Source organism: Hemicordylus capensis, chromosome 4 (assembly GCF_027244095.1).
Source record: "Hemicordylus capensis ecotype Gifberg chromosome 4, rHemCap1.1.pri, whole genome shotgun sequence".
Lineage (NCBI taxonomy): Eukaryota > Metazoa > Chordata > Lepidosauria > Squamata > Cordylidae > Hemicordylus > Hemicordylus capensis.
The window spans coordinates 3523741-3594242 of NC_069660.1; the positions used below are offsets into that span (position 1 = coordinate 3523741).

The 70502-nt window shown below is 48.9% G+C and overlaps 2 protein-coding genes across 2 annotated transcripts in view; both read right to left on the reverse strand.

Annotated features, from left to right (window-relative positions):
* Nucleotides 1–24670: 24670 nt before the first annotated feature.
* Nucleotides 24671–50314, reverse strand: LOC128322260 (BPI fold-containing family B member 4-like). Its single transcript, XM_053243197.1, has 17 exons — nucleotides 50200–50314; nucleotides 46644–46775; nucleotides 44404–44580; nucleotides 43809–43941; nucleotides 42749–42853; nucleotides 41544–41687; nucleotides 40985–41045; nucleotides 38223–38283; nucleotides 37256–37347; nucleotides 35681–35893; nucleotides 34596–34649; nucleotides 34191–34361; nucleotides 33350–33417; nucleotides 29171–29213; nucleotides 26853–26916; nucleotides 26405–26481; nucleotides 24671–25013 (listed from the first exon to the last, which is right to left on the reverse strand). The coding sequence occupies exons 1-17, from the start codon at nucleotides 50312–50314 to the stop codon at nucleotides 24990–24992; spliced, it is 1734 nt and encodes a 577-aa protein (XP_053099172.1). The 3' UTR covers nucleotides 24671–24989.
* Nucleotides 50315–55366: 5052 nt separating this feature from the next.
* The window catches only part of BPIFB3 (BPI fold containing family B member 3), an 18364-nt gene continuing 3228 nt past the window's right edge, over nucleotides 55367–70502 (reverse strand). Inside the window, exons 4-15 of the mRNA XM_053243198.1 lie at nucleotides 70474–70502; nucleotides 68527–68590; nucleotides 68185–68245; nucleotides 65162–65253; nucleotides 63207–63380; nucleotides 61049–61105; nucleotides 60782–60949; nucleotides 60545–60612; nucleotides 59159–59201; nucleotides 57268–57331; nucleotides 57094–57170; nucleotides 55367–55444 (exon numbers count right to left, since the gene is read on the reverse strand). The exon at nucleotides 70474–70502 is cut by the window's right edge and continues 112 nt beyond it. Coding sequence (XP_053099173.1) covers nucleotides 55406–55444; nucleotides 57094–57170; nucleotides 57268–57331; nucleotides 59159–59201; nucleotides 60545–60612; nucleotides 60782–60949; nucleotides 61049–61105; nucleotides 63207–63380; nucleotides 65162–65253; nucleotides 68185–68245; nucleotides 68527–68590; nucleotides 70474–70502 — 936 coding nt within the window. The 3' untranslated portion in view covers nucleotides 55367–55405. The remainder of the gene's footprint in view (nucleotides 55445–57093; nucleotides 57171–57267; nucleotides 57332–59158; nucleotides 59202–60544; nucleotides 60613–60781; nucleotides 60950–61048; nucleotides 61106–63206; nucleotides 63381–65161; nucleotides 65254–68184; nucleotides 68246–68526; nucleotides 68591–70473) is intronic.

Consider the following 70502-nt stretch of genomic DNA (forward strand, 5'->3'; position numbering starts at 1 on the left):
TTGACAATAGGCAGGAATCTCAGAGAACTGCTTTAGGAAGCCTTCACGCCACATCCATTTCTGATGCCATCTTGGAAGTGGGATCTTCTGAATTCCTTTCTGATCATGCTGGCTTGGGGAACTACTTCAGCCAAGCTACTCTGCAAGCTTCCATTTTGGGCCCAGTTGCCAATCTTTTACACCAGTGGAGATGGCTGGCTACTCACCATTGATGGCAGGATGGTACGGAGGCCAGTGTTAATGAAGCCATTCATTAGGTTTGCGATCAGGCTAAGGAGAAAAAACACAAACAATCCCTGTTAAATTTCAGATTTTGAATTAAAAATGTTCCTTCTGTTCTTATTACCAAGCAAACTGGCCTTGAATAATGTGCATTCTTCTGCATTCTGAGTATGATAATTGCTTAAGAGTATAATTATTGTTTACGGTGAGAGGACAGCTGGTCTTGTGGTAGCAAGCATGACTTGTCCCCTTACTAAGCAGGGTCTGCCCTGGTTGCATATGAATGAGAGACTAAAAGTGTGAGCACTGCAAGATATTCCCCTTAGGGGATGGAGCCACTCTGGGAAGAGCAGAAGGTTCCAAGTTCCCTCCCTGGCAGCATCTCCAAGATAGGGCTGAGAGAGATTCCTGCCTGCAACCTTGGAGAAGCCTCTGCCAGTCTGGGTAGACAATACTGAGCTAGATGGACTAATGGTCTGACTCTGTATATAGCAGCTTCCTATGTCCCTAAGACTACTATGGACCTTATTTACCCTGGGTGTTGAATGAGCATGGAACATTAGGAAAACACATCTGTCTGTTACACATCTCCCTGCTTCTCTAGAGACCTTTCTGGTCCCTTTGCTAGTGCTGTAATATTCATAGCAAATTCAAGATCCTGAACAAAACACAGAAGTGGCTGTGAGGCGGGAGATAGAGAGGAAATATTAGAACTAGGTTCATGCACCCTGGAGTGAGGAAGATGGGAGCCGGTTGGTTGCTTGGTTGCTTGGTTGGTTGACTTCTACTACTTGGAAAACTACAGAGTTTCTCAAAGTCGCACAGGGTGCAATGCAGCAGACAGGAAGAGGCGGTGCCTCTGGATAATCCAACCATTCCACAGAGAGCAAGAAGGCAGGAGGTACCATTTTTATGCGTATGTGCACCAAACATCTGCACAGTGGTGAAAGTGGAAAGCCCTACTGCTGAATAGAACATGTGAAGTGAAGGGAAACTGAGGCAGAGATATACGAGCTGGCTAGCATCAAGCCCGGCTGAACATTGAGCCAGCCCAGTTCGGGCAGTCCGAGTTTGGGCCACAGCAGCCCTGGTTCAAAGAACTGGCTTGCAGGCTGGCTCAGGGGCTATACTTGTAAGGGAGACTCCAGCTACGATTCCCCTTTACCCGTTCAGGGGATTCCCTAGCCTAAGAAGGGGGTCAGAGAAAGGGGAATCCTTTTCTTAGAAAATGACGTTGTTGGGGATGGCAGAGGCAGCCACAGCGGTGGCAGAGACACCCACATAGGCACCATCAGAGGCAGTGGAGGGGGGTCCTCCAGCCCACCTCCCTGGCCTCCCAAATAACAGTCCAGGCTGACTGCAGTCCAGTTTGGGTGCGCAGAGGCCGGTTGCCTGTCATTTGGGAGGTTGGCGGAGGTGTGGGGGGCTGGAGGAGGAGCCCCTGCACCACTAGCTCCGATGTTCATATGTTCTTAAAATGACCTGGTAGACAGCCTGTTCTGTTATGCAACTGTTCTCATGGGGAATCATGCAGTTCCTTTAAGCTAAGCTTTGATGAGTCACGGTCAAGGATAATGAGGGGCAAGGTCTTTCCCCCACCCACCCCCGCTCACCGCCCCCCTGACATTCAGCTGAAAAATAAGCTAAGCCAGGGGCTCTCAAATCTGGTTCCCCAGATGTGGTTGGACTACAACTCCCATCACCCCCAGCCACAGTGGCTGACCATAGAGGCTGGGAATAATGGGAGTGGGAACTGTAGTCCAACTACATATTGAGATTCAAGGCTGAGAATTCTGGGCTATTTTCCAAAATCCTAGAACACACTGAGGCTATTCCCACGATCAGGCGAAATTGGACATGCGCAGGGCATGCTGGAGTTTCCGGGGGTCGCACGGCCCCCAATCCCCCCAGCCCCTGCTGGCTCCATAACGGAGCCGGCAGTCATGTGGGTAGCTGGTTCGGCCGCCCGGAGCAGACTGACTGCTTGTCTGCGGGGAGAGCGGGCTTAGCCCTTAGCTCTCCTCGCAATCCCCATCCAGGCTCTTCTCACTGATCGTGAGAAGAGCCTCATTTTATCTTATTTCCAAGCCCAATCTGAATATGTCTCATCACACTCACCCTCAAATCCACCCAGACCCCAGTCCCGAAAACATTCACCAGCTTACTGAGCTGTTGCTGCTCTAGCACTGAGGGACGGGAAAAGAGAGAGGTCCTCCCTCTCCTTTCCAGTGCCCGGAGAGCTCTAGAGCAGTGCACCAGGAGACAAGGCCCCGGTCTTTGGGAACTGCCATTATTCTACTGGGGAGGCAGCCAGGAATCCTCCTCCAGCCCAGAGGGCAATCCGAGCAAGGGAAGGCTGCAGAGCCCAGTAATGCTCGCCCTTTCCTTGGGCTGAGCATTCCAAGCTCCCCGAGTTCTTTTCTGGGCCCATGGCTGGCCAGCACTGGTGGCATCTCCCGTCAGCTACGGTCTGTCCAAGAGACCCTTCCCTCAAGTATGGAGAGACAGCCCTTGAGGGCTGGTCCAGCTTCTCATCTCTCCACCACCAGAGAGGTCCAGGGTTCCTCCACTCACCTCCCAGGAAGTTTGAGGGAAATGCCACCAACAAGGTCCTGGCAATTTTTAAGCACCAGCTTGAGATCCCCAGGCTTGTCCTGAGTGACTGCCAGGTGGGAGGTGGTGTTCATCTCCACAGAAGATCCACTCAGGAAGGAGAGAACACTGGGAGGCAAAAGCAGACATGTGCAGTTTGATTTGGTACTTTCATAAACAAAGACATAGAGCTGACCTAATCTTTGTCACCAGTACTCCACACACAAGAAAAATACACGATGACATCATGAAAATGTAAGAGGATTGTCTCTGCTGAAGTTGACAGGAGACTTTTTCTCTCTTTATCTCAGCAGCACTGGGGATACCATACTCGAGGGCCTCGGTGGAGTCTGAGTGGGAGCGGCAAAGCAATGTCCTGATTGCAGAACTAGGTTTGACGGTGGGAAACCCACCTCAAAACCCTGACCTCAGACAGCTCCTCTCGCAATGCTTCCAATATGACACCTCCTTTATTACCAAGATAAGTCTGTTGCCCGGTAAAACCTAGATTCCTGAACTAAGTAGGGAGTTGGAAGAGTCCAACTCTGATGTTCTGTGATTCCAGGGAAGACCTGGGGCAAAAAACAGGATGGTTGTGCACACGACCAAACAGGGCAGGGAGCATGAAGGAAGCCAGGATCCTACCTGTCTTCCCCCACACAATCTGAGCCTTTTCTGGACTCCGTCACCGAAGTGCCCACAAGAGAGGCATGGTGAGCAGGAGGCAGAGAGAAGGAAGCTGGGCTCCCAGATATCCCACAATGCACCAGTGTATTGGGAAGCCTCTCCGCTCCTTCCCCCAGCCTCTATGGCTAAGATGGCTGCTGACTGAGCACTCAGACAACCATAGAGTGTGGTAGGAGGTGTGCACTTGTTCACTTTCTGCCTGGGCAGAAAAGCAGGGCTACCTGGGCTGGTGTGGTGTGGGGCAGTGGGTTTAGGAGTGAACCCAGTGCTTTTCATGACTAGTCTTACCTGGGCTAGCCCTGTCCTATCTGGGTAGGGCTGGTCAAGAGAACAATATGTTGCAAGTGGTTTTTGAAATTTCCATATTGACAAACTCTTTCCAAATCAACTTGTCTGCATAGGAAGCCCAGCCCACTGGGGAATGTAGGGATAGGGAAATATTCTAGGGTGCATACTCCGTTCACATAGCCAGGTCTTTAGAGACTCATTTTGGCCCCATTATGTGATCCAAGAGTGCAGCCAAGCATACACCTCCCTGTAGCTGCTGCACATTGTGGGAGAAGACCAGCAGCAATGAGCAAGCAGCCTTCCCAGGAGGGTCGGCCAGGGTTTTCTTGCTGAAGGGCGTCCCCTGCTCCCCTCCAATTAGCTGGGCAAGAACACCTGAGTTCTCCAGAGGAGAGCTTGAGACTAACATTCTGAGAGGCTGATCCTTAATAAAGGTGATAAGAATTGAAAAATATTTTGGAGATGTGTGCATTTGCTGGGTTTAAAAGAATCATTTCAGCACCCCACTCAATTTTGGGGTTTCCATTTGATTCATTTTGGGTCCATGTGAGTCCAGATCATCATCATCATCATCTCCTCCTCCTCCTCCTCCTCCTCTTCCTCACCACCATCCCCATCCCCATCCCCATCTAAATGTTCTGAGCTAATAATTATGACTACTGTGTTTGGATCAAAATATCTCACTATTATTGATTTCACACACACCCCTCCCACTCCCCAGCATTCCTTTACATCCAGATTCTTGGTATAAATATGCATTCTTTTACAGGAAGGAAGCAGCCGCCTTCGCTGGTATGACTCACCCTGGTAGGTTAAGGGTGACTCTTGCCTGCAAGTTCAGTACTAACTCGGATCCGCGCAAGACCTTCCAGGATCCTCGGACAATCTCAAGGTTCAAAGCATTATACCTGCAGGGTGAACAACACAAAGGAGGAGGAAGAAGTGGGACAAAGGGGCCGGTGCTGCTGGTTCCCTTGGGCTTTGCAGGGCTGCTCATGCATCCTTTCCCCACCCATCCGTGGAATTCATGCACTGAAGCCCCGCCGTTGATTAATTTTGCCTGGTAAATCCTGGATCCTGTGAACGCATCTTCTGCAACCAGAAGAAGACCATCCCTTTACATCGATTCAGCCAGGACTTGGAGAGTGCAGCTTTAATGTCTGCTGCAGCAGCCTAAGGTTGGCCTCTCCATAACTTGTGGTGATTTCACCAAGTCACCACCACCCTCCAGATCAGCTGTCAGTTAGGAGTGTGCAGAACTCCAAAGCTCCACTCTGAAAGGTTTGGGCAGAGAGCTGAAGGAATCCTTTCCCATTACTTCTGCTGCCAGTTCTCCAGGGTAGGCTGTGGCTTCCCAAATGGATGCCCCTCCTCCAGTGTAGAACCCTGCCCGCTGACGTCTAGTTACATAGGAAGCCACCTTATTCTGTCCACTGGCCCATCTAGCTCAGCTTTGCTTGCACTGATTGGCAGAAGCTCTTCTTCAGGGCTTCCAGCAAAGGTCTTCCCCAGCCCTACCTGGAGATGCTCCCAGGGATCGAACCTGGGACCTCCTGCATGCCAAGCAGATGCTCTGCCATGAGTCACAGTCCTTCCCCAAAGTTTTGTATGTGGGAGGAGGGGGGGTTCCTGTGTGAAGGAGCATCCGGACCTGTGACTCTCCCCCCTCCTCACTTGCTGACTGGAGTGGCCCAGCCCAGGCAGGGGCTGAGCTCCTCCTCGCTGACAATTCAGCCTCTGTCTAGTGCATGGACATTCCTTTGCTGATCCCTCTCCTGCTCTCTCGCTGCCGTTTCACCAAAGTCCTCATCTCCAACCCATGTTTTTAAACCTATCTTATAGATCTATTTTTCCTCCACTTCAATAGCAAATGTTTCCAGGGCAGGAGAGGAGAGCTGGTCTTGTGGTAGCAAGCATGACTTGTCCCCTTAGATAAGCAGGGTCCGCCCTGGCAGAGGCGTAACTATAGGGGGGGCAGGGGGGGCACGTGCCCCGGGCGCCATCTTTTCTGGTCACGTGGGGGGCGCCGCCATGACCAAATTCTTTTTTAAAAATTTTAAATTTTTTGTTAATACAAATGTTTCCTGCTCAGTGCAGCAGCGCTGCAGCAGTCAAGGGAGCGCGTCGGTGCCCCCTTCCCCACGAGCGGTCCCTTCCGCGCCGCCTGCGCCCCCCCCATTGCTTTGCTGGTGCCTGGCGGCCAGTCAGTGGCCTGGCTTGGCGGCGGCGGCGGACGCTTGTGAGGAAAAACCTAAGTATAATGTAGTATGTTGGGGGCGCCGGGGGGGACGCCATTTCAGTGCTTGCCCCGGGCGCCGTTTTCCCTCGTTACGCCTCTGCGCCCTGGTTGCATATGAAAGGGAGACTAGAAGTGTGAGCACTGCAAGAGATTCCCCTTAGGGGATGAAGCTGCTCTGGGAAGAGCAGAAGGTTTCAAGGTCCCTCCCTGGAAGCATCTCCAAGATAGAGCTGAGAGAGATTCCCACCTGCAACCCTGGAGAAGACTGGCCGCTGCCAGTCTGTGAAGACAATACTGAGCTAGATAGACCAATAGTCTGACTCAGTATATGGCAGCTTCCTATGTTCCTAACGATCACAGATAAAAACCAATACAACTTTTGTAAAAAACAAACAAAACCCAAACCCAACATGTATAATATCTTAAGAATAAAAGAGCAGATCTAGGATGAAACCAATATCAAGGCTAAAAGGCTAAAACCAGTATCAAGAGAGGTTAAAAGGCCCGAGAACACTCAAAAGGCATTGCCTGATGTGGACAAGATGTAAAAGTAGTGGCCAGGTGAGTCTGTCTGGGCATTCCAAGAGTGGGGCCACAACCAAGAAGGCCCTGCTCCAGTCCAGACCAAGTAAACATTGAGGCTATTCCCACAATCAGCCGAAATCGGGCTTGGGGAGCCTAGCCTGATTTCAGCTGATCGTGGGAGCCGCCGGGCTCACAGGCGAGCCCGGTGGCCTCCTGGCGGTTAACCCACCAAACAAGCCCTCTCCTTAAACCAGGTTTGCAGAGCGAATGCTCCACAAACCTGTTTTTTTTTATTGTGAGTAACCACGGCACAGCTCCGTGGCATGGCTACTCATGAGTAGACCCCTGGAAGGGAGGCGAAAAGCCGGCTCCCGGCTCCCGGGGTCTCTCCAGTATACCCTGCGCACTCGCGCAGGGCATACTGGAGTTTCCAGGGGCCACGCAGGCCCCGATCCTCCCAGACCCCGCTGGCTTCGTCACGTGGGCAGCTGCTGTGGCCGCACAGAGCAGGCTCGCTGGTCATCTGTGAGGAGAGCAGGCTTAGACCTATCTCCTCGCAAACCCCATAGAGGCTCTTCTCCATGATCGTGAGAAGAGCCTCATTGTCTACATCTGCAGAAAAGATATGACCAAATAAAAGTAGCAGTAAGATGATTGCTGAGGGAAGGAAGAATTGGACCATAGTGCAATGCAGTACAGAACTGAGGATACTGGTGGAACCCATGCCAACTTGGGTCTTTCACCATTCTGGCTGAGAATGATGGGAGCTGCAATCCAATGACTTCGGCGGTGGGCGTGGGGTGAACCCCTGGACTATTTAAGTCACTTAAGTCAGTTGGGGAGGTGACCTGCTCACCAGAATGTGCTACTGCCTTGTTCATGTCAACTCACCATTGGAATGGTTCCTTGGGTTTTCCACCAAGGAGTCCATCCAGACCCAGTAAGTTTCCACCGAGGACTCCTGATAGCCCCAGAAGGCCATTCTCACCACCGAGAAGGTTGCCACCAAGCAGCCCGTTATTACCAAGAACTCCACCCAGGAGGCCTCCACTTCCGGACTGAGCTCCACCGCCGAGGAGCCCTCCAGCTGTGTTGCCAAGAACAGCTCCAGTGCCAAGCAGGCCGTCTCCACCGCCGCCACCAACGAGCCCACCAAGCAGGCCGCCAGAATCACTGCCTGCACCAAGGAGACCTCCATTACCAAGCAGACTCCCATTGCCAGCAGCATCTTCTTTACCCAGCAAGCCTGTTCCCAGGACGCCTCCGTCCCCAAGGAGGCCCAGGCCAAGCAGGCCAGAGGAGCCGCTGGAGTCTTTTCCTGCACTTCCGTCACTGCGGACGTCGCCATCAGGGTGAGAACCAGCTGTGCCAAGAAGACCTGTGCCCAGGAGACCTTTTTCGCCAGCCAGACCAGTGCCAAGCACTCCTCCTCCGCCAAGCAGCCCTCCTGTGCCAAGCAGATTTGCATTACCGACTGTGTTTCCTTTTGCAAAAAAGGGCTGCTGCTGCTACTACCACTATGAACATTTATATATCGCTCTTCAACTAAAGTGCCCAAAGTGGTTTACATAGAAAAATAAATAAGACATAAACGGCCGTAGAGGCTGTCGCAGCCTCCCCTCTGCAGCCCTGGCCCAACCCTCAGCATTCCCAATTCCATTTTGAAGACGTCGGAAGTGTGATGACCCCCCACCCTCTGTTCCTGAGCTGAAAGGAGGCAGGGGCTGTTTCCCACGCCTTCTCCAAATGCGAGCAATCAGGGGCAGCTGGGAGGGGCCCCAACGGTGCAAAAGGATTTGTGGTGGGAGGAAGCATTTGTGGGGTGATCAGGCCAAGCTTGTCGCATGGCAATGATGGGCAATGAGACCACCAGCACAGCATGATGAAGAGAGGGAGGGTAACTCTGCTTGCCTCCGCAGCAGCAAGCCCGTCTGTTCCCTCTTCCCTTTTCCATGCAGGGGCAATGCAGGAGCTTATGATCACTGCTCTCTTGCTAGGGCTGTTCTCACAATCAGCGTTAGCCATGAATGCTTCCGCTCACGCCCGGCCATCGTGAGAATTCTACATGCAAGGTAGGAGGAGGGGGAAATGCTCATCTGCGACCTGGGTGTGGAGGTGGGTGGCAGGGTGAGCCCAGAACTGGCACCCAGCAGCAGAGTGAGAGTGGAGGGAAAGCACTCCCTCCTGCTCTCACCTTCTTACTCAGCTAGCAGACGAGCATTTCCCCCTCCTCCTGTCTTGCTTGTAGAATTCTTGCAATGGCCAATCAGGAGCATGCACGGCTCCAAAATAAGGGTGGGGGGCTTCTCCTACCCTAAAACCGACCCCTAGCATAATTGGCATATTATTTGAAGATGCTGCTTTAATTCTGTTTTTTTAAAAAAAAAATGTTTCATGTTGTTAATGTGCATTGCTTCTTTGTAGAAAAACAATTTGTTACCACAAATTAGGGGTGTGCACAAAGCATGGTTCAAGCACCAGTTTGGCACCGCAGGGCGGGGAGTGGGGAGCAAGAGCTTTAAGAGGAGAGCAGATCAATGCAGCTGTCTGCTGGGGCAGCGCTCATCCCAAGCACCCCCACATAGCGACAGCACGCACATCTCTGCGGTTGGCATGGTGTTGCTGATCACGCAAATGGCTGCCACACAAGTGCGGACACCACACACAGAGAGAGAATCGCCCCTTTTAAAAGGTGCCTCTTTGCTCTGTTGGCAGGGGACTGGAACACTAACTGAGGTTGACACCCTCTACTTGCTGCTTTCTTCCCATTGCCCAGTCATCCCAGCTGGAAGACTGTGCTGCAAAATTTGAACCAGAAGGCTAAAAATATCACAGGCGGCAGGTGGTTGGTTTCGAAATGCAGCAGCCAGACTGGTCTCTGGGGCAACCTGGAAAGACCAGATCATGCCTGTTCTTAAACAGTTGCACTGGCTGCCGATATGTTTCTGGGCAAAATACAAAGTGCTTTGTGGCCCTAAACAGCTTAGTTCCAGGTCGCCTTGTTTTGTATGATCCCCATCCATTGCACATTGAGGTCATGCGGAGAGGTCTGTCTCCAGTTACCTCCAGCACATCCGGTGGCGACTCAGAACCAGGCCTTCTCTGTAGCTGCTCCTGGCCTATGGAATGCACTCCCGGCAGGTATGCGGAATCTGGTCTCATTGTTGGCCTTCTAGAGAGCCCTAAAGACTGACTGGTTTGGCCTGGCCTTCCAAGGTTTTTTAATGGCTTTTAAAGTACTTTTAATTGGTTTTAAATGGCCTAAACTGTTTTAGATTTGTTTTAATATTGTTTTAACCTGTTTGTTTTAAATGCTGTTTGTTGTAGTATTTTACCTGTTGTGCACCACCCAGAACCTTTGAAAGGGGCAGTATAGAAATGAAATGAATGAATGAATGAAATGAAATGAATGAAATGAATTTCACAACATCTAGCTTAAACCATCTCTTTTCAAGGCTCTCATTATAAAATATTGAATGAGCTATGGCGAATGGAAACATTTGACATTTGGTGCCTGTTCACAGCCCCTGTAGTCCCCCTATGCTGCTGCTTTGGTGACATTTCCTCCCCTTGGTTGAGGCTTGTTTCTTCTGCACTATGTGATCCCAGCCAATCAGAATTCATGTAGTGAGCACAATGATGTCACAGCACTATGTGGCCAATTAGATCTGGCTGTGTAACAACATCACTGAAGGCAAGCAAAGGTGATTGGGAGGGAGCCAATGAGATCATCAGTTGTCCTCACTCTGAATGGGTGAACACTTTTACCCCCTTGAATTCTGTCCCTGGGGAAATAGCTGAAAGGGGGAGTGATTTTGCCGCTGCAGGAAGTGTTTTACAGTTGCTTCTGTCATATGCACAAGGAAATCTTATGTGGGTTTAACTAAACGTTTATTCAGCGACAACTCCATTTTCGCCTCCTTTCACCTTTCTGACTCCTCCCCCACACTCTCTACAGGACTCCCCTTGGGACAAATGTCCAAACAAGCTGCAAAAGATAACTGGATAGGATACAACAGAAAGCTTTCCTTAAAAATGTAGTCCGGCCTTAGATGAACAGGGCCAGTTTATTCTTCGGTTAATCTGGAGTGGGGCAACCTCCTCTTCTGTAGGGGAATGGACAGTCCAAAGTGAAGCCCAGTGTGGCAGCAGGGACCCTTCATGGAGCGTGGGAGTGAAGGGCATTCCATATTTTAATAAGGAAGACAAAAGCAACTACGGTTTTAATTGGGAGGAAGATTCCTCCCACGACTTCCTATGGGCCTACTGTCCTCTTGTGCTGCTCCATCAGTTCCCATGGGGTGGCCCAGGAGGAGAACATGATCCCAGTAGATCATGGCCATGAAGGTCAGGCCTGTCTCCCACTCAGGAGGCAGGCAGCACCCCAATAGCACACCTCACTCCATTCCCGGATGCGCCTGCCTCCTCCAGCCTTACAGAAAGGAAGCGTCCGTGGACAAGATCCTGCTCCGTCAGCTACCGTGTGGTTTTAATGGAGGAAACGCCTTGCTGATGTTGGCTCCCAGCCCTGTAGAGTTGCCAACCGGCTGTTTTTCCTTTCCCTGAGAGGCTGCTTACCAAAATGGAACAGATATTGAAGAGAGCGCCAGTTTCTGCCCAACACTTAAGTGCACTTCTCCAAGGCACATGAAGGCACTGGGGGTGTCGTGATGAAGCCCATGCTGGCTCCTTTCTGACGTTCCAGCCCTGGCCTGAGGTCTTGATCCAGCCTGTCGTCAAACCACCATGTAGCTCTCAGTCTTTCTAAGTGCCCCCCTCTCGCCATAGTGACCAGCTCCACTTCACAGCGGGAGGGGCTGTAATTTGGCAATAACAGCACAAACCTGGGGGATACCATTGGAAAATGGGAAGGCAGGTGTGCTTAGGAATCTACAGCTTGTTACCTGAAAGAGACCCAAAGTGACTTCCCCGGGAGATTGCCCCGGGGAAGATCATTGCCTTGGGGAGTCACCAGCAGCTGTTATGCCCTTCCCCACCCTCATGTCCAGCCTATTTCGAGCAACCCAAGGCCAGACAGTCAGCTTTAACTGGCAAGCAAGGGAGAATGGATGAGTGCAGGCCTAGTAGAGAGGTGAGTGACAGCTGACGCTCAACCACCCTTCCACTCAGTCCGCAGCACCACCACCCGTCTTTATAGGCACCCTTCCGGACATGCAGTAGCTGTAGCTCCTGCAGCCACCTCCCTTTTATTTTAAAGGAACCTGGCTGGGATTCTCCTGTCCAAGCAGCCTGGCACTGCATCTTGAGCCACCACAGCACATAATTGATCTATGGAATTATTTTGCCATGGGATATGATGATGGCCACCAGCTTGGGGGGCTTGGACAAATTCATGGAGGACAGGTCTATCCATGGCTACTAATCTGGTGGCTTTAGGTCACTTCCAGCCTCCAAGGCACGATGCCTCTCAATGCCAGTTGCAGGGGAGAAACCACAAGAGAGAGGGCATGCCCCTCTCAGCTCTTGCCTGTGGGCTTCTCAGAGGCATCTGGTGGGCCACTGTGGGAAACAGAATGCTGGACTAGATGGGCTTCCTTGGGCTTCCTGATCCAGCAGGGCTGTTCTTATGTTCTTATATTCATCCACATGTCAACTCACCACCTCCAGATGTGGAGCCTAAGCCAAGGAGGCCTCCCAACGGAAGAGCACGTTGTGGTGGAATCAACAAGCCCCAGAAGATGGCGATGCAGCAGGCCAGGGCCCCTCTCCAGCCCTTCATCCTCCTGCGACCTGCTGGAGGAGAGCAAGGCAGGCAGGCATGACACGAGCCAGCCAGGAGTTACTCAGGTATAAAGGGAAAGAAGCAACAGAAGGGATCTAAATTGCCAGGATGGTCTGGATGGAAGACCCACTTAATGGTGAGCTAGAACCTAGTCTCTTCCTCAGGGTGATTTTCCCTATGCAAGCTCTGCCCATCGTGAGGTTTGTCATGAACTGTGGGTTATTTACAGATTAGTGGAAGCAAATAGAAACATCGGATAACTATTGCAAACAAAATATAAAGTAGAATAAAAACATTAAATTTGCATAGTTTGTTATATATTGCCATTAAAAAACCAGCTGAACATGTCAGAAGTGCCTCCCTAGGCCTGGGAAGAGAGGGGGCCTGATACAATTTTGGCATCACCCCTAAAATGACCCTGTTTCTTGTACCCACCCACTGTGGTTCTAATGATGATGGGATGCAGAGAGAAGCCATGCTGGTGGTGGTGCTTTAAGAGTGCATGCAAAGGATGGGAACATGGGTGGGAAACATCTTAAATGAGCTGCCTATCTATGTGGGACCCTGCTTTGTCCTTATTCTGTGTATCTCTCTGATGAATCAGCTCTAGACAGATTAGGTTTAGGGGTCCAAGGTTCAAACACTGCAGACGATCAGAGTCATAAAATCTACGGACAACGTTTAGGGCAGGAAATGGGGAAATTTCTTTGAGTCGTTAACAAAGTTATATGTTCATTCTCTGAAACAGGAACCCAAGATCTGATGCTTCTTTCAGGAGCAAGATGAGGCCAGCAATATGCACACTGTATTATTTCAGCTCTGCAGAATCACCTGATTTGGGGTTGCACAGGCTAACCCCTTTATAATTTAAGAGAATCCCCCTTTATGACAGCTCTTGGCACAGCTAAATGAGACTTTAATTTGCTAGATGGTATTCCTCATTTCCCTTTGATCAGCACGTCGCCTGGCTCAATGCCAGACTTCAGGATTATTCAACAGGAGGGAAAGCCGGGGACTCGAACTGCCTTCAGCCAGAAAGCGTGTCAAATAAAATCAAAGGGATTTGCTGGCATCTCTTTCACAGACACGCACTGCACACAAATTATCTGCCTCTGCCAGCTTTGAAATCTTTTGAGCCTGCCTTTGCAGAAGAAACATGAAGTTATTCAGTGGGTAGAAATCAGTGCTGAGAATTTCTGCTCCTTTTAAACAGGCCAGTTAGAATACTGAGGTGTTTGGCTCCCACCCCCTGCCCACCCCACCCGGCCAAATCCTTCCTCCATCAGTGCTCTGAAGACTGGATGACTGAAAAGTGCTCTTCCAGAGCCAGGCTTCTGAGATGGTGCAGAAAAGCAACTGTGCTCATAAACTGACTGAGGATCAAGCCAGATTTCTGTCCAATCTCCATCAGTGGAATACATATGCCAGCAAACAGGTGTTGCTTCATTTAATTTAGTGCCAGAGACAAGAGCATTTTATGGAGGATGGGGCAGGAAAGCACAAATCAAATTTTCAGATATCAAGTTTTCAACTCCCCAAGAGTGAAGTTTGGAAGAAAGGGCATCCATTGTTGCGTTCCGAAAGGAACAAGGATCCTCTGCTGACTGCTTCAGGAGGCCACATTCTGGAACTCTGGGCAAAGGTTGCAAATGAGGTTCATAAGGCATATCAAGAACCCCAGCTTTATGGGGTGCTGCAATTTCTGTTTTGTGTGCAGGCACCGTTGGTGCGATGTAGCTGTTACATCGGAAGGCTCGTCACCTGCTCCACCATGAGCCTCTCAACCCAGTCAGATCAGCTTCCTCCAGGAGTGTCCACCATCTGAAGCCATGCAGTTGTCAGTGGGGAGGAGAGGGCCTTCTCAGGGGTGACACACCATCTCTGGAATCCTCTCCCCAGGGAGGCTCATTTGGAGCTGACACTCTATTCTTTTTGGCTCTATGCCAGGACCCCCTTCCCTCCCCCCCCCACCCCAAGCCTGTGAACTGGCAATGGGGATGTTCTTTAGCTGCTGCTGTTTGTTCATTGGTTGTTTCAGATTTCATCTTGTCAGTTGCCCTGAAAATGTTCTTACATTGAAGGGTAGGTTACAAATTGATAAGATAAAATAAATATTAATTAAAAAATATGTGTTTTTAACTTAGGGTGAGTTTAAAGACAGGGATTCATAAAGATACCGATTGCTCGTGGTAGGTTTGAAAATCTGGTGGTGTGTACAAATCATAAAAGGGTATGGCTGGCCGTTGACTTCTTTGAGAGGAAGGAAATAACGAACCCTTGACACTTCATCATGTGCATGCTGTACTTGTAAAATATCATTACATATAAAAGCACCTGTCTGTTGTGGGCAGAAGGGGGAGGGACCTTTTGACTGCCTGCAGCCTGCTCCATATGTCTAGATTGCAATCCCCGTGGAGACGGAACTAGGAACCTTTTGCAAAACTGCTGAAAGCCACTCTGAGCCCATAGGATATCAGTCCAATCTATATATACATAAACCGAAATAAAATGTAACATACACTTATAAATATATATATATATCATGAATGAAATGAAATTAAACAGAACACACTTCTTAAAAATCACATTTGATGAATGAGTTAAAAATCAAAAGAGCTGAAAATTCAGTTGCCCGCTTGAAACAAGCACCAAGTTAAAGTAGCCAGCTTGTCATCCCCCTCCCCCTCCCCAGTAGTGGCAAGTAGCCAGTAGCCAAAGGAGGCGCAGCTGGCTCTGTTTCACAGCTGCTTGGGGGGCTCCTCTCCCTCCCTTCCCGTTGTTAATGAGAGCGGTGTTGCCTGCAGGCTGGCCATTGTCATGCAGCTCTACCTGGTGAATGACTGGATGGGATAGAAAGAGGGGCCACCTAAACTGCTGCCAGGAAGTAGAGGCACCTGCGCTTCTTTTGGCAACCCCCCACCCCTCAGCTCATTAGGATGAGTTGATATTGCCCCTCACCACTCTGAATGGTTAAGAAAAGTTCCCCAACTCTTTGGTTTGGGGTCTTGCCCCACTGTCCTTTTTGACGTGGACGCCCTTCTGTGTGTCTCAGTCTCCATTTGACTAAAAGGGAAAATAAGCCCACAAAAACATTAAGGACATTTCCGTCAACGAGGCCTTTGAAGCTGCCTCTGGACATTAATTTCCCCAAAGGATCCACTTAGACATTTAGAAGGGAAAAGCTACTCAATTGCTCACCTGCTCTTTCAAAGTAAAGGGAGAAGAACAAGAGTGCCCAGCAAGCCCGGGAGTTTTACGGCTCTTCCCTGGGACTCTTCTTGGATGCTCACAAAGATACCTCTGCCAGGACTTTCTTATCTCTTGCGGCACAAGAGTCCTTATATAGCACAGCAAAGGTAAGGGCAGGTGGAAGGGAAATAAGAGGGATTGGTTTATTTATTTATTTATCATTCAATTTCTATACCTCCTTCCATAAAACGTATCCAAAAGCCGCTTACAGAAAATGAAACGCAGCAATAAAATCCATAAAGGCACACTAAAACAACATTGAAGCCAACTAACAACAACAATAATAAAACCATTAAAAATATCCACAGAGAGCAGCAGGTGAGCAGAGAGCAGCAACCCCTACAAGTAAAAGATCTGAACAAACAGCAAGGTATTTAGTGGGGCTGTGCACAAATGAACATACCAAAAATATCAGATCAGATCCAAATCTGATCTGATCTGATTTTGAAAATATTGGAATCAGATTCTTGGGCCCCTGGAAGTTTCAGATGACATAAAGCTGACTGAACATCAGATTGTTCTCCATAGATGTGAATAGGGAAATAGAAAAAACATCAGGAAAAATAAAGCGCTGGGCCTAGGACTTCGAAATTCAGCAGAGGTGAAGTAAAGGATGGAAAGACTCTGTGAAGTGAATGTGAAGTTAATTGGACAATGCTGCAATTTTTAATGATTTTGTTTTGTTTTGTTTTATGAGGTGTTCTTATACAAGGACACCTGTTTATTTTGGCAACGTGGTGCTCTTGCACAAGAATACCTCATAAAACAAAACAAGAAAGAATTCATTAGAAATTGCAGGATTGTCCTCCAGTTCACTTCAAATGCACTACACAGAGTCCTGCCAACTAGTACTTCACTTGTGCCAAATTTTGAAGTCCTAGACCCGGCCCTTTATATTTCCTGATTTTTCCCCATTTCTCCACTGACCTCTATGGGGAACAACCTGGATTTCAAAATGCTTCAGACAGTCCAACATGAATTCTGATATGAATTCTGGCAATTCCGAGCCGGTATCAGGGACCTGGTATCAGATTGGAATTTGGTCAATTTTTTAACCAATTGCAACAAGGTCGGATCAGTTCTGACATTGCCGATCCGACTTTGCACAGGACTAGAATTTAGTTGCTTTTGAAAGACAGCCAAGGAGGTCAGAGAATGGACACCCACTGAGACAGGATTCCAAAACCTGAGGGGCAATAACCGAGAAGGCCCCGTCCTGTGTGCATGACAGTCTAGCTTCCCTCAGCATCAGCAAGTGGAGCAGAACCCCAAGAAAGCAGGATTCCAGGATTGCCCTCTTGGGTTTGCAAATATTCAGAAGTTGCCAAATTCCCTGTTCTGTCATCACATTTTAAACAAGAAATGTTAAAAAGAATCAATTTACATTTTAGACATATGTTTCAATTTCTTATGCCATTTCATCTTGTTTATTAAAGTTCTACAAATATCTGACAGTCTCTAGCTTGTACAGCCCTCAGGGGCATATGTTTGAGTGGCACTGTGGGTTTCAAAGGGAACAGCAGATAGTTTTTTTAAAAACCCTGGATATCAGTCACTCCTGCAGAGGAGAGGGCTAGTCTGGATGTCAGCTTTGTCAAATGTTGACAGAAAATACCACTGGGTGACAATACAGCTCTCACATATTCTGTAAACAGCCAGCAATCCCTCAAGCAACCCAAAAATATCTGGAGGAGAATATTCATTGTTTCACATTTGCAGTGGAGAATGTTCCGGTGAATCTGGGGAGCAAATTCATTTCAGTTTTAGTCTGCCTAAAGAGATGCTAATTTCCCCACCACAGCGCTCTTCTGGAGTCCGCAAGGGACATTGCCCCTTTCTGCTTTTCACTTGTAGCATTTGGCCAGGCATCGGCCTGCACTTAGATTCCCTCAGGGATTGTATCCATCCCTGCTTCTCTGCTTTTAGCAACAGCTTGATCTGCAGACATCAGAAGCTTATAATGTTCGTCTCCATACAATGAAAAGCCTCCCCTGCTGAATTCTGCTGTTAAATGAAAAAGAACAAGCCAGACTGTCCCCACCGACACCCCTCCTGATGAGTTGGCAACCCTAGTGCTTTAGGAGAACAATCTAGCCTGCTGTTACGAAGTAGTTGACTGTTCAGGCAGATGTACTCACAACAACCATGTGCTCCAGCCTGCCATTTCCAGAAGAAGCAAATGGGACAATGTTCTTTTTGATGCTTCTCCCTCCATGACAAGGAAGGTTGCAGGAAAGAGGGGCCCACTGAGTTCAGACATAATGCTCAGTCATAATGCTAAACCATGCTTCAGTGTTACAAGAAGATGCCACAGCTCACAGGGACCCTTCCCTCCCCCAAAGCACACAAATAGAAGCTTCTGCTCACTTTTTGTAACAAACATTTTGATTCCTGAGTCACACAAATATGGGAAACAATGGTTTGTACTAATCAGAGCTGAACGAGGCTGCTAAAGAGATCTGATCCTCAGGGCAGGCACTTTCGTGAGGCAAAGTGAGACAGTTGCCTCACACAGTGGATTATTCGGGCGGCAGCAGGGTGGCGAGATCCCCCCGCATGCCCCACCATTGCCATTGGAGCAGTTCTTTGGGACTGATCCAACCCTTGCAAACCTTGTGAGGAGAACCTCACACCCCTTACAAAGCTTTCAAGAAGTACAAGAAGAGAAGAGGAGGCAACCTGGCCACCTACTGGCAACCTGCCCTTCTCCCAGGCCCTCATTCACTTATGGGGGTTTATTTTGAAAGGGGGTTGGCTCCCATCAGGGGCATGTGGCAAGGCAGCATTTAGCACCTGCCCTCAGCACCGGTACCGTGGGAGACCCCTGCTGATTCCGGTTTGTTAATCACAGGTCATATAAACCACAGTTTCCCAGATATGCATGAAAGAGGAAACTGCAGCTAGTTTCCAGACACAAAGAGAAAACTTAAAATTCCTTAACTTATGTGCAAGAGTGGATGGGAGAGGCTCAGGGCTCAGGCCGCATTCACATGTAGCGGGGGACTGGAGTTGCAGGGACCAGCGGTTTCTTTACCATTACCTCTGAATTGGTGCAACTCCAGTCTATGGCACAACCCAAGGTTGTGCTGAGGAGACTCCAATATGAACTGTCAGTTTATTACAAACCAAGAGTTAAAATTGGAGTCTCTTCAGTGCAACCTTGAGTCACATTACTAACAGCACCGGAGTTGCACCGGTTTGGACGTTTTGCTGCTCCAAACCGGTGGTCCACAGAGCCTCCCTGCCATCTGAATGTAGCAATGGAGGCTGCAGTCAGCTGGACTGGAGCTGAGGGAGGAAGCTCCTCCCTCCCTCCCTAATTAGCAGTCGGGCTGTCCTTCAAGCAAGAAGGAAGCCCACACAGTTGGCTTCCCTGCCTCTGTGCAGTCTTGACCTCTCCAGTATGCCTAAATGCCACTGGGAGAGCATGGGGGAACTGCAGGTCCATTGGACCCGCGATTCCTCGTCACATGTGAATGCGGCTGTGTTGTTACATTGGAACTGGGCCTGTGCCACCTAAATGAGGTTCTGCCTTTTTTCCCCTGCAAAAAGCTGAATCAGGGCTCCCCCTGAGATAAAGGAGGTGGAGACCATCTCCTTCAGCTACTTTTGGTAATGTGGCATGTCCACAGGCTGATGCGGGCATCCGTTTTGCAAGAGTTCAGCACTTGCATAGATGTTGTTTGTAATAAGATCCATCAAGTTAACAGGAGTTCCACTTTGGAAGTTTTCTATATACTTCCCCCTCCAGATACCAGCCCTTTCATCAGAGCTGGATTAATTTAATCTTACACAAACAATAAAGTTTAACACAGTCATAATGAAATTTTGTTTCAACAGAGACGTTATTTAATTAAATTAGACATGGTGCAAACGTCTCTCAAAGTTTACAGAGAACATGACTATCAACAAAGACTTACACACACACACACACACACACACTTACACTTAATTCACTGTTTAAGAAAAGCTATTCTGTACAGCTGAAGAACACTGTAGAGTATGAGGCCCTCTAATGGCTGGTTGTGGGAATGCCCATGTGATATTTATTTAATGAGGCTATTCCCACAATCAGTCGAACTAGGGCTAGGGGAGCCTAGCCCGATTTCAGATGATCGTGGGAGCCACCAGGCTTGCAGCCGAGCCCGGTTGCCTCCCTGAGGTTAACCCGCCTAAGTAACTCTCCCCTTAAACCGGGTTTGCGGAGCGAGCACTCAGCAAACTCGGTTTTTCTGATTGTGAGTAGACGTGCCGTGGCTCCGCACTGTGGCTGCTCACGAGTAGACCCCCAGAGGGGAGGCGAAAAGCCACCTCCCGGCTCTGGGGGTCTCTCCAGTATGCCCTGCATGCGGCCCCCGAACTCCCCACCCCCCACCAGCTCCATCACAATCTGGCCACCCAGGGCTCCCGCCCTGCTCATGTGTGGGGAGAGCGGGCTTAGTCCACCATCCCCGCTTCCCTTCCCAAACCGGGTCTCACTGATCATGAGACCCGGCTCTATATTTATTATTCAATTGGGTTGAGAAGTTTCTACTGGTTCTGGACGGGGTTGCACTCCCCTTGAAAGGGCAAGTACACTCTGCTTTTGGAAGCAGTGCACCAGCTGCATCCATTTCTCGAGAAGGCAGATCTGGCCACAGTTACCCACAACTTAGTCATGTCACTGCTGGATTACAACAACAGCAACAAGAACAACAACAGATATTTATATATTGCTTTTCAACAAAGCTTCCTAAGCGGTTTACATAGAGAAATAACAAATCAATAAATAAGATGGCTCCCTGTCCCCGAAGGGCTCACAATCTAAAAAGAAACATAAGACAGACGCCAGCAACAGTCACTGGAAGTACTGTGCTGGGGATGGATAGGGCCAGTTATTCTCCCCCTGCTCAATAAAGAGAATCACCACGTTTAAAAGGTGCCTCTTTGCCCAGTTAACAGGGGTTTGGAAAGCTTAAAGGACATGTTCCATCACTGTAACCCACACTATGGGGGGCTGCCCTTGAAGAATATCCAGAAACTGCAGCTAGTGCAAAATGCGGCAGCTAGGGTTTTATCTGGAGCTGCCCGGTGGGAGCACATCACACCCATTCTGAAAGAGCTGCGCTGGCTGCCAGTTTGTTTCCGGGTACAATTCAAGGTGCTGTTTTTGACCTTTATTTAAATGAACCGTTCACATAGGGTTGGCTTCTCTCCGCAATCTTTTTCCTGTGTGCGTTCCCACAGCTTGCTCTGGGTTTCCCCCACAACCAATCACATCCCAGAGGAGGAGGAGGAGGAGGGAGACCTTTTTCTGTTTCTTAGTTTGACATTTAGTTACAGAAGACCGGCAAGACAAGTCACCAAGCAGCCGGATCAAACAACAGAACGCTTAACCTGAACCTGCTGAATCTGACCAAAATCTTTGCTGATTTTTATAATGAACTGGCCTTTGTGACTGCCTTCATCACCTTATGTTCCCACCCCCACCCCAGACCATTTAAGAGGCCATGGAAGTTTAAAGTAGAAATCATTGCTTTCTCTCTGTGATGAAGGAAAATGCAGCCTCATAGAATCAGCTCAGATACAAAGGGCTCAGGTTACATCGGCTTCCAGGCATCCTCCAACCACATTTTCATATGTAAAACCTATGTTCCTATGGTGACCAGTGCAAGTTTTGAAAAAAGTGGCAGGGTATATCAGAAAGCTTGGTGGGGTTTGTTTTTGTGTGTGTGTGTGTGTGTGTGTGTGTGTGTTTTAAAAAAGCTGACTGAAATAGGTTTGTTTTTTTTTAACCCCAGACACAATTTGGGCCAAGCTAGAATGTACAGCAGTAATTCGGGGGAAAGCAGAATCAGGTGTGTACTGGTCCCTGACAGCTTGCAGTGACTTCAGGGTAAATCAGCTGATATGTGGACTCACACCCTCCATTCTAGAGCGGATGCCAGCTAAAAGCCATGTGTGTAAAAGTCCATGATGGAATATGAGCCTCCCCATCTCTGACAACTTTAAAAAGTCTTTAAAGACACATTTATTCATAAGAACAGCCCTGCTAGATCAGGCCCAAGGCCCATCTAATTCAGCATCCTGTTTCACACAGTGGCCCACCAGATGACGCTGGAAGCTCACAGGCAGGAGTTGCGGGCAGGCCCTCTCGCCTACTGTTACTCCCCCGCAACTGGTACTCAGAGGCATCCTGCCTTTGAGGCTGGAGGTGGCCCATTGCCCTCTGACTAGTAGCCGATGATAGACCTCTCCTCCATGAAGTGATTCAAAGCCCTCTTAAAGCTATCCAGGTTGTTGGCTGCCCCCACATCTTGTGGCAGAGAATTCCACAAGTGGATTATGCATTGTGTGAAAAACTACTTCTGTTCATTGGTACAAGATTTCCTGGCAATCCATTTCATGGGATGACCCCTGGTTCTAGTGTGATGTGAGAGGGAGAAGATTTTCTCTCTATCCACTTTCTCCACAGCATGCATGATTTTACAGACCTCTATTATGTCTCCCCATAGTTATCTTTTTTCTAAACTAAATAGCCCCAGGTGTTGTAGCCTTGTCTCATAAGGAAAGTGCTCTAGGCCCTTGATCATCTTGGTTGCCCTCTTCTGCACCTTTTCCAGTTCTACAATGTCCTTTTTTAGATGTGGTGACCAGAATTGTACGCAGTACTCCAGGTGTCGCTGCACCATAGTTTTGTATAAGGGCATTATAATATTAGCAGTTTTATTTCCAATCCCCTTCCTAATGATCCCTAGCATGGAATTGGCCTTTTCCCCAGCTGCCACATATTGAGTCAACATTTTCAACAAGCTGTCCACCACGACCCAAAGATCCCTCTCCTGGTCAATCACTGACAGCTCAGATCCCATCAGCGTATACATGAAGTTGGTGTTTTTCATCCCAATGTTCATCACTTTACATTTGCCAACACTGAACCACATTTGCCATTTTGTCGCCCACTTTGGAAAGATCCTTTTGGAGCTTCTTATTCCCTGACTGCTAAGTTTTCTCAAGAGTCTTTGATGAGGAACTTTGTCGAAAGCTTTTTGGAAGTCCAAGTATATTATGTCAACTGGATCTGTGGGGGACTTTGGTCCTCTAAGGTTTTCTAGCTTGTGAGATTCTATCCCTTCTTTAACATACAGTGCTACTCCACCTCCAAGGCGCCCCTCCCTGTCCTTTCTATAGAGTTTATACCCAGGGATAACAGTGTCCCACCAGTTCCCACTGTTCCACCATGTTTCTGTTATGCCCACTATATCTATTTCTGCATTAGCAGCCAAGCACTCAGCTCACCTATCTTGGCTCGGAGGCTTCTGGCATTGGCATATAAGCACCTATTCACTGAATCTCTTCCCTTTTGTATGTATGACCAGCTGGCACAGCCTTCTGTCTGCTCTTTATGTGGTCCCGCTCTGTCCCCTTCTGTTTTATCTGAATCCTTTGCACCCTCACACCAAATCGGATACTGCCCAGCTCCTGTCAGCTATTCCCCAGGGGTCATTTTAATTCACCCTTGCCTTTAACTAGACTTGTGGTTGTAATTTTTTTTAAGGTTTTAATTCCTGTTTTAATTTTTTTATATGTTGATAGAAACTGCCCAGGGACAGAGGTTCGGGTGGTATAAAAATATAATATATATTTTTTAATGTCTCTCCTATTGGCAAAGGAGACTGTCATTTCTTTCCTGGCTACCAGGTGAGCAATCAACAAGCAGCAGAGACAAGCTGAAGGGAAATGCAAGAGGGTTTCTTAAGGATAAGGTTGCCCATGTTTCAGTTCTTGCTGCCTTTCTGCTCTTTGAAATTAACACCTAAGCTGGATTCAATTAAGACACATTATTGTGTGTCTTGGGGAATTTTCTTTTTCTTTCTAAAACTGTTTTCTGACTTCTACCCTGTCCACAGACAGTAGCCTAACCCAGTAGTTCACATGATCATTAAATGGGTCCTTCCCGAGTTTTGGAGCTCTGCATGTTCCTGTTTTGTGAGTAAAAAGGCAGGTAGAAGCCAGGGGGAGTGATCATGTATGAGCCTCAAGCTGGGTAGGAGGACTTTCCCTCCTACCTCTTTAAAAAGCTGGGTACAGCTACTGGGTAGGATGGATCCCTCCTACCCAGCAGGAGCCTCACACACAATCACACGATCAGTGGCCACTGTGACTGGGGATTGTGAGAACTGAAGACCAACAACATCTAAGGCATCAACTTTGAGAACCCCTGGCTCAGGACAATGGGGAAAATGTTAGGCCATGGTCCAATTAAAATAATGGTAATGTTTGTTTGATTGATTGATTAAATCTGCACACATTTGCATGTCATTAAAATAATGACTGTGAAGAAGAAGAAAAATATTTTTGTTTTTCAGTGGTGCATATCTAGGCTTTCATTGTGGATGCTGCAACTTAGGAAGAGGAGCAGCCAGGCCCTGCAAGTGTGTACTGCTTTTAAAGAGTTAATTGAATGCTGGAGAGTTCAGCGGAGGCAGGGAGGTCCTTTCATGGGGCAAGACCACCGGCAGCAAGACAGCCCGGCTCCTGCCCCTGCGGTCAGCCCTTCAGGATGCTGGCCCTGGCCCACCCCCTTCACAAGAGTGAGTTCTGTGGGGAGGGGGAGCAGTCAGGAGAGCAAGCCTGCGCGCCTCAGGTTTGTTTTGTGAGCCAGAACTCCCAGGGAATAAACACAACATTTCTCCTGAGAGTTCTCCCGAAAAAGCTCAGAAACCTGGAGTCCATTACACATTGCACCATGGAGATCTTGCTGCCCACCATGACTTAGAGCAAGCCTGGTTTCACATGAATTCTGCAACACTGAAATCTTCAACACTGGAACTACGGGCAATTTTCCTGCATCGCCACCTGCAGTGCTGCTGTGCTCCCTTTCTTTTTCCCAGGCAAACACTGCAATTACGGATTCCCTTTTGCTCCATTATCAAGTCATTAGACGCTCCCAGTGACTGATAAAGGCAAAGCTCTGGCTAGCAGCTCAGATCTGAATCTCCACCCCAGGGCTCCATTAGGAGCACTGATCAGCCTCCTAATTGCCTTCTCAGCATAGATCATAATTAATGTATTCTCCCCTTATGTGTGGGTTTTCCCCTCCAGCAGTTAGGCAATCTTGAGCCAAACTACATCGTTACTCCAAATGCAGTAGAAGCAGAAACCTTTATTAAAAAGAATAACGCAATAAACACCATCTCTCTCTGTGTGTGAATGCTGTCTTGAAAATTAACACAGCTGGAGTGAAGCTTAGTGGACACAGAAAATGCCGTGGTCTGATTAATGAAAGGAAGCAACCTCCACTTCGAGTCCATCTGCAATTGAAATCAAGTTGGTGTCTGCTAGAGGGAGGGAGGCCCGACTGCACAGGACAGGCTCAGAGGGCAGTGCTGTGCAGGACCCTGCTCCGGACCACGGCGCGGCTGGTCCTGCTGCCCCGGCCGGTCACTCTGTCCCTTCGTTGGCTCATGCGGACAACACAAGCAGATTCTGACAAAAAGAAAAGGCCAAGAGCATTTCACGCCAGGGTTCCGCCCTCATTGCCTTTGACCGATAATTGGCAGGATTATTGGCAGGAACTCAAGTCCCAGTAAGTTGGTTGAGACCGCTGGACTTGGACTGGGAAGAGTCCCTGCTTAGCCGTGAAGACTGGAGGGCGGACAGCTTGGGCCAGTTGCTACTGCTCCGTCCAACTGGAAGCCCAGGGCTGTGTGAGAATGAGAGAGGGGCTGAGCCAGAGATGCCAGACTGGGCTCTTCTCAGGAAGAAAGAGAGAAACAACGGGGATGGCGGGGGGGGGACCCTCCCTCGAAGCCTGTCACAAACCGATGAGTGCACTCTGTGACACACAAAGGAAGATGGTGGGGGCGGGGCTGTGGGTGTGCTTAAGGGCACCTTGTGTGTCATGCTACTTTTCCAAAGGCCTGGTGTTGGGATGGGGTGGGGAGTTCAGATGTCTATCTTTGCTTAAACCTTGACAGCCTTCAATAGTCCCAAGAACAGCCACACAACTTCTGATGGAGATCATTGGCCATTGACCCAAAGGCCATGCACACAAATGAAATCCCTGGGCCATGGAGGGCTTGGGGGGAAGGGAGGAGTACACCTGCCTTCCTCCACATGGGGAGATGCTCTCCACTAGGGCACCATGTGCCCACAAGGTCAGTGCAGCAATCTCTGCACTTGGCCAGTTTGAGGGCTCACCCCCAGTTTGCGCTGAAGCCGAACCAGACCCGATTCGGCTCCAACTCAAGCCGAAGCACACACCCACACACCCGGGCCAGTCTGGGAGTTATAATGGAAATTTATTTTTTAAGAACTCACTGCCTCCGGGGGTGGCACTGCCGCAGTCACGGAGAGAGTCTCCAGCAGTCCGCTCTCCCCCACTGGCCTCCCTCCAGACTCAAATCAGTCCTGTTCAGGCAGTTTTCAGCCCCTTTCCGCACTGGCGGCATTTTGGAGGCTGCCATGCATGTGCACTAGCCATATGCCATTTGTTGTTGTTGTTAGAACCCCTGGACCGGCTCAAATTCGAGCTGAACCAGGGTGTGTGTGTGTGTGTGTGGTGGGGGTTGGTGGGACTGAACATGGACTCAAGTCGAATTTGGACTCTCACCAAACTGGGCATATGGGTTTCATGCGCACCCCTAGCGAGAGGCATGGCCGAAAACAAGCCTCGATTGTCTGGGGGGAAGGTAGGACAGAACCTGCCTCCCCCACCCCCACCATGCCCTCCCCAGCCCCACCAACAGCAGTTGTATAAACCACCTTATTGTCCGTGATGTACAGTCAGGACAGTTCTAATGGTCAATCAACTGGCTTAGGGCTGCAGTAGCATTGAAGTGAACACCAGCCTGCACATTCAGAGTCAGAGAACTTACTTCAATGACATCAACATCCGCGTTGTCAAAGTCGATATCCAGCAGCTGGGGAAGAGGGATGCCCCCTCCTAACACACCTGAAGGGAGAGTGGGGGCGGGGGCGGGGGGAGAGAGAGAAAAGAGGATTGCTTCTCCAGTCTCAAGGGAGGTATGGTTGTCTTGTCTGGTTCTGCTCTGCTACCAGATTCTGCCCAGAGCAAAACCTGGAGGCAGATTACAAGTAAAACAAGCAAAACGCCAGCCAGCAAAGGGCGGCAGAGAAACTGGGTTGTGCATCAGACTGTGACTCCCTCCTGTAAAGTGGCAGCTGCTGGAAGACAGATAACCTTCCTGCCCACCACAGTTTGCACACCTCCAAACGATCAGGCACGAGGTTTTGCCAAAGGCGCCGCCTCGTCGTTCAGCTCAGCACTGTACAGAATGTGAAAGAGGTTTTTAATGTCCTTACTGTTCATTGCTGGAAGGAACGCGACTTCAAAAACCTTGCCCACCAGCCCCTCCATGAGTGACACCTGCATCAGTCAGAGAAACAGTTCAGTTAACAGCCCCGTCTCATTCATCAGGGAATCCATGAATGACCGGGGGGAGGGGTCAGACTCCAGCCCAGGGGTTGCTACTCTGCCTCTGCATTTGAGGTCATCTTCCCCTTCCCAAGTTGCTTGCTCTGGCAGACTCTCTTGTCTACCAGCTACTGCTTGCTGCAAATTTCCCTCGAATCCCGATAAGGGTTGTTTTCCTGGGCCTCAGTGACAGGAATTCTACAGCTTCTCCTAAATCTCTCTCTCAGCCGAGACAAGCTTGCAGGATGGAGTCAGATGTTCTGACATGGCATCAGGGCGCTTTCCAGACTAGACCCTACAACGGGCTCAGGACATATCTCAGAAGTGTGCTTCCACACTTCCTGAGTCCTGACACTGCAGTCCCTACGCGGACAGCAGCATGCTGTTCACATTTCCAATGCCTTGTTGTGAATTTAATCACTACGGTATAGAGCAAGGACATCATATATCTGGAGTGAAAAAGTTGCTGTGTTTTCGGGTTGTTCGTGGCTGTGAGACTGCTCCCCCTGCTGTTTACGTTCCGAATGTGTCTTGCCCGAATGGAAGCATTTTGCTGCTGATGAGCAGCTCACCTGGAAAGCGCCCAGGAGAACCATTGCATGCCACAAATCGGATGTGCCATGCTCTTTCAAGTCCCAGAGCTAAACCACCCAGTGCCAGGCTGTTTCGTCCATTGGATTTGAAAGTATACTCCTAAGAAAGCGCACACGCGGCTAGAAATGCCACATGTGAATGTGACACGTGATGCTACGCTACGCTAAGAAAGCAGGTGCCTAGAAAGATGGGGATGAGACAACTGTGTGCTTGGAAACACATACGTCATACGGAGACACTCATCCAAGAGCTGAGGCTGGTTCAAATGAAAGCAAGTGTGGGCTGACTTGCAAAGAATGTATTGCAAGGCTCTTTGTGATTTGCCTCACTCTGGCTGTGGGCCCAGTTTACTGGTTCAGGGGCAGCACGGGGGAGGGGGCACAGGCTCCCCCCCCCAACAATACAACTTTGAAACTGCATGCATGGCATCAGAGGTGCACCTAGGTAATGTCAAGGTCTCAATCTAATGGCGTTAAGGGGGCCCCTTTGTTATGGGGCCCGGGGCAGACATGAGGACATGCAAGGTGCTGCTTTTTGCATATGTTCAGAGGCGCTCTCTCATCCTTGATATTTGTTCCTGCCTCCCCTCCTACTATGTGCCCAAACTGGAGAAACCTTTCTCTCATGAATGTCACCTGATTAACACACCCACCCCTCCAACAGGAATGTGCGTGACTTCTAAGCTCCTTTTGAATATATGGCAAGAGAAAAGTGTGAAAAAAGACCTGTTTTGACAAGGAACTGAAGCTTCGTACTCCTCGCACACAAGACCAGCCGGCTTTTACAACACAGTCAGCTTGGCAATTCCTGCCTCAGTCATGGCTCCAAGCTCTGGTTGGGTTAAGGGGGCGCTTTGCTTTTGACACAGAAAACACTTCGTGCCTTGAAGATGCCCAGAGGACAAGGGAACTACTCTGCCAAGGGCTTGCAAGCAAAGGTCTCCTGCGTGTGGTTGAAGAGGCTTGTTTCTTTCCTCTTCGTTGGCCAAGAAGCTGCTCCTAGGAATGCCTCTGGGGCATCCAGCTGCTAGCTAGTGAGAGGGAGGCCTGAGGAGGCAGTGCCCCTGCTGGGCTCCTGCCTCGCCAGAGCCCCGTGGGCAGGGACAGGGCCAATCCCCTCTCTGCCCCACCTTTCAGAGCCCAGTGGTACGGCTGGACGGGCAGGCTCACCCACTGCTTGGGGGCCCAAGCCACCGTCCTGTGCTTGCCCTGGGTGACTGCAGCAGGTCTGTGCAGAAGTGGGCCCTGGTGGTTCAGGGAGAGGGGCTGTGAAGCAAAGAGCCCCTGCCAGGACAGACCAAAGGACGGAGCAGAGAGCTGCTCCTAGAGAACCCCCAGATCAAGGCAGGTGTGAAGCCCTCCAATGCCTTGGTGTCTGCCATGGAAGCTGTGCATGTCTGGGGGCCCTTTGGGATGGAGCTGCCCCTGGCGGGAGGAGGAAGAGGCCATCGCACTGGCCTATCCCGCCCCTCCTTTCCCCACTGCTCCAGCATGACCGGAAGCGTCAGGAGACGGCTGGGGGCATATGGGGGTGGGGGGCAGCCTGGCAGTGAGTGGCTGCACCCCTCCCGCAGCCGCTCCCCAGTGTTGAACGAGCCACTCTCTGTTCTTACGTCGAATTTCCCAACGTTTGAAGAAGCCAGCGTGAGGTGGGTCCTGCAGAAACAAAAGAGAATGGTCAAGGGAGAGTCCGAGGACCTCTCAGGCTGCTGGTGACGAGCAGAGCCTGCAATCCCAGGAGGGGAGAGTTCTGCGTGCTCAAATCAGGAATTGGGTAACCATCATACTGACCCAATTCCTTTTCCTACTTCCTGTCTCTCATTCCCTGAGACTGGGACACCTGCTGTTAGAGCAGTTCTTTTAAGGCCACTAATCCTATGCTCAATGACTGGGCAGAAGCAGGTTCTACTGGACTCAGTGGGACGGACTTCTGTACAGGAGAAGAACCAGCATGAAACGGAGTCCTCCTTTGGTCAGAATGCGGCTGAAAAGCCCCATCATCATCGCTGCCTCAGCAACCGTTTCCACTTCATCACCTCAGGGTCCAGAACTCATAGAGAGTTCTTGGCCCACCAGGGAGTTCTCCACACAGCAGGCTTTACCACAAGTTTTCTGCGAGGCTTTACTGCAAACTCAAAGTTATCCCAAAAATCTGATGCAAAAAGTGGATTTTTAAAAATCCCAGGTATAAATTGGGCTGCACTCTAACATGCAGTGCAGGGGCATATCTAGGGGTAGGGCAGGCAGGGCACGTGCCCCGGGCGCCACTTGAAGGGGGGGGCACCATTTCTTAAAATTATTTTTTTAAAAAAAATGGCTGCCAAAAACAAAATGGCCACAGTGCATGCTCAAATGGCCTCTGTGAGGCTCTAGGTCATGCCAGGCTTTGCAGAGGCCATTTGAGCATGCTTGGTGGCCATTTTGTTTTCAGTGGCCTTTAAAAAAAAAGATTATTTTTAAAAACGGCCACTGCACATGCTCAAATGGTCCTTGCGAGGCCCTAGAGGCCAACAGGGTGAGGGGGAATCTTTGCAAAAAAAACAAAACCAACCCCAGCCTTTAGGAAGCCCCCCAAGGGGCTACGGGTAGTAGTAGTAGTAGTAATAATAATAATAATAATAATAATAATAATAATAATAATATAATATAATATAAGACACTGTACACATATTCAGATTGGCACTATGTACAGAGAATCAGGGCTTGTGAATACTGAGCTGATGCTTAAGAGCTAGGATTGTATTCATTTGCTCTTACTTTGCTTCTTGTGATAAGTGAGTTAAATGTGATGTCTTGCTAATATGGCTATTAATGGTGAGTTTGTCTTTGAATCAGTGTGAAACCCTTAATATTAAGGCCCACTGGGAGTTTCTTGCTCTCTCTCTCTCATTTTAACTGTCTTTCTGAAAGACTAGAATATATTCCAAGCAGTGACACAGTTTACTCTGCATATCCTTTAATTATTTACAAAGTATCTGGGAAAAGTCAAATTCTCCATTGATTTTTAAAACTTATGTAATCATGATGCTACAATGCATAGTAGAGAATTAGACAGTCACTTCTATTTAGTTTTCCAAGTACACCTCCACATAGTATTTGGGTATTTCATGAGCCCCCACATACTGAAATTTGTAGTTTTCCGGCATTTTTTGGTCTGGCTAAGTCCACTGCTAAATAGTTTTTGAAATATTAAAAGATTAACGAGCCTGACTTGTATTTTTGAGCTGATATTATGGTAAAGTTATCTGAAAGATGGGTGTCAGATGCTTGGACAGGGGGAGCAATTTCAGTGTTTGCCCTAGGCGCTATTTTCCCTAGATACGCCTCTGATGCAGTGAAAACCCCAAATTGTGTGTGCAGTGCTCCCTGATAGCTCACAGGGACTTCGGGGTAAATATGCCCAGTATGTGAGTGCACATCCTCCACTCTGGAGGAGGAGATGGGAGCTAAAGAGCTTTAAAAGCCCTGCATGAAAAACTTCCAGGGAATGAAATATATGTTAAGGAGAAAGAGTACCCACTAGCAGCTGAGGCCTCTCAGTGACCAGACAAAGTCATTTTGTGTAGCTTATACTGACAGAGAAATGGAATATATGTAATAGAATTTTTTATTAATGTGGTTGCAAAAGGTAAGCAAGAGAACAGTTAAAGATTTGTAGGATTTCAACTTTGAACATTATTCATTTAATTGAATAATTACCATATATGGTCAATTTGAATAAGAGTGAATCTGAATCTGGGAAATATCTGGGCATTATGTTGTTTTTCAATTACTGATCTGATTTGTATGTTTTCAAAATCTGTTGAGAACAAGAACAGTTAAAATCTGCTGGTTATAGTCAGAATCTATTCTTAAAATCTTTAAAAATAAGGCTTTCCCCCAGCATATTCTGGTGTAAAAGGTAGTGCATTCAGCTAATTTCAGTGGCAGAACTGTTCATGCAAAATTTGGTATCTGTAGGTCATCAGGAGTATCTATATATTTAATTCTCTAAGGCACACCTGTGGCTAATTCCATGTGTGGCAGCTCTCGCGAGAGTACGCGAGCAGCTGCCAGATTGCCAGGGATATGCCGCCAAAGCCACCAGTGGGCGGAGAGGATAAGCAGCACTGCTGCTGGGCCACTGGGCGGCGAGGGAAAGCAGCACTGGCCGGCCAGGGAGGGAAAGCAACAGCCAGGCCAGCCGGTGGGGAGGGGAGGGAAAGCAGACTGGGATGGGGAGAACGGACTGGGGCTGAAAGGAGGGAGGAGAGACAGGGAGGCCTAGGGGCTCAGATGCTCTGGGCCAGGTCAACTAGTATTCAGAATTTCTTCTAATTTCTTTTAATTATTTAAACCATTCAGCAAGAATATTGCTGTGTAAGATTCCTGCTAGCCTTGGAGACTGGCCGGCCGGGCTCTGCCGCCTCCCTCTGGCCTTGACCGGCAGAGAAGGCCAGCAGCCGGCATTCCTTCTCCCAGCTGGCGCCCAGATCGCCCTGAGGAGCGGCAGCTGTGGGGGCCGGTGCCACCAGCCGGGCTCCAGAGTCCACGTGAGAGGCGGGGTCTGGGGAGTTTGCCTTACAAGGGAACTGGAGGCAAGCCAGAGGCAACGAGGAAGACGGGGCGGGGGCTAGCTGAGACTCTTTCCCCACCTGAACCTCCCGAGGCTGAGCTGGGAGATTTGCTAGCCTTGGGTGTGGCCTGAGGTCTGAAGAGAACATAGGAACATAGGGAGATAGGGAACTGCCATATACGGAGTCAGACCATTGGTCTATCTAGCTCAGTATTGTCTTCACAGACTGGCAGCGGCTTCTCCCAGGTTGCAGGCAGGAATCTCTCTCAGCCCTCTCTTGGAGATGCTGCCAGGGAGGGAACTTGAAACCTTCTGCTCTTCCCAGAGCGGCTTCATCCCCTGAGGGGAAGATCTTCAAGTGCTCACACATCAAGTCTCCCATTCAGATGCAACCAGGACAGACCCTGCTTAGCTATGAGGACAAGTCATGCTTGCTACCACAAGACCAGCTCTCCTCAGCGATGCTCAAGGTCCTCCAGCGAAGTGATGCTCATGGTCCTCCAGTTTTAGTTTTAGGGGTTTTTTTTGTTTTAGTGGTTTGTGCCAGGCTGCTCACAGGGATGTTTCTGGGCTCTCTCATTAAAGGTGGAGGATCCCTGGAAGACCTGAGATCAGGCCTTCTCAGTTGTCACCCGTTGGGGACACACTCCCCATGGGGATGAGAGGATCATCTTCCTTAGAGGACTTTAGGAGACCCATCTTTTCAGTCTGGCTTTTAATGATACCTAGTTTTAATTTTAATTTTAATCTGGTTTAAATGTTTCCTGATTTTAATTGGCTTATTATGTCTTTTAGATTTTAATGTAATGTGATTTTCTTGTGCACGACCCAGAGACGTATGTTCTGGATGGTATATAAACAAACAAATGAACAAATGAAACTACCCTGAGCCACTTTAGGAAGGGTGGAATATAAATTGAATCAATCAGTCAGTCAAAAATAGTGCATTCCACTAATTTCAGTGGCAGGATTGCGTGTGCAAAATGTGGTAACTGTAGGTCATTGGGAAGTATGACTTCATTTTGCACCAACAAATCCTTCAAAATAGATAAAAGATGGGACATGTTTGTATTGAATTTGGGCACTGCAGATTAGAAACCCTACAATATGATGGAAGAAGGAAATGTTGAGGATCTTTCTCCAGTTCCTCCTCTAATGACCTTCCCACCACCACACTCCCCCTGCAGAGGTATGAACTTCAGGACACAAGTTCCAGTTCAAAAGGTGCCACACTTACTTTTCCAGGTTGACACTGATTTTCAGCTTGTTGTCTTCGACAGTAAATTTGGCAAGCAAAGAAGATGCCTATAAGAGGAGAGTGGGGGGTGGTTCATCCCAGCATTCCTTTCCATCGGGGGCCACTTGTGCCCTAGGCAGACCTAGGTGGTCACCTAGGAGGCAAAATCTAGGACACTGCCGCTCCCGGGGGGGGGGGGGGGAGAAAGCAGGCTAAACCTTTAAAAGTGTGCCAAATGTCCTGCCGCTGCCGCCCTGCCCCCAAACCCCTGCCCCCCTGCTCCACGTGGAGTCCACGGCCACCACTCAGCTGGCTGATGCGCATGCACAGCAGCCCTTTGAGGGGCCAGCCCAGGAAAACCTGTGCCAGACGGAACCCTCAAACGGCTACCGCACATGTGCATGTGCCCGCTGAGCGGTGGGGAGGGAGTGTTTAATGGGGGTAGACTGTGTGCAGAGCTGGCCAGTGGTGCAGCGCAGCAGTGGCAGGACATCTTATACATTCCTAAAAATATAACCTACTACCTCACTGTCCCCCACGGTCCCATCGCCAGCTGCCACGTATGTCTTTGGCCCCCACCCCACCCCACCCCACCCCACACAGCCAATTATGTTAAAATTGGATTCTATAATTCCCGGCTGGAGCCTGACACACCGAACTGTTGTCCCTTCTGCACACACATGGACATCCTCTCCTTGCTCAGCAAGCCAGAAGGTAAATCCATCCAGAGACCTTTGCAGCCAGAAGGGATCGTTCACAAGCACCCCCCACCCTCACCCCCTGCGTAGTAAAAGAGCCTCTAGAAAGGGCCGGTTCTAGCTGGCTGCATCTCAGTACTCACAATGTTCATGACACAGAGACTCTGGTAAGCGCCGTTTTCCTTGGATGCCAGGATTTCAGCGCGAGCAGTGAGTTCGATTAGGCCCTTGTCTTTCTGCAGTTTCACGGAAGGCACCTCAGGGACAGACACCTTGAGAAGGAGAGGCCGTGGCTCTGGGAACATCTGGAACACCTGTGGAGAGCCCAGAGGGGAAATGTATCATGTAGACACCTTGCGTGAAATGAATGGGAGCTTTTTGCTCAACGGGAAGCATTTGGGGAGAGCTGAACTGCTGACGGGGTATGCGGCTGTTACTGGGTTTCCCTTCTGGGGCTGCGTAGAATCCTGACTTCCATGGCCAGGTGAAGTTAAGCGGCAGTGCTGTATGAGCAGCTTGCACAGAGATTGTGGCGCAAGTAGACTCACCGAAGGGATCAGAGCTCCAAGAGTGGATGTTGTCAGAGGAGGGAGCTCAGGGAACTGGAAAAGAAGAAGGAGAGATTATGGCATGAAAACACGTGCAGAAAATAGGTGTGCATATCCTAGTTCCTTAGCCACTTCAAGCTTCTTCTGAGCCAGGGTTCACCACGGCTCAGTCCTGGAGCTTATGGACAAAAAATAAAGGCATGCTTTTGTGAGCATATGCAGAGCCCCTTCTGTTTTGATTGAGGGACCGAAATCAGACTCCACACATACTTGGGATTTGGCACAATTGTTTCCAGGTCAGAGCAGCAGTCTAGCCTCCTGGTTTGACCCATTGTCTTGAAATCAAGGGTGCAGTTGTCTGAAATCTGGAATTCTCCCACTTGCCCCCCATCTCCTCACCCTGGTTTGGGGGCCACAACATTGTCAGAAAGCCTCCCTCGCATGCATTTCTTTATTTAGACTGTTCAGATGCTACTTTTCCTGTGCATATCAAAAGAGTTTACAACACTGAAGTCTGCCCATGAAACAATAATACAAGCACAGTAAAACCCAATCAGCAGAAAGAGAGCATCGCAGCACGAGCAGCCATTGCTTCTCAAAGGCCAGTTGAAAGAGAAAAGGTGTCCCTTGCCCCTTGAAGGGCAGCAGGAAGAGGCCGTACAAATCTCCCTCAGAAGGAAGTCCCAGCATGTTGGGGCTGTGTCCAAGAAGGCCCTGTGCCTGAGGAAGGTTACTCTAAATGCCACATAAGATGGAATCTGGGCCTCATTAGACAATTTTAAGCGCCAGGTAGGACAGAGTCATTTGAGAGAAGAGATTCATTCTGTAGTAGCAGAAGTTTCCAATCCATCTTCAGAGGAGGGCTGCTGCCAAAATTTCAAAAAAAGCAGGACACTGGAGGTGGGGGTGGGTGGGAAGGAAGCCTTTTTATTACAGAAAGAAGAAGCATTTGCTCCAAGAAGCCAAACAAACGTATGTGAGGCCAGCAGCATCGCTCAGGAGGCCTCTCTGCCAGCTCCTGATTCAAAGTTAGCACCCCAAAGAACACATTGCGAGAGCCTCCTCTGGAAGTTGCCACAACTCACCATCCCATCAGAAATGTCGATGTCCAAAGCCTCTTGTTTCTGCAGGACGGCCACTACGGAGCTGAGGAAGTTGACAGAGAGTCCAAGCTGGGAATTGGTGTTATCGGCCATTGGAGGCATTGGAGGCATCGGGACCCTTGGGGGCAAAGGGGGGGCTTCTGGTTTGCCCAATGGATAGTCAAGGAGGGGGCCAGCCACCTGCCCAACAACCGTCTAAAAAGGAAGGGAGGAGACAGTCCGAATGTACAGGAATTAGGGAGAGCAGGAGCGTTCATTCTTCATTTCGGGAAGTGCGCTGTGACAAAGGTTGCTACTGCCTTAGATTGTCCCCGAGGGGAGCTCATCTCAAGCAGGAGATACACACTTCTTGCTGCCACAGCCCAGGAAAGAAAGAAATCCAGAGCCCTCTTGAGACCTTGTCAGTCAAATGCTGTACGTGAGTACAGCACATAAAATGGGGCTGAAAGTCCTGCCCTATCAGCCACCCCTGTCAGTGCAGTGTTCGCCTGCACCTTCTGGTCCTGGAAGTGTCTTCCCATGATTATCTTGTGCAAAAGTGCAAAAGGTCCTGGACTGTGCCTCTCGGGTCATGCATAATCCAAACGTTCTTCTGGAGAGGTCCAGTTATGGATACCACCGGCTCGTTTGGTGGCAACCCAGGACCAGGTTTTCTCCATGGCTGCCCCAGGGCTTTGGAATATGCTCCCTACTGAAATAAGAGCATCTCCTTCTCTGTTTGTTTTCAGGAAGAACCTCAAGACTCTCCCTGATTCCACAGGCTTTTAATTAGAATAAATTTTAATAATTTTAAAACTTATTTTATCTGATTGTTTTTATTGTTATATATTTTAATTTGTAATTTTTAAATATTTTAAATTTTGTATACCGCCTAGAGATGTACATATCAGGTGGTATAGAAATATATAAATAAACAAACAAATAAACAAACAAACATTGCCCCTCGGTAAGCTCTCTCTGGGGGCCTTGCAAGGAATCTTCAAGCACATCTCTGGGGTCAAGCAGTGCAGATGCATGGAATCCCAAAATATTCTTGAGCCTGTCCTAGGGGTAGCCAGAGGCTGCAATTTCCTCTCTGATTGCTCCCAGCCACTGTTTTTATTATAGCACTTTGCTAGACAAATGGGCCTCGGTTTTGATCTATGCCTGCTAGAAGAAAGACCTTTGAGTTCCTGTCCACCATCCGTGAGTGAGCAGGGCTTCCCTTCCTCCAGAAGCATGACCAAATGACCATGTTGTTGCCCATTCAGCCAATCACAGAATGTTAGAGTGGGAAGCGACCCTCGCGGTCTTCTCGCCCAAACCCCTGCTCAGTGCAGGGATCAGCTACAGCATGCCTGTTCTGCTCCCCTCCATTGACACATCCCGCTGAGAGCAGACCTAGAAGTTCTAGACTGACATGCACTCCCTATAGTGGGAGCTGTGCTGTCTCTTACCACAGACAGCGAGGCCCTTTTCCTTGCTTCTTGTTTAAGCAGCATTTAGCCAGAGCAAATCCATCCAGGAGAAACTGCAGGGTCACGATTCATTGCAGCAAAGGCAGAAACTGAGACTTACGTTTAAATCGACTTCCAGGAAATGTCCTGTGACTAGCGGAAGGCTAGAGACCGTGTACTGGACACTCCCCAATATGCCCAGAGGAACTAGAGCTGGACAGAAAGAGAAAGGCAACAAGAAATGACTTAGGGGTTCTCTTGTTCCTGCTAATTGCTAGATCTCCCTGCTTCTCCAGCCGGGCAGTAGGTCCAGGGCTGGAATGGGGGCACTGAGAGGGCGGTGGAATGTATGTGGGGAGGGCGCCGAGTTTTGAGCAGAATAATTAGGTAATTAATGGTGGGAGTTGGGGCGCAGGGGTGCCGTGTGGGTAGGGCGCACCGGGAATATGCCCTGTTGCCCTGTGGGCTAGTCCGAGCCTGAGTAGGTCTGGGGTGCATCAAGGGCACCCAAGCTGGCCATCATAAGGCACAATCTATGGGTAAGTTAGGAACATAGGAAGCTGCCGCATACTGAGTCAGACCATTGGTCCATCTAGCTCAGAATTGTCTTCACAGACTGGCAGCGGCTTCTCCAAGGTTGCAGGCAGGAATCTCTCTCAGTCCTATCTTGGAAATGCTTCCAGGGAGGGGATTTCAAACCTCAAGCATGCAGATGCTCTTCCCAGAACAGCCGCATCCCCTAAGGGAAATATCTTACAGTGCTCACAGATGGTTTCTCATTCAAAAGCAAACCAGGTCACTTAGTAAAGGGGCCAATTCATGCTTGCTGCCACAAGACAGATAAAGGTGGATAAAGGTGATCCAGTTGTCTGGCAAGGACAAGACATCCATATGAGAATCCCAGGATGCAGTGTGATTAAAGTCTTCCTCTCTGGCTGCTCTTCAAGGTGTAGGAGGGAGCAGAGCTGGCAAAAAGGTGGCTGTGTTTTGCCTGGGCAGGTATCCTGAGAGCTCTCGAATGCTCTGCCCGGAGGGGAAGGGGTGGGAGATCCAAACACTTAGTGGCAGAAGCAGCAACATAAACTTACAGTTCACAAGTCCCAACTGTTCGTTGACAAGCCCCAGGACAACATCTATGACAGGGCAAAGCTGGAAAATACAACACATGAGTGGGACATTTGTGGCAAAATGTCAAGAAGCAAAATCACAAAAGGCACCACACAGTTCAGCGAGTCTCCAGTCTCCAAACACACCCAATTACACCTGGCTTTTAAGCTTAATCGGAACAAATTTCATGGGGAAAGAAGCATGCAATCACCTCCTAGTCAGGAACCACAATGAATTAATCTCCATGGGCATGAACAACCTGCATAATCCTTTTCACACAGTGCATAATTAACCTATGGAATTCTTTGTTGTGGGATGTGGTGAGGGCCACCAGCTTGGATGGCTTTAAAAGGGGCTTAGACACATTCATGGAGGACAGGCCTATCAATGGCTACTAGTCTGGTGGCTGCTGTGGGCCACCTCCAGCCTCAGAGGCACGATGCCTCTCAATACCAGCTGCAGGGGAGCAACAGCAGGAGAGAGGGTGTGCACATACTTCTTGCCTGTGGGCTCCCGCATCTGGTGGGCCACTGTGTGAAACAAGATGCTGGACTAGATGGTCCTTGGGCCTGATCCAGCAGGGCTGTTCTTATGTTCTTATGATTTCAGGGGGAATTGTGCAGGAGCAGAGGCGTATCTAGGGAAAATAGCGCCTAGGGCAAGCACTGAAATTGCGCCCCCCTGTCCAAACATCTGACACCAATCTTTCAGATAACTTTACCATAATATCAGCTAAAAAATACAAGTCAAGCTCATTAATCTTTTAATATTTCAAAAACTATTTAGCAGTGGACATAGCCAGACCAAAAAATGCTGGAAAACTACAAATTTCAGTATGCTGGGGCTCATGAAATACCCAAATACTATGTGGAGGTGTACTTGGGAAACTAAACTGAAGGGCCTTTCTAATTCTCTACTATGCATTGTAGCATCACTATTACATACATTTAAAAAATAAATGGAGAATTTGGCTTTTCCAAGATACTCTGAAAATAATTAAAAGATATGCAGTGTCACTGCTTGGAATATATTCTAGTATTTCAGAAAGACAGTAAAAATGAGAGAAAGAGAGCAAGAAACTCCCAGTGGGCCTTAATCCTAAGGATTTCACACTGATTCAAAGACAAACTCACCATTAATGGTCATATTATTAAGACATCACCTTTAACTCACTTATCACAAGAAGCAAAGTAAGCGCAAATGAATACAATCCTAGCTCATTAGCTTCAGCTCAGTATTCACAAGCCCTGATTCTCTGTACATAGTGTCAAACTGAATATGTGTACAGTGACATATTATATTTTTATAAAAATATTTTTTTAACCTGTAGACCCATTTGGGGAGCTTCCTAAAGGCTGGGGGGTGTCTGCAAAGGTTCTCCCTCCCCCACTTGCCTCTAGGACCATTTGAGCATGTGCGGTGGCCATTTTTTTAAATATATATATTTTTTAAAAAATGGCCACTGAAAACAAAATTGCCACCACACATGCTCAAATGGCCTCTGTGAGGCCTGGCCTAGGACCTCACAGAGGCCATGTGAGCATGCGCAGTGGCCATTTTGTTTTCGGCGGCCTTTAAAAAAAAATTAATTTTAAAAAATTGCATCCCCCTTCAAGTGGTGCCCAGGGCAGGTGCCCCACCTGCCCCACCATAGATACGCCCCTGTGCAGGAGCACTTCCAGGTGGATGCTGTCTTGATACAATCAAACAAGGCAAGAGGCACTTGAAGCTTGATTCTACCTGTGAGGAGAGAAGGGTTATTCCTCCAAGCACACATCTGGCGAAGGGGACGATCAATACTGAAAAATGGGTATTGGGGGTCAAGCCCTGCCTACTTTCTCAGAGGCCAAGCAGAAGCCTTGCTGCAGCCACCAAGACGGGGCATTTCACTAAAGCTGCTTTTGGGGGAGGGGGATGACAGGAGCAGTGAGTCAAGTCAGGGGTGAGTCCTGCTGGGACAAACCGTGAAAATGGGCCTCTGCCCCCACCTTCTTCTTCAGAGAGGCATGAGGGGCAGGGAGCAAAGAGCAAGTCGCCATCCAGCTGGTGGGCTCTCCTCCCTCAGGGGCCCAGGGCCATTTGTCCCCAGGGCATTGTGAGGTAAAGGATCTGGGCCCACAGCCCTCCTTCAAATAATAAAACTCAGTTGTTCCCCCCATCAGGAATAATTGCATCTGACTCCTCCCCAAAGGGGAACTGGAGTGTCTGTTTTGTCCCCAGCACACCGCACTCCTTGGGGAGGAGACAGAGAAGAGAAGCGAACCCTGCTACTCAAGCAGCAGGAGACCAATCAGCCTGCCTCCCCAAACGAGATGAAGGAGGTGGCTGATGAGATTGAGGGCTCTGAGCCATCCACAAGGGCGTCCAAGCTTCCTACCTGCAGCCTTGGAGAAGCCGCTGCCAGTCTGTAAAGACAATACTGAACTAGATAGGCCAAGGGTCTGACTCAGTATATGGCAGCTTCCTATGTTCCTATGTTCCTAACAACAACTCATTTTTAAAAAAATAATAATAAATTAAACCACCAAACAGGACCAAATTTCCATTCCCATGAACAGGTAATGATGCAAACCATCAGCCTCAATTTCTGTATTAAAAAAAAGAAAAGAAACCACAGCCTGAAGAACTGCCTTCCCCAACACAAACCTGCTTGCACACTTAGGTCATCTGCTTTTGCAGAGGATTTTGTAAGCCAGATCCTGCTTGCACTTATGACCAGCCATGCTCCATTCACAACACTTACCAGTTCAGGAAGGAGCCTGTTCAGGACACGTGCTAATAAATTGTCCACAATAGGGAGCAGGCTGGGGAGAAAAGGAAAAACCATGGCAAACCACTGAAGGGGGAGATGTAAGCCTTATCCACCTGTTACGTCCAATACATCTACAGTCTGTGTGCAGTTTTCCTATGTATAGATCTCTGTACTCATGTACAGTTCTTCACACACTACATTCAACACACAAACAACAGCAGTCCAAATGGGAAGGGAAGGTGAGATACCAGTGTGTCACGAAGGGTGTTGCTGTTGTTGGCACATTGTTGGTTCCCAGTAGGGAGGCACCAGGACTCAGAGCTGCTGGGAGAGGAGGTCCCAATTCACCATCGACTGTCCAGCTGGCACCTTGGCCTCTAGATTGGCCAAGTCAAGAAGAAATGCTGCTCTTCTCTGTCATGGTAGGCTAATTTTGAGTGTACATTTCCCAAATGAAGAATCTGAGGCAAGAATGGCAGCTTCCCAAAGCCACCCGTAAGCCCCAGCCCAGCAGGGACTAAGGCCCCACTTCCCCATGCCTTGAGCTCACCCTCTTAGGAGTCTGATCTTAATGCCTCCCAGGAGGCCATCGCAGCGATCAATCACCAGCTTGGGGTAGCCGGTGCCATCCATCGTCAGGCGGACAATTGCCGTGAGGTTCACCTCCACTGCGACATCAAGCAAACCAAGGAGGCTGCATTAGAAAGAAGAGAGCGTCTCCGATGGACTTTTGCACAAATGAGAATGATACTTTAAAGCTGTCCCTGCCCTTCCCGCAGCTGTAGGCTGAATGCAAAACTCACCATGAGTGCCCATTCAGACAGGGCCTTGTGTCTATTTACAGATCATGTTAACACCAGTTCACAAATTGTATAAGAGAGAACAGCCCATCTCAGGGTCAAGCTATGCATTTAGAATAAGTGTGCCATTGGAGTCAATGGAAACTTTTTTCCCCCAGGAGAAAAAAACATCCCTGAAGGCTCAGTTCAGATCATGACCTGGCCACACAGGGTCTCACTGCGCCGGTGTGGTGGCTTCCAAAATGGCAGGGCCAAAGACACCCAAACTGGGCGATTTCTAATAGAAGGAAGGCCGGTGGGGGGAGGCAGAATCTCCACAGACCCCCCCCTGCCACCTTGGAGTAACCCCTGGGAGGGGGTAAGTTAAAAGAAAAAAGAATAGAATTTTCGACCCCAAACCTACGAACTGAACCAGTTCGATGTCAAACCGGTTTGGTTTCAAGCCAGTTTGCATACCCCTAGCTACTATTTAGCACAACACACACATAAGTGCCATTTACACATTTGTCATAATGCATAGTTGGATCCTGGATCTGAAATAAACACGGGGCAGCCTCCAGGAAGCAGAATTCACTTCAACCCATAGTGACTTCCCAAGTGCTGGTATGTTTATTTCCTAAAAGCAGTAGCTAATGCTGGGAAAGGTTGGATAGAACTAGATTTCTCTGACCAGATCAAGTTAAACTTCCAGTCTTGATCCTGGAATCCACTGGGCCCCAGAATGGCCATCCTGGTTTTTCCCAGAATGGAAGCTAGTGCCACACCAAGAAGCTGGTGGGAACAGGAGAAGAGGCGAGCAAGGATCAGGTGTGGCACTCAATCTGAGGAGCTACAACTCCCTCCCGTTTCCTGCAAGTATTTTGACAAATGCCACCCTCCAAAACCAGCTGCTAGCGAAGTACCCCAGAGGTCAACCGTGTGTTCATGAATGAGTGGAGTTCTCCCTTGTGCTTACCTCTTACCATTGAGTGCTACCCTGGTGTATAAATCCAAGTGGACTCCAATTCCAGGTAAGAGTCTTAGGCTGATCCTGGGAAGGGTCATTTCTACAATTCGTAACCTGAAGAGAACAACAGGAAGAAGTGAGGTCATCCAGAGAAGTCCATCTCTTCTTATGATCCACAAAGACTAAGGGCTACAAATTGGACATGGAAACATTTAGGCTGGAAATTTTAAAAAGAAGATATTTTACAGCTAGCTAAGGAGTTTGACAACTTGCTCCTGTCTGCAGTCCCCAGCTAGATTCTGTTCTCGGTCACATAATTGTGCTGGAAAGACAGAAACTGGCTTTGATGATATATAAATATAGGTTAGAGAGGCAGACTTCTGGGATTGTTTCCTTGAGGGGCAACAATTCCTCTTAATAGTTTCCCAGTAGAATTAACTTTACCATGGATGTTGTATGATTTGTGAGGAGGAAGAGGGGATATAGGGCCACACTTGCCATGTGTGTTCACCGAACATGCCAAGAATGTCTGAAAAGGCTAGAGTTGTCCGCTGACCAGTAAATGCCTTTTGCTGCCACTTCGGGTGTGCACGGAATTGCTCCAGGGCAGTTTGGTTCAAGTTCTGCCACTGCCCCCGAAGAGCCATGCCACTGCCATGGCACATAATAAGGTAATCTTCCACCTGCCCGCCCCGCTCCCATCTGCCCTTTTTCAACCCTGTAGGGTTCTCTCAATGCTTCTAAAGGGAAATCCTTACCGGATTCCCCTTTGCAAGCACTAGAACCAGTCGAACTGGGCTGAACTGGTTCAAGCTCAGACTGGTTCCCCTTTTTGGATGGCCAGTCAGTTCAGGCTCAAACCGGTCAAACCAGACCAGTTCAACTGAAACCCGTTTCGAGCTTGAACCGGGTTGCACACCCCTAGCTGCCACTTGGGTGTGCAAAAGCCACAATTTTGACTGATCTGCTGTAGATTTAACCAGAAACCCCTGCAGTTTTGTGGGTCTAACAAATCTTCTCACATACGACCTCCAGAGCAGTTGTCACAAGTACTGAGATGCAGACTTACCCTGTGAGCCCCTGGACTGTGCTCAGCAAGCCTCCTTGCCCAAGGATGCCAAGGACTCCACCTCCGCCAAGTAGGCCCCCATTGCCCAGCAGGCCTCCGTTGCCAAGGAGACCACCACCTCTGCCAAGAATTCCTGCAGTGCCAAGCAGACCTCCATCACCCAGCAGGCCTCCCTGGCCTAGCAGACCTCCAGCGCCTGGACCACCACCATTGCCACCAACAGGCTGACCTCCACCATAAACATCGGCACCTCCTCCACCGCCACCTCCTCCAAGCAAGCCTCCAGTGACCCCGCCAAGAAGGCCTCCTCCTCCTCCACCGCCACCTCCTCCAAGCAAGCCCCCAGTGACCCCGCCAAGAAGCCCTCCCCCACCCCCTCCCCCAAGTATACCCCCGGTAAGACCCCCAAGTAGGCCTCCGCCGCCACCACCACCAAGGAGGCCTCCCAGCAGGCCACTGTCACCACCACCTCCGCCGCCCACTGGCAATTCCCTCATCGCTCCTTGAAGGGCGTTGCTCTGTGCCATCGAGCCAGCGACAGCTGCAAAAACAAATAATAAAAGAGGGTTTGTGAAGTCCCATTGCCTCATCTTACCTCTTGCAGGAATGGTGCTGCTGTTGCTGAGGCTTCTAATAAGCATCATGCACCAGACGGAGATCCTCCTCCTCCTCCTCCTCCTCCTCCTCCTCCAGGTCCCTTCCTTGTAATTGCCAGAGCACAACACAACAGCATCACTCTGCTCATTGCCCTGCTCCCTCTTCACACCACTGGCTGTCAGCAATGGCATCAGCAGTGCCACAGTGCCCAGCACAATGGTTGTGTTAAAGCAGACCTTACAAGGAGGAAGCGAGTGGAAAGAGCCACAGCACCAGCCACTCTGCCTCTGTGGTGCTGAGCGCAGTGGCTTCCCTTGCTCTCAAAATGCATGGCATATTACAGACCTCTGAGGCCACCAGTGTGCAGTGCTACCGTGCATGTGACCCTGCACCAACCACATCCTTTCAAATTGTGTCAGCACGCCCGCACCAGTGCACAGCCCATCCAGCTGGTGTGTGCTTTCTTCACCGACCTCGCTGGCTGGTTAGAGTTAGGGTTAGGCCCATCTAGTCCAGCATCCTGTTTCACACAGTAGCCCACCAGATGCCGCTGGAAGCTGCAGGCAGGAGTTGAGGACATGTCCTCTCTCCTCCTCTTACTCCCCTGCAACTGGTACTCAGAGGCATCCTGCCTTTGAGGCTGGAGGTGGCCTATAGCCCTCCGACTAGTAGCCGATGATAGACCTCTCCTCCATGAAGTGATCCAAACCCCTCTTAAAGCCATCCAGGTTGTTGGCTGTCACCACATCTCGTGGCAGAGGATCCACTAGTCTGTGGTGCACTTTGTATGGCTAAGTTGTACATCCGGAGGGAGTACATCCGGAGTACAACTGCTTCTTGTGCAGTATGGCTTGCCAATCATTTTGAGCCGGGCACACAGCTGCTGTGATGTGACGTGGGCCAATGGGCCCCAGCCAGGGGCGTAGCTATAATTGAGCGAAAGCGTTCAAAGAACATGGGCCCCCAGCAAATGAGGGCCCTCCAGTTCCACCCCTCCCTATTATCTTCATTATCTCCCTCACTCTGGGGGGTCGCCAAAGAGAGGGATGAACACGGGCCCCCTCTCCCCTAGCTACGCCCCTGGCCCCAGCTACACACTGCAGCAGGAATGGGATGCCTCAAACCCCAGACCCCATGGGATGGCTCATCATTGATCTTACTGCAAGTCTTTTAACTCCTCTCCAGCTTCTCACAAGCCTTAGCAAAGTCATTCAAGCTTATCTCAGTGTTCACTTTGAATGAAATCCTGGTGTCTGTGAACCGGATTCCTTCTCATGGGGTATTTTGCAGCCTAAATTGCATAAGCTTGTCCAGAAGTAGCAGGAAGGTGGCAGATCAGATATAGCTATAGATTTCTATAGGCAGATAAGTGGCAGATAGAATAGAACTATTCTAAGCAGGATAGTGGCAGATAGGTGGATGATCCTGCTTAAAATTGCCATCAGATTTCACCAAAAGTGGAGTTTTGGAAAAAGTTAGAAATTCCTACTCAAGTACAGCAAACATGTTGGTATATATATATATATATATATATATATATATATATATATATATATATCATACGTATCTTATATATTTATTAATTGTTTTTCTATGTAAACCGCTTTGAGAACTTTGGTTGAAGAGTGGTATATAAATATTCCAAGGAGGAGGAGGGAACACAAAGAAACAGGACCAAAAAAGTATGCCAGGCATTGGACACTAGCTCAATGATAGAGCACCCGCTTTCCATGCAGAAGGTCTCAAGCTCCGGCAGCATTTCCAAGGCTAGGAGAGACCCTCCCCAACCCCAGAGAGATGCAGTGGGTCAATGTTAGGCGTATTCTCATGATGATTCGGGGAAAGCGAGAATCCTAGATCCAAGCAGCACACATTCCCAATTTTGAATCATGAGAATCTGGAAATGGAGGGCTTGCAGTTGTACCCAGCCCACACTGGACATGATCTAGGATTTGATCTAGAGTGGCTGCTCTGGGATCAAGGTGGGCTGGGTGCACAATTGCAAGCCCTACACTTCCGGAACCTCACAACTCAAAATGGGGTGTTCACGCTGCTTGCATCTAGGATTTTCACTTCCCTGCCAGCCTGGATCATCATGAGAACATGCTTGTAGACACTATTGAGCTAGATGGACCAGCCGGCATAGTATAAGGCAGCATTATAGGTTTGGTCTGGGAGCCGACTAGCCAAGCTGGCAGCAGTGCCTGTCTCCCCTTCCAGTTGTAGCTCTTGACTTACCATTGTGCAGCACACCCTTATTGACCCTGATGACAGCATCTGTTGGGAGCTGCTGGCTTTGCAGCGGGGTCAGCAACCCACAGAAGATGGGGAGGCACCATAGTGTGAGCATCTTGGTCTTCTTGGCCACACCTGTTAAGATGGGAGATACTTTCCTTAGTCACTGGGAGGGTTCGGCATCAACAGCAGGCTTGTTTCCAGCCTCACAGAAGTAATCAGTAATAACGAGGTTATCTGGGGTGCTCTGCACCCACACATAGAGAGTCCACTCCACACATAGAGGGTCTGCTACATCTTACCTGAGCTTTTCCTGAGGTTAATGGACACAGGAGACGTTTGGCCTTGCTCTACACTTAATCGTTCTCAGTCAGTGGGAGCCCTCCATACACCTGCCCATCGCCACCTGGCCTTCGCCTTCCTTTGGTTCTGTACATACACAGGTGGCAAAAGCCATATATATTAGTGGCAAGGGGTGGGGACCAGAACTCAGCACCAGGGACAGAGAGATAACGGGCTCAGTGTGTGTGAAGCATGCGGTTTTTCGCCACATTCCAGAGTAAATAGCTCTTTGTCAATCTGGGACCAGCATTAAGCGAGCAGGAGGGATCAAATGCACACAGGGTTCCAGAATACTGATAAGCCTGTCTCTGTGCTTGGCAGGAGGGATGGGATGGGACTGGGGGGTGGGTGCGGGACGTCTTGCTCAGCAGACATCCTCTTTTTTGGACAGGATTAGCCTGCAGCCCCTCCTCACCAGGACAGCCTTTCGGGATAATGGTTCTACTCTGAGAGATGAGGGACTGCACAGCTCAGTGCCTCCATTATAAGAGGTCTGATGCTTCAGTCCTCCACAATAATGCACAACATTCTACACAGTCATATGGAGAAAGGCGCACCTGGAACAGGCCAAGGGGCAGGATGCTTGGGGAAAATGTGTCCACTGTCATTCCAAAGGTCCCCATGCACCCTGAGGGCCTGAGACAAACTGAAAATATTCTAGGAGTCACTGTGTGAATAAAGCCTTCAGGATCAGAGCCACAGAGGTGGATGTTGTGATATTCACAGCTAGAACTAAAGGGGCCAGGATCTTGGATTTGACAAATGCACCAATCACCTCAGCCACCTGAGGGCAACCAGAATGGCTTGCTTGCTTTAGAGTAGCACTTGACAAAGTCAACATACTTGAAGAGAGGAGAGCTGGTCTTGTGGTAGCAAGCATAACTTGTCCTATTAGCTAAGCAAGGTCTGCCCTGGTTGCATCTGAATGGGAGACTAGAAGTGTGAGCACTGTAAGAGATTCCCCTCAGGGGATGGAGCCACTCTGGGATGAGCACAAGGTTCCAAGTTTTCTCCCTGGCAGCATCTCCAAGAGAGGGCTGAGAGAAATTCCTGTCTGCAACCTTAGAAAAGCTGCTGCCAGTCTGTGTAGACAATACTGAGCTACATGGAACTATGCTGCTGCTTTGTAGCTTATGGTTATATTGTACATGTTTTTTTAAAAAAAATCTTGTAATTAGATTTGTATTTTTATGTTCCATTTTAATTCGTATAGGGTAGTTTTTATGGTTTTATATTGTTTTAAATGTTTTGCAAACTGCCTTGAGATTGTTTTAATGAAAGGTGGTATAAAACCTTTACAATAAACAAACAAACAAACAAGCCACCTCGCTGCTTATCCCAACTTCTTTATTTTTTATTTATTCATTTTTTATACGCTCTTCCAGAATGAAGAAAGAGAAAGGTCACTTCTAGATCATTGATGAATAAATTAAAAAGCACTGGTCCCAGTACAGATCCCTGGGGAATCCCACTTCTTACTTCTCTCCATTGTGAAAATTGTCCATTTCTACCTACCCTCTCCCTCTTTTTCCTGTCTTTCAACCAGTTGAAAGTCTGGTTGAAAGTCACACATAAACCTGTCCCCTTATCCCATGACTGCTAAGTTTTCTCAAAAGCTTTTGTTGAGGAACTTTGTCAAAAGCTTTTTGAAAATATACAATGTCAATGGGATCACCTTTATCCAGAGGCCTGTTGATATTCTCAAAAAACTCCAAAAGTTTGGTGAGGCAAGCTTTACCTTTGCAGAAGCCATGCCAGTTCTCTCCAAGCTGGGCCTGTTCTTCTATTTGCTTAACAATTTTATCCTGGATATTGCCATCCATCAATTTGCCTTCCATCAATTGACATTAAGCCTGTAATTTCCTGGATCTCCACTGGATCCCATTTAAATTTATTTTTATTTAACATATTTTTATACTGCCCAAAATGTGCAGCTCTGGGTGGTATACAATAAAAACAATACAAATTAAACAAAACCCAAAATGATTAAAATATTAATATCATTTAAGACCCAACATTAAAAACTAAGAAAACTATAAATCTAATTAAAAACCTTGGTGAACAAACATGTCTTCATTGCTTTTTTAAATGTTGCCAGAGATGGGGAGGCTCTTATTTCAACAAAGAGCACATTCCAAAGCAAGAATGGAATTTTTTCAATTTTTGTTTTTAAAAATGGCATTACATTGGCTACTTTCCAGTCCTCTGGTACAGAGCCTGATTGTAGGGACAAGTATATATATATATATATATATATATATATATATATATATATATATATAGCACATAGGTCAGCAATTTCACATTTGAATTCTTTAAGGACTCTTGGGTGGTTGTCATTTGGCCCTGGCAGTTTGTTAATTTTTAGTCTTTCCACAGTTTAGAACATCATCTCTCATCACCTCTATCTGACTCAGTTCTATAGCCTTCATTTGAAGCACAGGTATATACTCAGTATCTTCCGCCATGAAAACAGATACAAAGAACTCATTTACCTTCTCTGCAATCTCCATATCCTCATTAATAATCCCTTTCACTCCCTAAAGGGTCCAACTGCCTCCCAGGAAGGTTTCCTGCTTCTGATGTATTTAAAGAAATTTTTGTTATTTCCCTTGATGCTTTTATCTAAATTTTCCTCAAACTCGCTTTCCGCCTCTATTATTGTCACCTTGCATTTCTTTTGCCAGAGTTTGTGTTCTTTTCTGTTCTCTTCATTTGGACAGGCCTTCCAGTTTCGGAAAAAATCTTCTTCCCCTTCCCTGACGTGTTAGCCATGCGGCGTCCTCCCGGACTTGATGGTACCTTTCTCTCTTTTTGGTATACATTCTAACGGGGCTTCTATTATGGTGTTTTTAAATAAACCCCATGCATTCTGGAGCAAAGTGACTCTCTTGATTTTCCCTTTCAGTTCTCTTTTCACCAAACTCCTCATTTTAGAGAAGTTTCCTCTCCTCAGGTCCAAAGTGTCTGTGTTAGACTTCCTTGGAGATTGTCTCCTCATTTATATGCTGAATTTGATCACACTATGGTTACTGCAGCATCTGACAAGATATAATGCAGAAAGTGCTTAGCAGACCTCATTAGATTAGCCTCTGCTTGGTGCAAAAGAGATTTCAGGTTGCACTGTAGGCTACTAAGGCCAACCCCCCCCCCAAAAAAACCCACCACCCTACAAAACACCAGTGGCATAGTCACCAGAACAGGCAGGAGAGATTACCTGGGTTGTCCGTGTCCGGGGGCTGCCTGGGGGTCCATTTGGCTTCCCGCAAGAGTTCCCAGCCAGAAAACAAGCCTCTTGCCAGTTGGGAGAGGGTGACAAGAGTTGCTTCCATGTTCTGATGCCACCCAGGTCCCTTGCACCACCATGAGCAGCACATCGATGCAGCGGGTGTGACTGGCATCAGGGCATGCACACTCTACCCATCGATGCCCCTGTCCCAGCAGGTGAACATTTTGTAACAGCAAGGGAGAGAAATTTTGCACAGGACAGGGCTATTTCCTTCATGTTGCATGTGGTTCTCTGGCACAGTCAACTGCAGGTTTGGAATGTGCACCTTCCACTTATATTTTATATCTGACTGCTGCAAATGCATACCTGCCAACTGCCCCATTTCTCCTGGGACAGCCACCATGGTTTTTGTTTTGGTTCCCAGCCTCATGGGGAGACCCACAGATATCCCATTTCCTCCTCATTGCTGCCACCTCCATCTCCCCCCTCCCCCTGCCCCTCTCCTCCCCCCGCCCCCTCCAGGTCACCTCTCTGTCCTCCTCCTTCCCCCACCTGGCTCTGTCTGTCCAAGTCTTACAAGAGTCCTAAGTCTTCTCCCACAATACCTATGAGAGCCAGGATCTTGGCCTCAGTTGGAGCTGGAGGGGAGGAGGAGAGAGGAGAAGGAGGAGACTCCTGCAATGGGCAGCCACCACCCAAGGGTGGGGTGGCCAGATCTGGCCCTATAAAACCCCTGTCCACAAGGTGCGCTGTGTTTGAGCACGTGAAGACTCTGAGAAGGCAAGAGCTGTTGCTTGATTTCTTCAGTTTTCTGGGCCCAATTTCTTTTGAGAGAGTGCTGACCTTGTTTTTCAGGGCTATTTCTCCTATATTCCCTGCAGAATAGGGTCAGTTTTAATTTTAGAGCACATTGGCTTTTCAGAGCTATTTCTTCTCCAGTTTAGTCCCTATAGGGTCTTCTTCCACAGACTTTGCTTTTCAGTGCTATCTCCAATTTATACAGAAAAGAGTCTGATTTCCTTTGAGAGCACAGACTTTGCTTTTCAGAGCTTTTTATCCGGTTTGTATTCCCTGCAGAATAGAGTCTGGTTTCAGAGCACAGGCTTTGCCTTTCAGGGCTGTTTCCTCCATTCATATTATCAATATAACCCCAGAACAGGGTCCGGTTTAAGAGCATGGGCCCGGCGAGGGGGCAACAAGAAATTTTTTTTTTACTCATAGGAACATAGGAAGCTGCTGTATACTGAGTCAGACCATTGGTCTATCTAGCTCAATATTGTCTTCACAGACTGGCAGTGGCTTCTCCAAGGATGCAGGCAGGACTCTCTCTCAGCCCTATCTTGATGATGCCAGGGAGGGAACTGGGAACCTTCAGCTCTTCCCAGAGCGGCTCCATCCCCTGAGGGGAATCTCTTCCAGTCCTCACACATCAAGTCTCCCATTCATATGCAACCAGGGTGGACCCTGCTTAGCTAGGGGGACAAGTCATGCTTGCTACCACAAGACCATCTCTCCTCAATTAATTCCTGCCCAGGGGAGGTTAAATTTTTTCAACACAGACCTTGTCCCCTTTTCTCATTCTGAAATGTTGGCAGGTATGTAAATGCTGCTGCAGCCAGAGCAGAACATTCTTGTAGTGTCAGCAGTGAAGTGGCCCTCACTTCCCACTCACTGGCTGCCTTTGGATCTGCTTCTGTTTAGATTCCGAATGTACATTAAATATTTCTGCAAACCCCCTTTTTGGATGTCCCAAATGATCTTCTTGCCAGAATTGTGTACCTACTTAATGGCCCTTGAGAGCGGCTGGCTACTAACAGGTGCACACACCTCACCTGTTAGAGTAGGAGACTGAAAGAAACTGTTTGATGTTGTCTGTGCCTGAGACAGAAGTCTGTGGTTTTGCAGCTGGCTGGCTGGTGAAGAGGAGCCTGCAGGGTCTGCAAGGGTCCGTCGTTGCTTTCGATATGAACTAACCTCCCTTCTGCTCTCAAATTGCTCTTAATTTGTCAACAAACAGATATTACAAAGCCATGGTCAAGCCCCTCCAGAATTCTCTCCTCACAAGGTAATGGACGCCATAAAAGTCTGTCTTTGAAACGTCCTGCTGCTTAGGAGTGTGGGGAGTGCAAAAAAATAGGGAGACTCAACCGAGCGCCATGTCCTTCTGTAGAACGCTGGAGAAGTGCAGCAGCTAAGAGGCTGAGCAATGGCCCAGGAAGGACCTCTTTTGAGTAAGGACTAAAGGGAAAGGGAAAGTGTCTGCCGTCAAGACGGTGTCGACTCCTGGGTGCTTTCCAGACTAGACCCTGCAACGGGGTCACGACGCATCTCTGAAGTGTGCTTCCACACTTCCCTATGTCGTGACACCGCAGTCCCTATGTTGACAGCAGGGGGCCGTTCATATGTCGGGTGCCTTGTTTCAAATTCTATCGCTGCGATTTAGTGCTGCTATATCAATATATTACAATATAGCTTAAATAAGTTGATTTGGGGGGGGTTCTCGAGACTGCTCCCCCTTCAGGTTTTACGTTTTGAAAGTGATTTGCCCGACCGAAGCATTTTGCCACTTTTGAGTGGCTAATCTGGAAAGCACCCTGACAACCCAGAGGAGAGTTGGTTTTGTGGTAGCAAGCATGACTTGTCCCCTTAGCTAAGCAGGGTCCACCCTGGTTGCATATGAATGGGAGACTTGATGTGTGTGAGCACTGCAAGATATTCTCCTCAGGGAATAATGGGGCAGCTCTGGGAAGAGCAGAAGGTTCCAGGTTCCCTCCCCGGTAGCATCTCTAAGATAGGGCTGAGGGAGACTCTGGCCTGCAACCTTGGAGAAGCCGCTGCCAGTCTGGGTAGATGATACTGAGCTAGATGGACCAGTGATCTGACTCGGTATATGGCAGCTTCCTATGTTCCTATGACTACAACTGTCTTTGGTAGAATACAGGAGGGGTTTCCCATTACTTCCTCCTGCGTAGTCTGAGATGATGCCTTTCAGCATCTGCCTATATTGCTGCTGCCCAATATAGTACCAGCAGGGATTCACACTGGCAACTTCTGGCTTGCTAGTCAAGTCATTTCCCCACTGTGCCATTAGGTGGCTTGAATAAGGATTAGGAGAAGTGAATTCATGTGTGGCAGTTTGAACATCGAGAAGACCTTCTACAAATGCTTAGCCTTGGGGCTGGGGCCATAGCTCAGGGGCTTTGCATGCCGAAGGTCCCTGGTTCTACCCCTGGCAGCATCTCTAGGTAGGGCTGGGGAGAAACGTCACCTGAAAGCCAGGAAGGACGTTGCCAGGCAGGCAGAGCTCTGAGCTCGATGGACCAACGCATCAGGCAGCTTCCTCTGTCCCTACGATTACGGGAAAAACCTTAAAGCTCAGAGGGTCCCAACATGAGAATCCAGCCTCTGAGCCAATGAAAACTTTTTCTCGACTGCGACATCCACACTGGGTACTTGTGAAGTCTTACATTTCAGGGACTTTCTGTCCTTTAACCTGAACAGATTTCCTGAGGATTATCCAAAGAAGATCTAGGCCAAACCGACTGATGGCAATTGAGCTGGTGCCCCGTTTTGACAGTTTAGGAGGATTCCAGTCACTGCAAAGATCTGACTCAGAGGGATGTGAAGATTAATGCCGCTGCCACCCCCCAGCTAAGATTGCTCCCCGGCCATAATGGTGCCTTTGTCCTCGTAAACTGAGCAGCTGATATCCTGCTGTGTTTAAAGCTGCAATTAGTGCCCAGGCTGAACAAGTGTTACACAATGAGGGGAGGTGACCTTCCTGGGCAGAAATCCCCAAACTCATCAGCTCACTTTCTCCTGGTAAAAAGAGACAAATTATATAATCTCAGCCCTGTAAAACCTCACCAAGCAGCACTCTGGGCTGGGCAGGCTGGTGGGCACTGACTTCCGATCCAAGATTAAAGGCTTGAAAAATGGACCACTGGCTGGCAGTGTGCAGGGAGAAGACAGAAGAGCATATCACTGAACTGGGAAATATTTGGAGGGCGGGGTGGGGCAGGTCTGTTGAGTTGATACTTCTATGAATGAGGGAGCAGATGTTTTTAGAAGCATTTCTGCTGCCAAGCCAGGTCTCCCCCGTCCTGTACGCATTCATTTGATTTTTCTGACTCAAATGCAGGACTTTACATTCATTTCTGTTGCACTGCATCTTGTGGGTGGTTTGGGTTGCTATTTGAGCCTGTCAAGACTGAATTAAATCTTGATTTGGTCTTCCAAGGGGTTAGCTATCTAAACCCTCCCCTGCCACAGTTTTGTGTCACCTGCAGATCTGATAATGATCTCCTCATTACTCCCCCTTCTAAGTCATTTATGAAAATGTTGGTCCACGTGGGGCCCAGGACAGATCTCTCCTGTGGGACTCCCCTCCCTCCCTCCCTCCCTCCCGGATGATGTGGACCCATAAATGAGTGCTCACTGGGTACAGTTGTTCAACCAGCTGTGAATCCACCTAACCGTGGCATCATCCAGTCCACATTTGAGCAGCTTGTCAACAAGGATATTGTAGGAGACTTTCTCAAATGTTTTGCTGAAATCAAGATACATGATGTCCATGGGACTGGTCAGCTCCTTGGTAGCTAGCTGAGCCCCTCCGGAAGGAAAAACAGTGCACCCTCTTTTTATGCATGGATGGAGAAACTGTCCTCTCTTTCCTTGCATGAGCTAGCTGCTTATGATAGAGAACACCACCTCAGTGCAGTGACCAGTGACATCTGTAGTCTGCTCATAATCACTGGCCTGCTCTTCTAGACTGCCTGGGGCTTTATCAAGCTCAGAACCAAAAGAGGTCCTGTGCTGCCACCCTTCCCCCAATTATTTCTGGATTTTTTTTCAATGTATAAGGAGCAGCTTTTTAAAACAAGCTGGCTCAGAAAAATGACATTTTAAAATGCATGAAGTAAAAGGGAAATACAGAATAAATGCAGTGACATCTTTATTGAGTGAGCAAGGGGTGGCGTGTACGGCAGTACAGAATAGCTGTGCAGCTCTAGGTGTGGAGGGCGGCTTCCTTGGGAGAACAACACTAGTTAAGCAACATGATTTGGACCGAGCTGTAGCCCAACTGCAACTTAATGAGCAGCTGGAAGAGGGCAAAATGCGGTTTCTTCTGCAGGCCTGGAGCCAAGATGTCACGGGGAACAACAGATTCTTGTGGATAATGGATGTGTCGTCTCTAGAGCTTTTTAGGAGTCCAGCCAACCACAAGTGCGTCCTAGCAGGAAGAAATGTGATATGGTCAGAGCACAGTTGACACCCCCACACACAGAATCTCCCTTCCCCCCCCGACTTTTTCCTACTGACCATTTCACACCCCAGACGCTATCAGACTTCACAGTCTCAAAAGGCCCATTACAGACTGAGCATCAGTCTTGCTGACCTCACAAGGGCCATTCTGAAAACTGGTCCACACATCCAGCAGAACAAGCTCGTAGACTCCAGAGGGGGCCAAGTGAACTGTGCCATGGCAGGCTGCAGGTGGGCGACCTCATATTTTAATCCCTACTACATTTAAAGAAGACCTCCAGCAAGTAGAAAACGGGCGCAGCAGAGAGTGGGCTAGTTCTTTCTCCCCTTGATGTGCTAGATTGTGCTTGCAGGGAGTTCAGAAATGGCGTCTTCCACTTGCAGCCCAACATGGCACCTTCCACCACCTCAGGGTCCTACCCCCTCATTCTGGTGCATGTGTAGATCAGGCCTGAGGGTCAGTCCCACACTTCCAGCATGCTTTGCTTTGCTTCCTCCTCTATCCCCCTTCCTTCAGACACCACCCCCCAGCTGCCTCACAGGCCGTGTGAACTCAGCTGCATAGCCCTCAAGCGTGCTGCCTCCCCAGCAAGGTCCTCCTCAGTGTGTCTTCCTGCCGGGGCCACACATGGCATGCCCTCTTGGCCCTGGGCAAAAATATTTTTCCCCAGCCAAATGAGGTTCTACTTCCCTTCACGGGAGCTGCAATTACTGTCAGCCCCCTTCCCCTGCAGCAATCAGGCTGTTAGAGACCACACTGTCAGATCACAACGCTTGGGCAATGAGAGGCCCACATACCAGAGGCACATTTTGACTCGCCATTGCCTTTTGCTTTGAAGTTGATGAGGGAATGGTGACATTGTGCCGGGCACACCGAGGGGCCCCGAGGGCCACCCGGCCCCTCCACAGAATTAAATGGAAAACATCAGCCTCAGACCCGCAAGAAGGTTGCTTTCCCAGCAGATACCATTTGGGAAATGTTGGAGTTCACTTCTGGACACAAAAACCCATTCTGGGCTGGGACATGTCCATACACCAGGGGTGTACAAATCAAATACCCTGGTGGGCCAGAACTAACCATGACTTGGTCTGCAGGGGTTGAGGTAAATTTTCAGCACATTAATGATTGCATTAACATTAATTATTTAAAATATTAATGAAAGCAATTATTAGTTACCTAGCAATCTTTCCTCTTCCCTGTCTCCCATGCACTTTCAATGCTTGCAAAGGTCAATTTTGAAAGGGGACTGATCCCCACCAGGTCCATGGGACAAAGCAGCATTTTGCACCTCCCTCAGGCACCAGAATACTTTGGGCCACCCCTGGGGCCAGCAAAAGAGCCCATGCGGGCCAGATCCAGCTCCCGGGCCTTATATAGTGCAGGCCTACCATACACTGACTGTCCAGGTCACTTGGGTTGGCCATTTTCACATCAGTAAATTGCATTCGTGGACTTAAAAAATGCCAGTGAAGCATTTCCAGAAGAAAATCAAGAGGAGGCCCCAATCATCTCTCAAGTGGATATTGGCGCTTATAGCAGATTTGTTCAAATCTGCCCTTCTCAAGACCATGGTCTTTAAAGGAAACTTTTCAAGAAATAAATGTCTGAGCCCTTACTTGCATAGTAGTGACAGCAGCATCAGCAAAGTTCAAATTAAAGAGATTAGGGAATGGGATTCCCACATCCAGGGCACCTGGAATAAAACCCAAAGAGACAGTGTCAGCCCTGCACCATGGCCAAACTCTGGCACGAAGGATCTGCTTTGAAAGATAGGAGTGTGGTGGCTGTACCGTTGATCCATGGCAAGTATCCAATGCGAAGTATGTCTGTTATCCAGTTTGTGAGGCCAGCGATCTGCAACAATGAAAGATAACCAGGTGGAGAGAGAGAGAGAGAGAGAGAGAGAGAGAGAGAGAGAGAGAGAGAGAGAGAGAGAGAGAGAGAACGGCCCAACTGGGTTCACTCCAATTGCTTCCCAAAAGGCTCCCTGTCTGCCTGCCAGTCATTGTGATGGAACAGTCTTTAGCGGCTCAGCCCATCAAGTGCGCCTCTGGTGCTAAGTGGTTGCCATCTGGGGCAGGGGGTTCGAGCCCTTTTCCTTTGGTGAGGGACGAAAACCCAGATGCAGAGCACCCAGGCATCCCATGCTTTCAAGGTAGGAACATCTGGTGAAGGCACCACCCCACTGCCATGAGTGGTTCTTGCTGAAAGTCACATGGGCATGTGGAGCAGCCTTACCTTGAAGCAGAGAGGCCAGTGGCTCCACTGAGCCCGCAACTGCCTACACTGGCCACCTGGGACTCTCCAGGGTCTCCCAGCCACTGATAAATATGAGCTAAACAGGCAAAGGGATGTTTGGCAGGGCAGTCGTTGGTCAATAGGGAGGTCTGGGGAATGCTTAAAATAATCTTAACTGGGGAATGCAGGAAGGCTGGCTGGGGCCATGGCAAGGGTGGAGGAGGTAAGCCAAACTGAACTCCCCCCCCGCCCACCCCAGACAATCCTTACTCATTGGTGGGATGCCGCAGAGATTGCACCCCTACTCGGCCCATGCTGCTTGGAGCAACACAGATCTCCAGAGACCAAGACAATGCGTCTCAGCCTCCGGATATCCCACAAGCACCACACCACTTGGGTGCCAGGGTTAAGGGCACACTCACACCCTTAACCCAGGCTAAAGGCCGAGGTCTAAAGTAGGGGTAGGTGGCTGGGCAACACTGGGATCCTCTCAGATCCTGGCGCTGCACACGAGCAGCCTCACCAGACTGGGCTGCCTAGCCTGAGTTAGACTGCTTGTGTGAATAGCCTTAATGGTAGTACTCCATATACTCCCTATGGCGTAGTTGTATAAAGGGCTATTTAATTTCAGTAGGACTACTCAGAAGTAAATTAGTCAGGATGCCAGATTTAGAACCTGGCTATCTATTCAGTAATGGTGGGGTGGCGTTTGTTTCCTGATATTTGTAAAGGCAACCTTCAGCTTGAAGGGAGTGATAAACAAATACGTTGTTCCATATGATCCATGCCTCGTGCTAGAGGGATTCAGTATCCCATGAAAATAATAGACGGGGCTTGTTTCATGGCTGACAGCTGGGAAGGAGGAGCGTCCAGCCAGGCCCCTGTGAGCACTCCCAAGAAACTGGCATGTGTCGGCAAACATCAAAGCAGGAGTGGGGGGGAAGGGGACCGTCTGCTGGCTGCAATCTGGGTAGGCTGGGGCAGGGCATGCGTCTCCTCCTCCATCTTCAATACAGCGCTGGGTACAGGACGCGGGTTGGCGACCACCATCCTACCCAGATTGCAGCAGCGCACACCATCCCTGTCCCCTCCTGGGGAGTTTGTTGACACACAGCCGGTTCTTGGGAGGGCCCACCGGGGGCCTTGGAGCCTGGCTGGAGGCCCCTCCTGTTCTGCTGTCCATCATGAGGACCAGCCAATGATCTACTAATCTCCTCTTTGCAAACTCAAAGAAATCCAAGATGGCACAACACACAAAAGAAGATTGTTCTTTCTGCTCAGTGGATCAGTGTTATTCTGTTGGCAAGAGGTGGCATCCCAATGTGGTTGCCTGCTGTTGAGGAGTTCATTTAGGCCAGGATCTTGCCAAAGTCCTTTCCCCCATCCTACACCCATGCTGGGTGCACAGCAGTATTTCGCATTTAGGTGGAAACCTTGACTTACATCAGAGAAGCCAATCCCTGGAGAAGTTACTTTGAGCCCGACACTGTGGGGGGGAAACCAGAAATGGAGGCATTATTTACAAGTAGCAGGTCTGGTCTGCAGATGAACGACTGCTCATGATTGACCAGCCATAGCAGAGAATTTCCTCTCTTTTCTTTCTGCTTGACAAAATTTTGTTTCCACACAGCAGAGACTTTCCTTCTTTTCTTTGTATTTGCAGTGTTAAAGAGCAGAAAGCTGGGTCAGCACCTTTAGGCACCCCCCTTCCCCAACAAAATGTCTTGTCATCAAGGGGTATTTATGTAACCCATACATCCATGTAGCCCTCTGCTCTATGGACCCCTCACTGCTCTTCCATGTTCCTTCTGTGCTGTACCTTGGCTCAAAGGGGCCACAGGAGCACGGAGTTATTTGCCAAGGCAGAGGGGTCATGTAACATTCTAGGTTCCCCCCACCAAGGGACAAAGGTGAGGTAGGGGTGAGATGGCAGGACATCCTGGAAACAAAAAGGGATCGTGCAAAAAAACATGTGAGACAGAGCCATCCAGATGTTGCCAAGGACACCGGAGCAGGTCTGGATGACCTTTGAGTGCACCCTGAGCTAATACACCCAGACAAATCCTGTAAGCAGGTAATATCAGCCCACTTATAACAGAGCAGGGTACCTTTGCACCCAGATGGGAAAAGCCCTTCCATGTCTGGGATATAAAGTCACTCCTGATATTTTTGCATCCACAGAGACCAAAGTATTTATGGTAACTATAGGATATCTGCCAGTGGCAATGTTCTGAAAGGATGACTTTACAGAACTGAAAACCTTTGTGTTGTTGCAGAAAATGGCTGGCTGGGTTTGAAATTTGCCCCATGACTGCTCTAAGCACCAAACCCCATTTCACCACTCAGGATCACTGAGGCTCAGAGAGGAGGAGGAGTGGCAGTAGAGACAAGCCGGCCAGGGAGTGTGCAGAGGACTGCAGCCCTTGCATATTTTCAGTACCCATGCTGAACTCATTCACACACAAACCCAGTTTCCCAGCACACTTTCTGCATTTCAACAAATAGAAAGCCTCTTTGTTGGAAAAAGTGGGAGTCAGGAATCCTTGCTGATCTACGACTCATGCAGAGACATATTAGTACATCCTAGTCTACCTTCTGCCTGTCTCTGGAAGGCAAAGTACTGGACAGGTCATAGTGAGGACACTGGATTTCTCCAGTGTAAAGCTCACTGAAAGGAATGGGAGCCACTCAAGAGCGGCACCATCTCTCAAAAGAGCCCCTTTCCCCAAATGCCACCAAGTAAGTCAGTCTAGTCCGGAGAATTCCCTGGCCTGGCCTGTGTTATTCTGGAGGCCAGGAGGAGTCCTACACTCTTGAGCATCCACTTACCTCTGCAAGGACAAGGTGATGCCCAGCTTTGTTGCTGTAACGATGACTCTGCCGCTCAGGACGATTTTCTGCAATCACAGCATTGTCCAACGTGAAACTCTAGCACAGCTCTCGGGCAAAACAGGAGAGAAAGGAGCAACCCAAGCCGCTTCCTTTGGCACCCCCCCCCCAAGGGAGTGGTTGGTTTGACAGCCCCAAATGACCCAACGACCCCAAATTTCTCAACTTATTCCTTACAGCTTCTAACCCAAGGAGGTTCTGGAGACCGGAGGGTGTGCGAGCCAGCACTTGGATCGTGGCGGTCAGAGTCACGGTGGCCTGCCCATCTCGCAGAGACAAGAGCGGCACTTCGAGGACCCGAATCCTGATCACGAGGGGCAGTGGGGTTGGCACCAGCTGGGAAATCTGTGGGGAAAAGGAGAACAGGGAGGAGGATGTGCTGGGTGGATGAGAAGAGGATGCCTCCGGAAGAGCGAGATGCCCAGCAGGAGTGATATACTGTACCGTGGGAAGCAGAGACTGAAGAGCCGACGTGGTCAGTGGCACAGCCCCGCCAGGCAGCTGGGAAAGCAAGGCAGAGAGAGAGAGAAGTGAGTCAAGAAAGGCCTCCAAGCGCCACGCGGAGAGCCTGCCCAGCTGCTTTGGCCTGCTTGGGTGGCCGATGGCCTTCTCATCCAGGCAGCTGCTGCCCATCCTAATGAGCCAGGGAGGTGCCAAATGAGGTGGTCAGCTTCTGCCTCTGGCTGCTCCCGGCAGCTGTCTGTTTGCACCTCTCCCTCTCATCTCATCCTGCACCCGTGTTAAGGAGAGCTGTGCTGCCTGCAGGCTGGCTGTTTGTCAGAGCTGCCCACACAGCAGATTCAGACTTGGTGGGGAGGCGTGCTGTGGCAGGGAGTGGGGAGGTTTTGATGCTTTGCCCCTGCTGTGGCCCCAGGCCAGATCCTATCTTCCATGGGTGCCATTTTCAAGGTGGGAAACACTCCCCTTGCTGTCAATAGAGATTTCCCCCTTGTAAAACAGCACCCACTGTGTGTGTGTGGGTGGGTGGGGGCAATATGAATTGAGACCGAAGCGTGGGACTCCTGTGCACTGTGTCCCTACTTGACTAGGAGCTCTGCTTGCCTTCTATTTGCCCTTAAAGATGCAGAGAGACAGGCCTCAGTCACACCACCTCTGTTTCATTGAGTTTGTCCCTCCTCTTTGCCCTAACCCGAACCCCATCCGGACCTGAACCCAGGCCTCTCTCTCCTGACTGGCAAGCAGCACAAGTTGCTCAGTAGCCTCAGTAGGTTTTGTTTGATTGAACAAAGCGGCACCCCGGAAAGCTGCAGCCTGAAGCCAGAGGCACTCTTCTCCCTGGACTTCCGGGCAGATGTCCTGGGCTTCCACACCCCCTGCCCCCCCCCAATCCTCTGTAGTTTGTCCCGGGTGCAGCCAAGTGTGACCTCTGCTATAGAGACAGAGGTGAGGGGGGAGGTGAGAAAAGAAATATGTGGGATGGGAATATATTAAGCTGCATGTTGAAATGTTTCTGCTAATGCATATTTGCATAGATATACCTGTTTTATATTCTTAGATTCTCGTGCGTTCAGTTGCTGTTTCTGTCCTCAGGAACCCACGTGTTAAAAATACTGTGTTTGTCATGGGTAGGGTTGCCATATTCTGGCTCTCCAAATCCGGGTGCCTAATTTGCATACTATGCAAATTGGCTTGCAAATAATTTGCATATGCAAATTAGCAGCTACACTTTCCAATTGACTTATATTGGCTCTGGATATTTACCATCAATAGTTGGGGAAGCTATCTTTGCCTGACCATTTCCCTTGACATATACAGCAGCAACAGAACCAAAAAATTGCACAGCTTTTTAATTAAGTCTGCAATTCTGTACACAATTACTTGAGAGCAGATCTCATAATGTAAAGTTCTAAAACATTACAATACACAGTGGTAGGCAGGTAGTGATTCACATCAAAAGCAAGCTATGCTCTCAACTGCCTGATAGAGATCCCCTGCTAATAAAAAACAAAGGAAACAGTCCTCAGGGGATTATTGTACTTGTGAAAGTGAGAGCCTTGTGTGCTACCTCTCCAAGTCCAGCCATTGATCAGAATCATGACTGCATGTTTTGCTCCATAACTCTGCTTCTACAAGGGCTAGAGCTTAGCTTTTTAAAAAAAGAAAGAAAGAAAGAAAGCTGAAATCTGACTGAATCCAGGTGGGCTAAGCAATCCAGGTGAGGTGCTTAAAATCCAAGTGAGACCCAGATTTCGGGGAGTGGGGAGGGGGCATGGCATGGCAACCCTAGTCATGGTGTGTGTGAGAGTATGTATAGGGGAGGGAGGCCACCTCCAAAGGCTTTTAGGTGCACCTCTGCCTGCAGCACAGAGGAGGTGGGGAATGGAAGGTGCTTCTTAACCCCTTTCCCTCTGGCATTTTCCTGCTCCAAAATACCCCACCACCTCTGCACAGCTTGTTCCCTTTCAGGGGAAGGGATCCGTGCACTGTAGACAGAAGGACCACTGGAGGAGGAGGAGACCCGACTCCACAGCAGCTTTGGGCTCCTGTGCCCTGGCACCTGAGGGCTTTATCCCTGAGCTAAGGCTCTTCCCTGCAACCCTTCAGCGGCTGGCCCTTCACAAACCTCCTGGGGCGGTCTCACCGTTTGTTCAGTGATGTCTAAGTTGAATGCTCCTTTTGTCACCAGCATCCGAAGCATAGATGAGAGGATGTCCCCAGAGAGGAGCATCTGGGAGGCCTGGTCCTTAGCTGGAGGGAGGGCTGGCAGAGTTCCGTTAAAAGGGACAGTCTTGCCTTCATGATCGATGAGAGCGAGCTGGAAGAAGTATTGGGAGAGTAGAGGTGGGGATTAAGCTCTGGGTGCCATAAAAGTGTTGGAGACGGAGTTCCAGTGCATCGACCTTTTGCACCTACTATCCTAATGACCACTAATGGGGGGCATTGGGAGCTGAGGTAGCGGGTGAGGGTCTCCTCACCTGTCCCTGCTTGCCTCTGCTCTATGACCCCTGCCTTGACTCCTCAGGTCCTTCCTGTAGTGAGTCAGTCCTCTTCCTTTCCTCCTGGAGAGAAGATGGAAACATCTCTCCCTCCCTCCCTCCCTATTCATTATGTAGCTGATAGATAGGATTGGTCTTTCTTATGCTAAATGTACTTCACCAACAAATTAGTTAAGTAACTTGGACTCTGCAGTGATCTCCATGCGTGCCACTTAAAAAGCTGCAACCACTAAACTCTGCACTCTGTAACTGGAGCGGTGGCTTCCTTGGTGCTTTGCTAAATAATCACAAGCCCCAACAAAAAGAATGCTGAGGTTAGCTGGAAGCACTGTGGCGGGAAAGGAGCCGGGGAGGTTCCCACCAGTCAGCCCCAGCGCTAAGAACAAGACACCTCTGTCGGAAAGAGAGCTCCGTTTACCATGTTTCAGTGAGGAGGCTCTGGGGCTTGGCCTGCCCAAAAATTATTGACCATTATTATTGTTATCGTTTTTAAAGGGTTAATCTTCCATTCATGGTTAGTGACTAATGAGCTTCACTTACTTATAGGGAACTATCACTGTAATCTGCTGTTGCCCTCTGAAGAAAGAGTGGAATTCAATGGTCTATAGCAAGGAGACCCGTGACATGGAAGCTCTCCGCACATACACAGAGGCATCTTTTCAGCAGCCACTGAGCAGGTAAAAAGCAAAGCAGCTAATGCTGCCGATGGAACGTCCTGGTTCAAAGACCATGAACCAAAGCCCTGTGAAATGAAGCCAGCAATTGAGTGGATTGCTAAAAAAATAGATGAATCCAACTTGATCACATGGAACTTGCCGGCCTATAAGGCCATTCGGTTCCTTTGTTTGCTGCCTTATATATGAAGTGGGGATCATGTTGCACTGACTCAAGTTAAAGTTCAGCCCCCAAAAAAAAGATTACAGAGTAAAGCCAAATGCAGGGCCTATGTCAATAAAACAAATCAAAACAACTTGGCATGTATTTACTTATCATGCACCATTTATTCTGCTTGTTATTGAGAGGGGAAAGTGCCATCCTGGGTAGACCCAGGGCTCTTCTTAAGTTCACATCTCCAGTACACTGGAAATGGGAACTGACTCCCTCCCTATTGGGCCAATCTTCGTATCAAGCGTTTGTACCAGGATATACATCTTTGGCCAGTTTCAGCCCAATTCTGTCTGCTTCTGCTGAGTTTTAAACTTGGTTTTTATTGGGGCTTAGCCAGTTTTATATTGTATCCAGTATGGGGCTGGGGATGATGGGAGTTGTAGTTCAACCACAGCTGGAGAACCAAGGTTGGAGCTGCAATCAATGGCAGCCCAGCAAGAACTTGGGTCAGGCTGGCCACCCCTCTACACAGCCATGATTGAACCTCGGCATGATGGCTGAAGCTATAGCCCCCTACCCCAGCTTTTCCAGCAGAGCAAACACCCCTAGAAGTCAGGGGCAACTTTGCCAATGCCCAGCCAGCTTCCTCATCCCACATTTCCAAAAACCAGCTGGGCAGAGGAAAAGGGGGCTGGCTGATGTTTCCCATCAACTTGCTGGCGAGGAAGAAGACTGTCCAGTGTCCAAGCCCAAAAGGCCAATGGCTGCTTACATTCAAGTTCAATACGATGTGTTGGTCGTTGAACCACGGCAGACCTGCCAGAGTATAGTGGAGCTTCCCGAGTGTCCCAAATGGACACACACCTGTGGCAAAATAAAAAGAGGCAGGATGGAAGACACAAACACACAGGTCTTAGCAGGCACTTCCTACCAATATCTTGTGATCACAGCATGGTGCAGTGGGTAGAGTGTTGGAATAGGACTGGGGAGACCCTAATTCGAATCCCCACTCCATCATGGAACTCACTGGGTGACTCTGGGCCAGTCACTTCTCCCTCCGCCTAACCTACTTCACAGGGTTGTTGTGAGGATAAACATAACCATGTGCACTGCTCTGGGCTCCTTGGAAGAAGAGCGGGATACAAGTATAAAAGCCCTACTCCCCAAGCAGTTTTGCAGTGTGCACCCTGGAGTCTGACTTCTCTTGGAAGGAGAGTCACTGCAGCCTTACAGTGTCTTAGTCATGCTTGGTATTGACACAAATACCAGTTGAGCATTGGCTGAAGTTAGAAGACAGCCAAATGCTCCCATCAGTCAGCAAGGGGGGACTCCACCCATTTCCAGAGAGCTGCACCCAAAGTGGCACAGCCTTTGTTCTGCCTAGCAGCTGCATTCCAGGCTCTAAAATGCCCCCTCTTCCTTTGTCGGCCACGTCTATGGCCCACAGCAACTTGCCTGCTCTTTTTCTACACTGAACAAAAACACACCTTGATGTGGAGGGGGAGAGCAGGGAGACTGATAGCTCCATCAGCCCGTCCCCAGAGGTAAGATATGAGAGTCTTGCAAGTTTTCCAGTAAAGACTCCCTTGGAAAGTGATTGGAGCCATTAAAGGAAAGGAAAGATTGTGCTGTCGACTCCTGGCGACCACAGAGCCATTTGGCTTTCTTGGTAGAATACAGGAGTGGTTTACCATTGCCTTCCTCCCACACAGTAGGAGATGATGCCTCTGCAGTTGTCACTAAAGTGAGCATTCTCCTCCAGCTCCTGCCTATATCGTTGCCCAATACAGATCTAGAACAATGGCGCAGCGGGAAATGACTTGACTAGCAAGCCATAAGTTGCCGGTTTGAATCCCAAAACACATCTATCGGGCAGCAGCGATACAGGAAGGTGCTGAAAGGCATAGTCTCATACTGCGCGGGAGATGGCAATGGGAAACGCCTCCTGTATTCTACCAAAGACAACCCCATGGCTCTGTGGTAGCCAGGAGTCGACATCGACTCGACAGCACATTTTACCTTACCGATATAGATGACTACAAATATATATTTACTAGGCACAGTCTGAGAAGCACACTGGCGGGGATTCAAACTAACAGCCTCTTGCTCCCTAGGCAAGCTACTTCCCTGCTACACCACCGCAGCTGATATTAGGAAACTGCTAAAGAACCTTCCATCTGGAGTCTTGGCCCTTCAATCAATGATCTGTTTTACAAATACTAGCTAAGCTGTACCACCCCGAAAGGAAAACCTCCCAGGTCCTCCTGCTATTTTGCTCTTTGATCAATGGTTTGCTTTGCCAACTAACCTATTCACACCCCACCTCTTCCTCCCTCTGCCCATTTGCCATCACTGCCCCCCAGCAGCTCCTGTCCCCAGCATCAGCCCCCGAAAGGAGGTGAGCATTAGCACTGCTGTCCCCATTGTAGGGTGGATTGGCCAGGAGGTGTGTCTTTATTGTCACGCATGATGTGCTGGTCTGGTTCCCTGTAAATGTACTCAGCAGGCCCATGGCCGTGGGCCTGGAAGCAAAGCAGGGGGAGTCCCCTCCTGAGCGTGTGGCCTCTTCCGTTCTAAATGACGGTGAGTGATGAGAATTGCAAGGGGACATGGCTTCACTAGGAGCCCAGTGCCATGAGCTGCAGCCTGCTTGGGTAGGAGTGAGTTAGCCCAGGCAGCTCACATTGTGTGAGCCACCAGGAGGCCTTCTGACCCAGCTGCTCCAGACCCAAGCAGCCCCACCATTGCCTTCAGCACCATGCGGGCAAAAATGGCCAAGTGGAAAGTACAGCCACGGAGAGGAGCACTGTTGCACTGTGGGATACAGAAGGACTTCCTCTTCCTGATCCCACTTTGGGAGTCTGCTGCTGTGCAAGACATATGGGCTCACAAGTGGTGGAGACCAGAAGAGGTTCCGGTCATCTGAGGGAAGGTGGGGAGGTCCTGCCTTCCCCCCACCCCACGCCTATCCCATCCCATCCCACTTTGGTCATGAGAATGACCTTTATGAGTGCAGATCATGAAGATGTTTTACACAAGAACAGAAGAATAGCCCTGCTGGATCAGGCCCATGGCCCATCTAGTCCAGCATCCTGTTTCACACAGTGGCCCACCAGATGCTGCTGGAAGCTCACAGGCAGGAGTTGAGGGCATGCCATCTCTCCTGCTGTTACTCCCCTGCAACTGGTACTCTGAGGCATCCTGCTTTTGAGGCTGGAGGTGGCTTATAGCCCTCCAACTAGTAGCCGATGATAGACCTCTCCTCCATGAAGTTATCCAAACCCCTCTTCAAGCCATCCAGGTTGTTGGCTGTCACCACATCTTGTGGCACTGAATTCCACAAGTTGATGATGCATTGTGTGAAAAAGTACTTCCGTTTGTTGGTCCTAGATTTCCTGGCAACCAGTTTCATGGGATGACCCCTGGTTCTAGTGCGATGTGAGAGGGAGAAGAAGTTCTCTCTATCCAATTTCTCCACACCATGCATGATTTTATAGACCTCTATCATAGGCATGTGCGAAACATTTCGGGTACAGAATGATCTGTACCCGAATCTGCATGTTTTGGGCAATTTGTGCACAAAACAAATCGCCCATCTGCAAGTCCTGAAAGATTTGGCTCCATGCATTATTTTATAGTTTTGATATCACCATGAAGAGGTTTGGGGTTTAAATTGGGACTATTGGGTTACCTGCGGAGATGCCCTTGTTTGGACCAGCACCAATGTAAGGGCTCAGACAGGAAATAGTTGGGGGCCAAAGGGAGGCCGGGTAAGTTGGAGTCCCCAATACTTACTGTTGACGGTGCCAAGAAGAATGTTCACCACATTCAGCACAAGGTCTACAACTGGACACAGCTGCAACACAGGGAGGAAAGATCAGACACAAGATCCAAAGAGCGCTTCCATGCTGGCTTTGCCAGTGTGGCATTTTCCTGGTTCAGTAAATTAAGCACCGCTCAGCCGCAGAACTGTCTGCCTCCCCCAATGGCGAGCTCTCCTTCCATGGAGGTTTTCAAGCAGCCAGCCACCTGTTAGGGATGCTGGATCAGGTTCCTGCCCTAAGCAGGGGGGTGGGATAGAAGACCTCCAAGGTTCCACCCAGCTCTAGGATTCTACAGAATTCTCAAAAGGCTTACCACTCCAGGGATGACATCGTTCAGGAGATTGGTGAGGACTCTGTCCAGATTCAGTGGGAGGAAGCTAAGGAGGGAAAGCCTTTATCATGTGGGGGACATGCTGCTCTTTGTTCAATATCGCCCGCAGCTGACTTCGAGTAATTTTAAAGAGAAACACCCCCCTGCTGTGGCCCGATAGAAACTGAGGAATCCCTCACAGTCTTAGGCATTTTGGTTGGAATAACTGCAAAACCGTGGCAAGGTTGCCCCAAACGCCACACGTTTTATATGACCCATGGAGCCAACAGCTGTGTGAACTGACCAAGCGGACGTGTGTGATTTGGTGGGCATCGTGGGAGAAGATAGATAGATAGATAGATAGATAGATAGATAGATAGATAGATAGATAGATAGATAGATAGATAGTATTTGCTTTGTCTTTGGCTTATTTATCCATTATTCTCTGAATCATCTGAAGCTGCTGCCATAAGTCCCAGCCCTGAGCAGGCGGCCTTGGCCCTGAGACCAGAAGAGAATGAACCTTTTTGCTAGACATCACTGGTTAGCAAGTACCACACAGCTTGATACAGTCTTATTATAGATAGTATAGCACAGCAGCACTCCGATTTGAAGACATTCTGTCTCTTTAGGAAAGAAATTACTCCACCACATTCAAATTCTGGTACTCTGAAGAACAGCAGCAAAATATGCCGCATCAGTCTTGAGCTGCTGAGCCAAGACATGGTGGGAACAGGGGGTCTCATTTGTTCACTAGGAATAAGGATCTCAGCGAACAAGTATGAACAGTTGTCTTTGGTTGGGAGACGATGAGCAAAGCTGTGAACTGGCGAGGCTGCATCTCAGGGGCAATTTGGATATTAAATTGCTACCACGTGTAGCAAATGGAAGCAGCATTAGCAGGGTGTTCCCAAAAAACCCTCGCAAGGGCGCTCTCGCAAAGCCACTAAAAATGATGTGCTATTCAAAATAGCCACTCATAGATTTGACTTGCAATCAGATCGGGATGGTACAGAGTTCACTTCAAACCACAGTTCTGACTGTTAGGTCAGCATTTGAAATTTTGCTTTGCTATCATGAGTGAATCTTGTATTTGCTCTCACTGATAGTAGGTTAACATCTGCATCAGCTTCCATGGCCTTCTTTGGTGTGCAGAACAGACTTATAAATATTTAATCCAGGCTCAAAAACATCCAGATGATTGGCCAGTCATCTTAGCTTAGCCCCCATTTTAGGAAGGGCTTCACTGCTGTGCAAAATCACAGTGCAACTTTTACGAAGAGTTCAACCTGGTTCATCACTCTGGAGCCTGGACTGAAATCTATTAAAGCAGAATCTATTAAAGCAGGAGTGAATTGTGGGGCTGCGGGAGGTGAAATCTCAGTTTTATTATTTCATTCCACTTTTTATATATTGAAAAAGATCCACCATGTATATGTGCTATTTAATTTAGAAGTTGTGACATTAGCAAATCCATTGTGAAGATATGGACTGTTTTATCTGATCATTATGTTGTACCTGTGAGTTCAGATGTGTCTGTGATTGACTGTACCTGTGTTCATTTTACCAGGACATCTGCATACAGGCCCCCTCAAATGCAGCGTGCAGATACATACAACTGTGTGTGCACTGAATATAATGTGTGAACAATTATACATGTGATCTGCACATACACACACTGTACACAGCTTGTATGTGCCTCGAGTGTCATGTGTGGATAGGGCTATAGCTGAGATGGTCATGAGCCATGGGGCAGGAGGCAGTGCCTGGGGCTTGAGTTCTTGGGCTTGGGTCTCCTGTGCTGTTGGACTACAATTCCCAATCCCTTTAGCCAGCCTCCATAGCTAAAGGCCATTATGACTGGAGGTGATGGAACTGGGGATGGAACTGATGGAACGGGGGATGCAAGCATTTGTCCCCAAGGCTGCCTTAGCATCAATGGACACTCACCCAGAGAGGATCTGAATGCCACCCAGGTT

Excerpts from the sequence above, each read along its gene's own strand:
- LOC128322260 (XM_053243197.1), bottom strand. The coding sequence starts at position 50,314 with ATGGAAGCAACTCTTGTCACCCTCTCCCAACTGGCAAGAGGCTTGTTT. Across the intron at positions 44,581-46,643 it reads TAAGGGTGTGCTGCACAATG|CCAGTGGTGTGAAGAGGGAG; the intron begins GTAAGTCAAGAG and ends CATTGCTGACAG. Across the intron at positions 34,362-34,595 it reads TTGGAGCTCTGATCCCTTCG|GTGTTCCAGATGTTCCCAGA; the intron begins GTGAGTCTACTT and ends GGCTCTCCACAG.